The sequence below is a fragment of the Vigna radiata genome, chromosome 1 (assembly GCF_000741045.1).
Source record: "Vigna radiata var. radiata cultivar VC1973A chromosome 1, Vradiata_ver6, whole genome shotgun sequence".
Lineage (NCBI taxonomy): Eukaryota > Viridiplantae > Streptophyta > Magnoliopsida > Fabales > Fabaceae > Vigna > Vigna radiata.
Window position 1 is genome coordinate 12929634 of NC_028351.1, and position 72089 is coordinate 13001722.

General features: G+C 33.5%; 6 protein-coding genes and 1 pseudogene across 7 annotated transcripts; 3 read left to right on the top strand and 4 right to left on the bottom strand.

The window, feature by feature from the left end:
* Positions 1-4408: 4408 nt before the first annotated feature.
* On the bottom strand, positions 4409-9957 carry LOC106763477. 2 transcript variants are annotated; one of them, XM_014647688.2, is made up of 6 exons: positions 9513-9955; positions 8047-8169; positions 7804-7974; positions 7356-7437; positions 5032-5096; positions 4409-4870 (listed from the first exon to the last, which is right to left on the bottom strand). In XM_014647688.2, exons 1-6 carry the CDS (start codon positions 9786-9788, stop codon positions 4568-4570), a joined length of 1020 nt encoding a protein of 339 aa, XP_014503174.1. In that variant the 5' UTR covers positions 9789-9955; the 3' UTR covers positions 4409-4567. The 2 variants fall into 2 exon arrangements, with proteins under 2 accessions (XP_014503174.1, XP_022640882.1); XM_022785161.1 differs by lacking the exons at positions 4409-4870; positions 5032-5096 and adding exons at positions 5628-5803; positions 6937-7084 and having other exon boundaries at positions 9513-9957.
* A 419-nt stretch (positions 9958-10376) lies between these two features.
* Positions 10377-11331, bottom strand: LOC111241420 (20S-pre-rRNA D-site endonuclease nob1-like). Its single transcript, XM_022779475.1, has 2 exons — positions 10992-11331; positions 10377-10858 (listed from the first exon to the last, which is right to left on the bottom strand). Exons 1-2 carry the CDS (start codon positions 11329-11331, stop codon positions 10647-10649), a joined length of 552 nt encoding a protein of 183 aa, XP_022635196.1. The 3' UTR covers positions 10377-10646.
* A 10822-nt stretch (positions 11332-22153) lies between these two features.
* LOC106767458 lies at positions 22154-24654 on the top strand. Its single transcript, XM_022779481.1, has 5 exons — positions 22154-22257; positions 23001-23055; positions 23644-23843; positions 23914-23965; positions 24320-24654. The coding sequence occupies exons 1-5, from the start codon at positions 22154-22156 to the stop codon at positions 24359-24361; spliced, it is 453 nt and encodes a 150-aa protein (XP_022635202.1). The 3' UTR covers positions 24362-24654.
* A 3571-nt stretch (positions 24655-28225) lies between these two features.
* Positions 28226-29931, bottom strand: LOC106768915 (annotated as a pseudogene).
* Positions 29932-33162: 3231 nt separating this feature from the next.
* LOC106775121 (probable endo-1,3(4)-beta-glucanase ARB_01444) lies at positions 33163-36010 on the bottom strand. The gene has a single exon (XM_022785165.1). The coding sequence runs from the start codon at positions 35553-35555 to the stop codon at positions 33477-33479; it is 2079 nt and encodes a 692-aa protein (XP_022640886.1). The 5' UTR covers positions 35556-36010; the 3' UTR covers positions 33163-33476.
* Positions 36011-42544: 6534 nt separating this feature from the next.
* LOC106774820 (probable endo-1,3(4)-beta-glucanase ARB_01444) lies at positions 42545-44942 on the top strand. Its single transcript, XM_014661854.2, has one exon. The coding sequence runs from the start codon at positions 42620-42622 to the stop codon at positions 44807-44809; it is 2190 nt and encodes a 729-aa protein (XP_014517340.2). The 5' UTR covers positions 42545-42619; the 3' UTR covers positions 44810-44942.
* A 5182-nt stretch (positions 44943-50124) lies between these two features.
* On the top strand, positions 50125-52926 carry LOC106768903 (probable endo-1,3(4)-beta-glucanase ARB_01444). Its single transcript, XM_014654283.2, has one exon. The coding sequence runs from the start codon at positions 50548-50550 to the stop codon at positions 52750-52752; it is 2205 nt and encodes a 734-aa protein (XP_014509769.1). The 5' UTR covers positions 50125-50547; the 3' UTR covers positions 52753-52926.
* The last annotated feature ends 19163 nt before the right edge of the window (positions 52927-72089 follow it).

Below are 72089 nucleotides of genomic sequence, written 5' to 3' on the forward strand. Positions count from 1 at the left end.
GAGAGATCAATTGCTTAAATTGATTTAGATTGACTTTTTCTCTTTATTTTTTGTAGAAAAATTGATACACTTAATCCAAATAACATTAAACTAGACTAATTTGACCCAACTGACTAGAATTTAAATTATCAAAGATACTTAAACATATCACACTCAAATTAAAACATATCAAATTAAATCAACACATAACACCTACATAATATCCAAAAATTTACAACAATTCCACTTCAAAATTTAGATTATCTAACTCAAAATATTATTATTATTAAACTAGTTTCCCTTACGTGAATCAAACTTCATTTATATTCTCACAAATGTAGTACACACATAAAACTCAAATCAATGATTTGAACATATCTTAATAATTCTAGACAAACATATATCTTCGCTGTAAACTCAATTAAGTCACATGTAAGCAACAATACTCATGCATGCAAAACTTTGAAAATTTGACTAAAGAAAATGGTTATTATAATGGATTTTTTGATTAGGTAGAATTGCTCTATTCTAGTTCAGGATTTTAATAGTGGATTCTGATATTAAAAAAAATAAAGATATCTTTCGGAATCTTAAAAAGAAGTCAAAGAATAAAAAAAAAATTTAGTAAAACTGCTATACTTTTAAAATAAAAATCGATTAACCAAACTTTCTATTTGTACTTCATTTTTTAATAACAATTTTAATAACAAAATATTCAAGATTATTCTATAAGAGACTGTTTTTACTCCTTGTTATTTTATAAGTCCTTCTTACAAACCACCATATTTATTTTATCTGTTTTCTATTTTAAATATTTAAGAAAAAAATTGTACAAACATTTTAAGAAAATAAGATTAAGGATTAAATATATTTTTGGTCCCTAAACTATCATGAGTAAAAATATGACGGTGCATGGAGAAGTCAAATAGCCCGATTAGAAGTCTAGGGAGCTTGGTAAGGTGTTACCGAGCTATTTGGACTGCCTACTGAGCTATCTGAGTTCATGATATACTTTATCAAGCTATCTGGACTTCCCACTAAGCTATTTGAGTTCTCCATGCACTTTACCAGGTTATCTGAACTTTCCAACAAGCTATCTGAGTTCTCCATTTACCTTACCAAGCTATCTAAACTTCCCATCAAGTTATCCAGATGTCTCGCCAACTTGGGGTCACAACACACGTGTCTTGCTAACCTTAATGGGTTGGCGATGTGGCACACCATTTGCCATTGAGATATCTTGCTAACCTGGGACACAATACACCTATCTTACACAATGGCACACTATTTGCCACGTCAAAAAATAAAAAAACTAATGATGTTGGTCATAAAGGACTAAATTTGTGCCTTTCTAAAAAGAGAGACTTAAATAAAACAAGGTTTGGAAGAGAGACAAAAACCAAAATACATAATATTTTAGGAACCAAAAATATATTTAACCTTAAAATTAAAAATGAAAACATGAAAAATTACAAATAAATGCCTATTTAGTTTTATTTACTCATTAACTAAATAATTAAAATCAAATTAGTTTAGTAATTAAATAATCTTTGCAGACAAAAAAAAAATGTTCATCTCATCATTTTAATCACTTAATAAAGAGAAAATGTATGGGAGGAAAAAGAGTGATGTGGAGGAAAAGGAAGATTTTAAAGCTTCACATCATATTTTTATAGTGAGCCTTTTAGTTATATACTTTAACCTTTTAGGTAGAGCCGTCAAAATGGGTCACAACCCGTGAGTCAACCTGGCCCGTCACGGGTTCGGGCCGGGTTGGGTTTGAAATACAACCCATTTATGTGCGGGTCAGATTTCAACCCGGCTCATTTAGACCCAGCTTATGCGGGTCGTGGTGAGCCGGGTTGGCCCACCAACCCACCTACCTAATTTTATTTTTTTAATTTATTTATGAAACCCTAAAAAATAAAATATTATCTTCACTCATTATGTATACCAAAAAAGTAATCTCTGCTCTCACAAATCACTCTCACGGTACTTCTCTCATTTGACAGTGCTCTCACCCTCACTTCACTAAAATTCTTCAATGAGCAGGTAAAACACCCTTCCTTTTTTCTTCTCTTTTCTCTACATTTTTGTTTTCTCACTTCTCTTTCTTTTTTTTTTTTTCAAAAACCCTATAATGACAAAAATAGGGGTTTGCGAATTTGTTTTTTGTTTTGGGGGATTTGAAGACATGAATTGATTTTTTTCATGCTGATTCTCTTTTTTTTACTAATATTTTTTTATTGATTGTCGGAATTAGTCTTTAACATAATTTTTTAGGAGTGAACTTTGTTTAAATTTAAATTATAGAAAGTTTTTATTTTTTTTTATTTAAAAAAAATATAATTTAAATGGGCTAGTGAGCCAACCCGTTTACCCACCAACCCGTGGTGGGTCAGGCCGGGTTCAAGTTTTTCTGGCTCGCTAATAAATGAGCCGGGTTGGGTTGACTCACTAAGTGACCAACCCATGGTGGACCGGACCGGGTTGAGTCGGGTTATCCGTTTTGACAGCTCTACTTTTAGGATAAACATATTGAATTTTTACTTATTTCTCACATATATTATTTTCTAAATCTAGCCATCAATTTTGTTCCTTTTCATCATAAAACTCTTAATGCACTTAAGGGTAAATCAATACAAATATAGTGTTTCAAATCTTATATTTAATATTAAATTTTATTTTTAATAATTAATTTTTTTGGGAAATATTTCTTTTATAGTTTAACTTTTCATAAACAGAGGAGAAACGAGTCGTTTAAATTAAAGTTAAGAAAAAAAATAACAAGTATGCATTCTATTATGCTAGTGAACAAAAATAGTACTTGGAGATAATTTTATAACAATAACAAAAGTACATTGATTATGTGGAGTTAAGCTTCTAGGACTATTCTATTATAATTTTATTATGGATTATGAGATTAAGTTAAATTAAATGTTTTTATTTCTTTTGATTATTAATTTTGATTATTCTTCTTTTATGTCTTTCATCTTTTCAATCACGTCAAAATGGTTTTTACATTATAAGTGTTTGAATCTATATACATATTTTCAATCACGTCAAAATGGTTTTTACATTATAAGTGTTTGAATCTATATACATATTGATCATATATTATTGAATAAGTTTTTATTACTAATTGAGAATTTACTTTGATTAATTAACTTTTAATTTAGTTAGATTTTTAAGAATAATTATGATTAAACACTATAATTTAATTTTTTTCATATTTTATTTCAATTTTAAAAAGTAATCTTCGTTACTGTTAAATATTTTCATTAAAAATTATATAAAGAATATTTTTCAAATACAATTTAAATTGTTTTATCTGTTTATTTGATGTACTTCAAAAGAATTGTTGTAAAAATATTAGTGAATTATGCCCACCAAATAAAAGAATTCTCATCGTACAAATATAGATAGATTATATTTGTCACAATTTATTATAAAATAAATAGATGTAGGATTAAGTGGTTAGATCAAATGAATTTACGTAAAAAAAAATAAATAAAATGGATTGACTGGCAGAGTTGGTATAAGCATTAATTCATGACCATCTCATTAAATTTTGAATACACGAGAAATAAAAAATTTCTAAAATCAAACTTTTACTTTTATTCTAAGCTTATTAACTATTTTAACCATCAATTTTTTAAAATGAAACCATATAATTACTTTCCATCCTATTGAGAATAAAATTTTTAACAAAGAAAAATCGAAGGTTTTAATTTATGCATAGTATGATTTATGATTAAAAATTTTAACCTATAAAAGGGTTACATGATTGCATAATTGAACCTTTCTTTAACCAAGAGACTAAATTAAATAAAATAAATAACTAATAATAAATTAAACTTTATTGTAAAACAATTAATTAATATTTGGTGTTTCCATTTCTAGGCATGCCACTTTCAGTCTATTTTCATCCATAGGCACCCACCTAACCCTTCTAATTATTAGATGATGGTTTCTACTAGTGTTGAAATAATGTTTCACTAAAGAAGTCCCATGCCATAAACATATTGATTCTTAGTGGTCAGATTTCAGATACCATGTGAATTATATCCCATAAAAACTGAATAACTTCAATAATTGATTATAAGGTATAAGCAATTATAATAAAAATCACTTCTTTAATTCATTTATATAGATATGCTGAAAAAAAATTTAATTGTCTGTGTCCATAACCTTAGTTTAATGAAATATATTTGAATAATGAGTAAATCTGAACAGATTTTGGGCACTTGGTAACAATCATTTGAAATAACTTTTTTAAGAACGCTATCTTTTGTCAATAGGAAATCAAATTAAATCTAGTTTAACGTAGCTATTACATCATAGGTTACTTATATTCAGAACATATTCTGCTGCAAAAATTGCATTTTCTGGTAATTTCCTCTGCTTCAACTAGTTACTGTACGCATAGACGCTAAATTTTTTATCAAACTTTAAACATGAATGAAAAAAAAAAAACATTTATACAGACTTATGCATATATGTGCAAGGGATATCTAACGGGTACAAACAGATTCAAACATGCAGAGTAAAAATTAACATGTCATCTTAATGTGTCAATCAATACTGGTTAAAATGATATCCTGATAAAGACCAATATATGCAAAGCTAAAATATAGAGCACAAATGCAGACCTGAATAGCATAAGCCTCTGCTGGGTTTCAGATCTGCCAGCAGAGTGATAAGGAAGCCTTTGATGGCCTTCATAATCTGACATACTGTGTAACTTATCTGAGGAGCTTTTACTGAAACGATACCTAGCAGCAGTGTTTGCCTCCAAATTGTTGTTTTCTGTTTGCCGCCATAGCCCATTCAACCTTTCCAATTCCATCTCTTTCAAATGAATGTCACCCAGTAAGCCCTCAGCTTGTGCCTGAAGGTATGGGAGTAAGGCACTTGGTTAAACATTTTCAGATCCAAATAATCTATCAAACCGTGTTATCAACTAGCCATTGTCAATTAATTTTTCTCTAGTAAAAACAAGAGAACGAAGGAGAAATTTGTAAATCATGTATTATGAAGTATAAAAAGGACCTGTTTAGCAGCCAGTTGCTCAATTAGACCATGAAGTTGTTTATCCAATGTCTTCTCTCTTTGTGCTGCAGAACAAGAACGTTTAAGAGCAAAAATAATACATGCACTCATTCAAGATGCTTCCAAGTGTACAAGAGCACAAGGAGAATTAACACAACAAAAGCAATAAAAGGAATAGTTATGTCCCGATATGGTTAGTGGATTACTAAGAGCATGAAATATTATCTAATGTTATTCAGATATTAAACAACCCAACTAAAGTTCTTTCTTTCATCTTGATGATAAAAGAAGTCATTAAAAAAAATACAAACAGGAGTATCATGAATCTTCCTAAAGCTACAATGGAAACAACAGAGGCTAGAAAATGTAAAATACATCAAACCTAATGAAAATCCCAGTCTCTTGGCCCCAGTAAGGAGACACTCTTAAGAAAATCCAATCAGATTTTTGTATCATCATTTTGAAAACATTTCTACGTCAGCAATGCAGTGACAGGATATACCCATATCAGTAGAAATTTATTATGAATATACAACAAGTTCAGATAACTCATTTATACATATGAATAAATGTTTGAAGAGAATCTAACATACAGGAAATCACCTAACCCAGTCCTATGCTGTGTTTTTAATGTCATCATCATGATGGACTTAATCATTCAAAGAAGTTTTTGGTCCTCTGCATTCACAACGATGGCTTGCAACATTTCTTACAAGAAATAAGTTTATGATATCTTTTCTCCGTGTGGTCAAATTCAATGGTGGTGTATGACCTATGCACACAGAAAGTACAAAAGTATATATAATACCACCTCCAGCAAACAAGCAATTCGAATACACAAAACGTAAGGAATAAAAAGAAGAAAAAGATAATAAAGAGCATGCTTATGCTTTCAGATTAAAAACATTAACAAACGGAAATCTGGGAAAAGGAATAATATAAGATAAACATACTAACATAACTGGGCTTTAATAAATATACTGTTCCTTTTACATTTCCAAGCATTGAAAGTAGCATAATTGGTATCTTAAGCATCAGCCCAGATGATATATTTCCCATTTCCACTTTCAAGGGATCCCAAATTTATATTTTGATCTTTCCCTCCCATATGTGGATTTTTTTGGAGCTACGGTTCATGTATTTGATAAATCCAACCTTTCTCATGAAGAATTTGAACATTGACAATGATCATGAAGATCTAGAAGTGTTTTGGGTTGTGATGTGTAGATTGGGAAATGTTGTAAGTTTTCTCTTTCATGATTTGATCCTAAAATTGCAATTAAAATGCTTTTCCAAATGAATTAGAGCTTGTCTTGGTGATAAGGTTTTCTTTTTTAATTGATTGAAAAAATGTTTTGAACCTGTTAAAATGTTTAGTTGATCCGGAATAACTATACAAAGCATTTTATCTGATTAAATAATCTTTTTAACTATTAGAATCATTTAAAACCATGAACAGTTCTGATCTTTCTGTTTTAATCTGTTAAAAGCAAGCTTTTAATAGATTAAAAGTTACTTTAAGTTCAGTGAAGGCTTTGGACTTCTCTGTTTTAATATGTTAAAACGATAAGTTCATCGATTAATTTCACTTACTGAAATTAACATATTAAAACACAATTTTAATTCATTAAAACAGACAAATTAAAATATATATAACTCTATCATGTCTAAACCATTTAACAAGAGATCAAAACTAAAGTTTCTAGAATCTTTTCCACGAGACAGTCCAAACAGAGTTACAAATTGTTCTTGAAGCTTTCTTTGTACAAATTTTGTCATTAATACCTAGTTTATTCCTTTTTGTTGGGCTGATCTTGTTACAGTTGATATTATTTTCACTTTCTCAATTCGTTTTTGTGTTTATAGTCTGTCTCTTGATAGAGTTTCCAGGTATAGAGTAGTAACCTTGTAGGGCTTGATATTTGGTTTCTTGACAGGTATGGCTGAACAACTGGATGTAGCTCTTGGTTAAGAGTGAACTGGTATAAAAGTTTATTGTGCACATCTTTCTCTCTCCTTGTCGTGCGGTTCTTGACTTTATTTGGTTTAGTTTCTGTGCATAAAATTAAAAGCAACCAAATCCTGTAATAAAATTTTTTAATAACGATCTCATTCTAAGTTTTGTAAAAATTTGAGATACTTCAATTGTCCGTCTCTCTTGAACTCAGCCCCTTTAAACTAACAGATTGACGGTAGGAAATTTGGGAAAACCACACAGCAATAGCTAGCCATTGTAGTTGAAGAACTTAAGGCCATATAAACCCCATCCAAGACACTCATACTTCCAATTTGAATTGAGTTCGATATATGATAAGATACCATACCTGGGGAAGGTTGTTTAAGTGCATTTTCCTGCACTTTTGCCCATTTCTTCTCCAACTCTTTCACAGCATCCTCCATCGAACTCTGAAATGAAATGAGGGTCATTAATTTGGTGAATTTAACTATATATCATCCGATCATAGATTATCATACATGTTAAGGATGTTGACTTTTGTATTTATCATTAGTAACAAGTAATATCCAGTGCAATTTTTAACCGATTGATAATATAACATCTTTCTATTGACAAGACATATAAAACTCTCAATTTGGTAAAGTATCAACGTAAGTAGTTAAACTACACTTAAAATATATAGCATAGATCATATAGTCCTTGAAATGATAGGAATAGTAATTAGCATGATCACCATTGTTTATTTACTCTTTATCTATCCACTATTAAAAACTAAAATGTTAAGGTGAGCACATAAGAGTCTGTTATTAACAAACCAACTGCTTCTTCTTCTCTTCCAATTCATCTAGTAAAGCTGATCTCGATGTTTCTGCATCTGCATCAAATCCAGCTTTAGATTTTGCCTTCATTTCATCCCAACCACCAGATGCTTGCTGTTTCATTTTGTCCAGCTCAGCTTTGAGTTTCTTCTCAGTCTCATCCATCTCCTGTAACAATAAATAAAAAATCAATTGAATCAACCTCAATCTGACAAATCACAATCAATTCACAATCATAACCTGCAACTTTGTCCTTAGTAAATCAGCCTCTTGTAATTTCTCTTTTATTTTATTCTCAAAATCGGATATTGCACTTTCATATGCTGCATTCTCTTCCTTCAATGTCACCTCTCTAAGTTGGGCCTGCAACAAAAATTATCATCATTAATTGTATTGTAGCAGTATTTTAGGTTAATATCATTTTAGTCCCCAAGTACTGCAAATGTGTGCTTTCACTTTCACAAGTTTCAGCTGCCAGCTGAGTCCATCAAGTTTTCTTCTGTTTATAATTTAGTCCCTTCATCTAGATTTCATCTGATTATTAGCTGAATTCACCAACATGGCATACATGCAACTGAATAAATACACTGTTACAACCAGCAGGAAAAACGCAGAATATTTGATAGTTGCGTTTGCGGTTCAAGGTGTAAGTTATTCTTTTCAGAGTACTGCTAAGAACAGACTCTTAAACATGTTCTTTCTAACACATTGGATTATATTTATTGCTAACTACAGAATCAGGGTAAATATTCATTAACTAAGACCTGGAACCCAAAGAATTATATATTTTCCATAAGAGGCAGCATGTTCAAAAGAGTATGTCAGAGAGTATTCCTAACATTTCTTCTTGCTCTTACAAGGTAATGAACATATTGTCTTTTCATTTTGAGCAAGTCAACGACTTAAAATTAGAGAGGATCAAGACGGAGGGAACCAATTGTGAATGGAAGAAAACTTAAGAGATTCAACATGTGTAGTTGAAATACAACTCTTCCAAATTGTATAACTTTGGAAATCAATTCTGTTCAATAAACACAAAGCGTAACCCAGACCTAACCTATATTTCTTAATTCCAGTCAAAGATTGTGCTATAGGCTCAGCTGGATTAATCCCTAACACGGAAGAATGCCAACAACACTCTTTACTATCAGGTGAATTTTATTGAAAAATAATATTTTTACTAGATTTCATTTCTCACTTATGAGAGCGTGCCTGGCAAATATTATTTTTGCCACTTTAAGCTATTTTATGGATAAAAAAGAAGTCTTTATATATAGAACAATTGTCTAAGTGTGTAAAAAACTTTCTTTTTTCTGAAAAGATTAGTCTTTTTCTATAATTATTTCCCTGTTTCCCTCTCAGCTTCATATATATACTTTTTCTCCTACATAAATACAGATTTACATTTTGTTTCCAAATGATATTAATTAACACAACCCTTTTTTAGCAAACTTATGGCAACAAAAATTGATTCCGAATACAATCTATTACAATAACATAATCCATTGTACATGTAATAATAATATCAATCGGATATTGAAATAATAAACTTTTTGCACTTATCCCAAACCAAGCACAGTCTGAGTCTCTTTCATCAAAAGCAAGGGAACATGGAGAGATACTGCTAGAATTCCTCTCTAACATAATAACACAATAGTATTTGGATGAGAGAGCGAAAATGTAATTAAGAGTTACTAGTTAAGGACCTGTTGGCGCGTAGCGGAGTGGGAGTTCAATTGGAGGGCGAGGGCGGCATTGGAGGCGAGGGAGTGGGCGTGGAGGTGAGGGAGGCTCTGGGAGATGTCTTGGGGAGGCAATCTCAGCCGTAGATCATGGATCAAACGGCGGAGAGAAGCCGCCTTCTGATCCAGTTCGATCACATACCTTTGCTGATCTTCGGAAAAGAGGATTGGGATGATGGAATCGTCCTCCGCTTCCTTTCCTGCGCCACCTCCCACCGCCCATGCCAGTAACCCAGCCATGCCTTACAAGTTTACTCTCTCTTTGTCTCTGTTTCTCTTTCTCTCTCTTCCAATTTCTTCACTCACCAACCATTTTTTCCGATCTGCGGTGGTTGATTTGGGAATTAGGAATTGTGGCGCTTTAGTTCCTTAGAGGCTCGTTAATTCTATTTTGTTGTTTTTGAAATTTTGATTTTCTTGAGCATTTATATTACACTAATACAATTTAAAAGACTATAAGGAAAAATTTTTCTAAACAATATTTTAACAACTTTTTGACAATTTATACATGATAGTTTATGATTGATCTATTTTAAATATTTTTTAAAAGAAAATTTAAACCGACCAATAAAATTGTGATATGTATCTTGTTATTAAAAAGATGTTAAAAAGTGTTATTAAAATATTATTCTTTCAAATATTTTTGGTTTAATCATTTAGATTGTTCCTATTTATATTGGATTTTGTCAATTAGGTCCCAGTATTTTAAAACGTCTCAACTAAGTCCCTGTTTTTGCAAAATTGAATCAATTAAAGGTTTGTAGTTAACTTGAGCGGACAACGTTAAAATTGAGTGTGCGTGGCATCCAGACTTGGCTGAGGTGGCAGTTTATGTTGAGCTGAGTTGATTTTCTCACATTTTTTAATTAAATTTCATTGTAAATAATTGATACACACAAAACGCAACGTTTAAATAACTCAATTCTGCCTAAATCAAAACGTGCGTTTTGAGTGTGGAACATTGTAAGCATCACTCGTCCTCTCCACAAAACTGTCCACAGAGTGATCATTAGGAGAAACAATGTTCAAGTTCAGGTCCTGCAAAGGAAGGACTTTCGAATTGGAATTCACAAAGTCTTCCGCCTATTCCAACGCCTCCTACTCTTGCAAATTAGGCACGTTAGAACCCCACCCCGGCATGTCCTTCTCAAGAAACCTCTTCACATTCAATGTCTGCACAGGAGGAGGGGCATCCCTGAGATTTTTGGTCCCATGAATTTGAGCCTCCAACGTGTAAGTCAGAGCTATGAGCTTGATATCAACATCAGATAGAGTTTGTAGGTCACCAGTAGCCTTAGCAAATTTGACAACTACAAAAGGAATATTTACATTAGAATTCCAAATTTCGAACACATAATTTGAAGCAAAAAACAAGAAACGTGAAATAGTAAAGTAATTAACAAGCAAGCTTTAAAGTTCGAGGGTAGGTAAAATTAAGAATACCTTTATTGATGGATTTCGGGGAGGGTTCCATGGTTTGAATGGAGAAGGGAAGGAAAGAGAGTTTGTGGCGGGAAACGGGGTCACGAATTTCCTCCATAACTTCAGGGATGGAGATGAACTTGTCGGCGAGGCCGTGGAGCTTTTCGCCGGATTCGATGATTGTGTTGGCGTCCACAACGGCGACAGCGATGGCATTGGAGGATTCAGTGGTTTCCACCAAAACTGGAACATTGTGCTGCGGTGGTGGAGGTGGTTGCTTCCAATTTAGGGTTTTAAATCCTTTCTGAGTTTCCAATTTCCCCCAAAATCCCCAATTTCGCACAAAGTCAAATTGTTCCATCAATTATTTACAATGAAATTTAATTAAAAAAATGTGAGAAAACCAACTCAGCTCAGCATAAACTGCCACCTCAGCTAAGTCTGGATGCCACGCACACTCAATTTTAATGTCGTCCACTCAAGTTAACGCCAAGTCCTTAATTGATTCAATTTTCAATTTCCAAAAACAGAGACTTAATTGAGACGTTTTAAAACACTGGGACCTAATTGAGAAAATCCAACATAAATAAGGACATTCTAAATGATTAAACCAATATTTTTTTAAAAGTAAATTCAAACAGACCAATAAAATTATGACATGTGTCCTATTGTCAAAAAGTTGTTAAAATATCCTTTCAAATATATTTTTAAAAGTAAATTCAAACAGGCCAATAAAATTGTGACATGTGTCCTGTTGTCAAAAGGTTGTTAAAAAGTATTATTAAAATATCATGATCCAATATTATAAATATTTTATAATGCATAATATATTTTAGGCTTAAACCCTCCATTGGTCATAATATTTGTGTGAAAATATCAGTTCGGTCCTTAAGTTTTGAACTGTCTCAATTGGGTCATAATTTTTGTAAAAATACACACATTTTACCCCAATCGTTAACTGATCTCAAACGGCGTTAAGTTTAGCTGACGTGGTATGCTGACGTGTTGGCTTAATCCCTTCTTGGTCCTCGTATTTGTGTGAAAATCTCATTTCGGTCCTCAAGTTTTGAACTGTCTCAATTGGGTCATAATTTTTGTAAAAATACACACATTTTACCCCAATCGCTAACTGATCTCACTGTGCAACAATTATCTTCTACTATCAGTGGAATAAATAGCTTAAAGGCTGGTGATGAACCTATAGGTTACCAAGTTGGTTCATTTGCAGAAAAGGCTGTGAGAGCCTTCCACGACAACAAGACTTCAAGGGTGGCGAGTCTTCAAAAATAAAGAGGCTTGAACACAGTGAGAGAGGAATGTAATCGAGAATAAGAAACCTAAACCTAAATCACAGTTAACCAGTTAACTATAGTCCAAATAAAATAAGTGCAGTTTATTTAAACCGAACGGTTAAACAGTATAAATAAGTCATGGTAAAAATAATTTAATTTTTTTTTAGTACAAAACAGTACAGATATACTACAGTTTTAAGTTTTTAAGTAAATTGTGTCCAACCCTAATAGTCTATTACATATTCAATGGGTCTTTGCGACTCCAAGATTCATATTGCATTCCAATTGTTTTTTTCACCCTTATAATTTCTTTCTACACCCCTATTAATTTTTAAACTTCCATTTTTGCCCTTCTTTTAAATGGAAGTGAAGGTTTTTCTTAGCAAAAGTTTTGTTCATTTGGCTTCTGTCTTCTTCACGAATGAGGTGCTGAAAGCAAGATTTTGACACATTAATCAAAAGAATTGAAGATTATTATACTTTGAAGCTTGAAAGTTGGTCGTTGGTAGTTGATTATGAGTTTGGGTTTTTGATTTGAAGTTCTTTCATGTTGTGCACGAGAAAAGTTTTTTCAAGAGTTGTATAATTTAGAAGTTTCTGAATTGTACAATTTAAAAGAAAAAAGTGGTTTATTCTAGATTATATCTAGAATTTGAAAATATTATTTGAAATTATATAATTCAAATCAATGAATTGACATTAGAAATTGTATTCACGATGATGTAATGTGAAATTCAATTTTAACCTTCAGATGCATGATCCAAAACTCAAAAGTGTTTTCAAATTACAAAGTTCAGAATGCAATTATTAGTTTCAAATTCTTGGAAGTTGTTTTGGTGAGATACATGTGTATTCATAAGATTAACATGTGAAAGTAAATAATAATCATTGAAATAATACTTACCTCAAATAGATGATAATAATAAGAAGGTGATATCTTATCATAAATAATAGTCATGATATCAAGCAAACAAGATTAGTTATGATTGTCGTTGATATATGAATGTGAATATTATTTAGATTGTTTTAAGATAAAAAATATATTTGTTGGTAGAGCTAGGCATAATTAACTTAGAAAAACTAAACTATTTTTACCAAAAACTAAATTGTATCATTTTGTAGCTTAGTTAAAAAAAATTGAACCTTTTATATTTGCAGTTTAGTTAATTGCTTGAAATGTGTTTTTTATTTTACCTTTTTGTTTAATAATGCCCAACTCATCCCATTTCTTTTTCAATCACCATGGTCACAATGATTGAGAGTTTTCGTCAAAGGTTTTGCCGTCGTTGAATGCCTTGCCACCATCGAAGGCCCTACCACCATCAAAGGCCCTCACATTCTAATAGTCATGTTTTCTTAAAAAAAAAAACTTAATTAAATGTGCAAAAATATAATTGCACAATTGTGTAAGCGTATCTTAGAAAATATAGTAAGAATATTGTTGGAAGTCCCACATCGACTATAGATAAGGCCAAATTATAATATATAAGTGGGGTGCAAACCTCATCAAAGAGCCAATTTTGTGAGGTTGAGTTAGGCTTAAAACCTACTTCTTAATATTATATCAGAACCATGGTTAGAGCTTATCCTAGCGATATTTCTTGTTTCTTAGGCATTTTTTATTCCACTAGTTGTCGGGTTACTATCGGACCACATACAAGTGTGGTGCAAACCTCAACATACGAGCCAATTTTGTAGAGTTGAGTTAGGTTTAAAGTCCACTTCTTAACAAATACTTTATCTAAAAGTTTATAGTATAATTTTTATATTTCTATATAATTGCATTTTTATTCTTACTTTACATAAGAAGTTATAATTAATGGCACATCTGACACTACATGATTTGGTTTAAGGAAGAATACATCTCAAAAGTATAAATCCAGGAAAAATAATTATTATTAGTTATGATAGAAATCTTTCTTTTTCCCTCTTTGATTTATTATGCCATGACCATGCAGTTTTGATTTGCAGTGCAGTCATTAATTTTCTTTAAGGTAGTTTCGGCCACTTTGTGCCATTTGGTGCTTATTCATTGGTCACATTTGGTTTCCCTCAAGTCATACATTATTGTATGGCGCACTTTTTCTATAGCAGTTGAGAGAGCAAATTTACGTCGAATATTTCTTTATGTTTGACGTAAGTTGAGTCGGTCATTATCTGACACTAATCAAATTTTTTGTTTTTTTTAATTAATTGTGATATTTTTTACAATTCTACAAAACTTGAAAAGTAGAAAAACAACAAATGTAATGCAGTTTTTGGTATTTTATATCGCATGAACCATGAATTATAAGCAAAGACACAAAAGTTATGTGATAGGTATTAGAGTGAACAATTCTGGTATTCGAGGTACCAGGCCTCCAAGCAAAGAAGATAGAATTTTTGGTAAATGATATCCCCTTTTCCAAGTTTTATTACCATATTTATATTCTCTGCATCACTAACGGTTTATCCGTATATCACGGTAACCACGTAAATACAGTAAGAAAAGGTTCTAACAGAAAAGATTCTCACAAAACAAACATGATACTCTCTCTCAATGCACATATTCATCCCAATCTATGGGTCTCCTAATATTTCTCTTGGGTCTAGCAGATGGTCCACTCTCCTCCTGGATGCATATTGTATCATTCCTCACGTCTTGCAGAAGAACCTTGTCCTCAAGGTTGAAAGTGCGTTGAATATCTTGCCAAGGCTCCCAAGTAGCTTCCTCTGGGGAAAGACTTGCCATTGCACCAGAACTTCCAGGTGTGGAGACTCACCAGTATTGTTCTCACGGGTTCCTAATATGACTAATGGACTAAGTAAAGGCCCATTATTATAATTACTTGGTGGAAGCATTCCAGCTACTGAAGGTGGAGGTCCATGATGTGGTTTCAAAACAGAACAGTGAAATACTGGATGAATTTTTGAAGTCTCAGGAAGAGCCAAATGATAGGCCACCGACCCAATCCGATTAAGGATTTGAAATGGTCCAAAATAACGTTTTGCCAATTTTTGTGGGGTCTTACCGGCAAGAGAAGTTTGGCGATATGGCCTGAGTTTGACATAAACCCATGCTCCCACCTCATAGTGAACATCCNGACGATGAGAATCAGCCATTGTTTTCATGCGATCCTGAGCCTTTTGTAAATTCCGACGTAAAGTGGATAAAATGGCATCCCGTGAACTAAGTAATTGATCCACAGCCTCCACTTGTGATTGACCCAATATATAACCCGGCAAAGAAGGAGGAGATCGGCCATAGACAATTTCAAAAGGGGTGTATCCAGTTGCCGAGTGGATAGCAATGTTATAACACCATTCTGCCCAAGGAATGAAATGACTCCATTTGACTGGTTGTGCATTACAAAAAGCACGCAAATATTTCTCAAGAGTTCTATTTAGAACTTCAGATTGTCCATTAGTCTCTGGGTGATAAGCAGAAGACATTCGCAATTGTGTCCCACTAGCTTTGAATAATTCTTGCCAAAACTTGCTGAGGAATATAGGGTCACGATCAGAAACAATACTCTTGGGCATGCCATGTAATTTTCCCACAACATCAATGAAAAGTGTAGCCACTTGATATGCCGAAAACTGAGTAGGAAGAGTGGCAAAATGGGCTGCTTTGGAGAAACGGTCAACAACCACCAAAATGGAAGTGTACCCACGGGAAGATGGAAGGCCAGTAATAAAATCCATGGCTAAGTCTTCCCACACGCGATGTGGCAATGGAAGAGGTTGAAGCAAACCCGCAGGTTTTTGAGGTATATATTNAATTTGCTGGCACACCACACAGTTACGAATGAAAGTCTTCACATCCTTAATCATAGAGGGCCAAAAAAAATTCTCTTGCAAGCGATTAAGTGTCTTAACGAAACCCACGTGTCCACCTAAAGGGGTTGCATGAAATTCTCTCATAAGGGTCTCACGAAATGGAGACGTAGCAGGCAACCAAATTCTGCTTTTATAAAAAATCAACCCATCTTTCAATTTATAATCTGAAAATGCAACAGGGTCCTGATTTATATCATGTAAAAGTTGAGCAAAACTGACATCACCCTGTAAATTAGCCTTTAANTCCTCCAAAAATTGAAAGTGAGGAATAGTGAGCACATAAGAAAGACCCAGATTATCTTCTGCAGTAATTCGAGAAAGCGCATCGGCCGCCACATTGGAACTACCGGCCCAATATTGAATCGTATAATTATATCCAATGAGTTTACTCACGTAGAATTGTTGGTCTGGAGTTTGCACAGTTTGAGTCAATAAATCTTTTAGAGGTTTGTGATCAGTCTGAATGATGAAAAAGTGCCCCAACAAATATTGGCGCCACTTTTTAATGGCTGCAGTTATGGCATGCAACTCTCGTAAATATGTAGATGCCTGCATCATCCGAGAACAAAACTTTTTACTAAAAAAAGCAATTGGTCGTTGGTCTTGAGAGAGAACTGCACCCATAGCTATGCCAGAAGCATCTGATTGAATAACAAAAGGCTTCGAGAAATCTGGTAAAGCCAAGACTGGGGCTGTAGACATCACATGCTTCAGCTTATCGAAAGCTGTCTGAGCTTCAAGAGACCACTGAAATGCATCTTTACGAAGTAAATCTGTGAGAGGAGAGGCCAAAGCAGCGTAGCCTTTAATGAATTTGCGATAAAACCCCGTTAGGCCCAAGAATCCTTTCAATGCTCTCACGGAGGTAGGTGGTGGCCACTGTAACATTGCCTCAATTTTTGAGGAATCTGGTCCTACCGATCCAGCACTTACCACATGGCCCAAGTACTCAACCTATTGTAAGGCAAATGCACATTTGGATTGTTTCAAATAAAAATGGTTGGCATATAACAATTCAAAAGTGATTTGTAAGTGTAATAAATGATCATCCCATGTAGTGCTATAGATCAGTATGTCATCAAAAAAAACGATGATAAATTTACGCAGATGCGGTCGAAAGAGAGCGTTCATGGTGGCTTGAAAAGTTGCAGGCGCATTCGAAAGACCGAATGGGAGAACCCGAAACTCAAAATGCCCATCGTGGGTACGAAAGGCGGTTTTATGAATGTCGTCCGGCTTCATGCGAATCTGATGATATCCTTGTAGTAAATCCAATTTGGAGAACCAAATGGCAGACCCCAATTCATCTAGTAATTCATCAATGGTGGGTATGGGAAAACTGTCCGGAACAGTGATGGCATTCAAAGCCCTGTAGTCAACGCAAAATCGCCAAGTGTTATCTTTCTTCTTAACCAAGAGGACCNGAGATGAAAATGCACTNGTACTAGGNCGAATCTCTCCNGAAACAAGCATTCGGGCCACTTGANCTTCAATTTCTTNTTTTTGAGAATAAGGATATCGATATGGTCGAACCTTAACAGGAACAAAATTGGGTAATAAAGTAATAGCATGGTCTGTGGGTCGTTCAGGGGGTAAGGACGAAGGCTCCTCAAATAAAGATTGGAACCGATTCAATAAAGTGGAAAGTTCAGGAGTATCAGTTGGAATCACACAGAAGTATGCAGCAGAGTCTGACACAGGCGGCAACACAGTAAGATGAAAACATTCAGCAATATGGCCCCACTTGGACAATTTACGTAAATGATGAACCGAAATGGGCAAAGAATCATGATTAACGTCATCTATCAATTTGGCCATCTGGCCTGACCAAGTAAATTGCATGGTAAGGTGTTCATAGTCGGTTAAAATAGGACCCAAACTCTGAAGCCATTGCACTCCCAACACGGCCTCGGGCCCGCAAAGATCAATTAAATGAAAATCCACCAAAAAAGCTTGATTCTAGATTAAGAGAGGGACCTGAGTGCAAACTTGAGAGCAAGTCAAGGCATGTCCATTACCAACCATCACCGATAGTGGTTTCGTAGGCTGAAAAGGGAGACCCAATTCATGGGCTCGCTTAGATTGAAGAAAATTATGAGAACTCCCTCTATCAATGAGAATGCGAACGGAATGCTCCAATTTTTGTCCTGTGACGCGAAACATTTTGGAATTACAATGCCCTGATAATGCATTTAAACTCAACTGTGCAGAGTCAGGGATAGGGGAAGCAGTAGAATCGTTTGGAGGAAGGTCGGAAGGTATAGTCTCCTCATCGTCATGCACGAGAAGAAAGAAACGAGACTTGCAACGATGCCCAAGATTATATTTTTCATCACAGTTGTAACATAACCCACGTTCACGACGATTTTGCATTTCCGAAGCTGATAAACGCTTAAATGGAACAGTTGGCGTAACTGGTGTGGGAAGGAGAGCTTGGCGTGGTGTCGATGTTAGAGATCGTGCAACGGGTACAGTGGAACTCCGTTGAGGCTGGGCAGTAGAGTTAAATTTGTCCTCTTGAAGCTTGGCCAACTCCGCCGCTTCCGAAAACGACACTGGCTGGAAGGCGAGCACCTCACGCTGAATGTCGGGACGAAGACCAGAAATGAAACACTCAAGCAAAAAAGAAGGAGGAACGTCAGTGACCCGATTTGCAAGGCTTTCAAAGTCATTGAGATATTGCAAAACAGTCCCAGTCTGGTAAAGCTTGCAGAGTCGTCCCTTCACATTCTGAAAACGAGATGGAGCAAAACGTGTTTCCAACGAGTGTAAGAAATCCTTCCAAGAACGAAGGAAGTGATTTCTCTCCATCCACTGAAACCAACTAAGGGCAGGTCCATCCATATAAAAGGAAATGATCTGAAGACGATCGGCTTCTGGGGTTTGGTGATAGTCGAAAAAACGAGTAACGACAAAAATCCAGTCCAACGCGTTGGACCCATCAAAACGAGGACAATCCAACCGAATCTTGGGAGTTTGCTTCGAAAAGGAGGATTGCGTTAAGGGTTTCTGTTTGAGGGAAGCAACCTCGCAAGAAAGATCATCGATGCGAGCGGTGAGTCGTGACACTTGCTCAATGAGAAGGTCTATTGCAGAAGGTGGAGAGGTCGTCATTGAAAGCACCAAATGATAGGTATTAGAGTGAACAATTTTGGTATTCGAGGTACCAGGCCTCCAAGCAAAGAAGATAGAATTTTTGGTAAATGATATCCCCTTTTCCAAGTTTTATTACCATATTTATATTCTCTGCATCACTAACGGTTTATCCGTATATCACGGTAACCACGTAAATACAGTAAGAAAAGGTTCTAACAGAAAAGATTCTCACAAAACAAACATGATACTCTCTCTCAATGCACATATTCATCCCAATCTATGGGTCTCCTAATATTTCTCTTGGGTCTAGCAGATGGTCCACTCTCCTCCTGGATGCATATTGTATCATTATGACAACAATAGTAATATTAACTTGTGATGTTTGGTTTTGATAGCTATGGTTATTGGTTTTGGTTGAGTCTTTTTTTACCACACCTTTAGAACCCTAGTTCAAGAAAAAACACCAGGAGCTCTTAATTTGGGTTTGTGTGAAGTATAAAAATTATTTGAAAAGTGAACAACGATAAGTTTTTAAACGACCATAACATTCTTCCAATTGTCTGATTTGCTGTTATTATATATGGATTTAGGATATAATTTTTTTTATATAGTGGGAGCTTGCAAAGCCGCTTTTTATATAGTGGGAGATTTTCTAAAAAATGTCGTTTTTTATTTTTCAAAAAATTATTTTGGTTTTTTTTTCAAACTTTGTAAAAATATTTAAAATAGTTAGACTTTGAATTTTGATCTATTTTTTTGTGGGAGCTTTTCATGATATTTTGGTGCTTTAAACAAGTTTTCAAGTCATTTGGAGTTGTTTTCAATATACCTATTTCTACCCTAAAGCTTAGATGTATAACGTGTAGTACATTATGAACAACAACAAACAAAAACAACAACAACAAACAAGTTCTTGAAAACAAAAACGAAAGCTAACCTTCAAAAAAGTGGATTTGTCGAAATAAAGTATTGCACCAATAAGAAAGAAAGTAGAATGCGCCTATGAAGGTGTCGCGCTAAGATAACATGAATGAATTTTCAACCTCCTACTCAAATTTTTATTGAAATTAACATATAGTGTCTGATTTTAGGGAATTTGACGTTTTATAACATCTTGACGTCTAATTCTAGGACATTGGACGTCATACGTAAGTACATTTTCACCTTTGCACCAAACATTTTCACGAAATTTACCTAATAGGATGTTGAATTACAGTCCTAAACAAAGTCTTATTACCATTTGACGTCAAAGTATAGTCCTAAACCACGTATAATAATTGCATTTATTTACAAAAATGTCATCGGTCATTTTTAATGTTGGTTATTCAGTAGTTAGACATTAAACACGTGATGTTATACGATGTGTTTGTACCAGTGTTGTTTGTGTGTTTGTGAATGAAATTATCGTGAGTAGATGATATTGCAAATGTTCTAGAGACATGATAGATTCGTGAGACGATGAGAAAAATTTTGAGTTCTTTAAAAAATTATTTTGATATTAACTTTTGAAACAAAGTAATTGTAGTTGTTTTATTTCCTTAATCATTTTAATTATTTTTGGAATGATGTAATTGAAGAATTGAAACTATTATATTTGAATAAAATATACATGTTGAAAGATTAAAGTTTTAAAAAAAATATGTTTTCGCGTTAAGAAAAAGTTTTGAAATTTATGGATGTCACATTTATATTTTGAGATAATTTAGTCACCTATACACAAAATAATTATTTTTTAAATTTACAAATTATTTAAAAAATATTAAATATTCAAATTTTCAAAGTTAAACATATATTAAGATTGAATAATACCTTATATTAAAATATTAAAGAGAATTAGCAAACTAAAATTAGCATATTGCACTATGACGTTATTAAAACGGATAAAACGACCAAAAAGCGACATAAAATCATATATTAAATAATTTATCTCCGTTAGTTGTATCTGAATTAGGGTCTGTGTTGCCTGCCTGGCGGACACTATGCTTCTCTATATTCAAATTTTACTTTCTCGTTCATTTCCCTCCTTCCTTTTTTCTATTTCGAATTCGCTCCTATTCTTCGCGCGCTTCTGCCATTGTCGCCTTTCATTTGCGATTGCTCGAGCCTGGGTCACCCTTCAACCCATTGCCCCTTTCTTGCACTTCAGACACAACCCCCTTCTTCTTCAATCTTTTCAAAATCTTTTTTTTTTCTTTTTCAATCCAAAACCCTATTCGAANCCAGTTGAGCCCCAACACTGTTGAAGGCGATTTGGCTGCTCGATTGTGGTAGCTGGTACGCTGGTTCGTTCTTCTTCGTTGGTAAGAAGAAATCTGAAGGTTTTGCTGTTTGTACTGCGACTCTCTTTATGAAATTTGGATTTTAGAAAGATAGTTATTTTGTGCAGAGTGAATGGTGCGTGACTGATTCGTTTCTCTATTTAGAGATAATAATGCTGGAATATTGGTAGAATGAAAATTAGAAGNGAGTGTGGCTGAATNTAGGGCTATGGTATTTTAACCACATTTAAAATGAATGAAGTCAATCTGGTATTTCTGTTCTCAAGATAGGTCATCGATTTGATCTTGTTCAGTTTATTCAACTTTTGTTGTTAGCACATCCATTGATTGGAATTTTAATGTGACGCAGAGGTATTCAGGAAGTGATTTGCATGGTGTCAGTATTTAATTCTTTAATTCTTCTAATTTATTTTTTTCAAACGTTTCTTTTTATAAGGCGACCATTCTACATATAAATTTTTCCTAGCATGTATAATTTCAATCACATTTGCCATATTCATGGATGGATGCTCCAGTCTCTGTTCTCTAGATTCTGCTCTAACTCCAAGTGATGGTATTCGAACGTTATTAGTGAAGACATTTTTCTCTTCTTTTCTAACGAATGTCTGAAGGCATATTATTATCTGTTATTGTAAAATGTTGAGAAACTTGAAGGTTGTGACTTAGAGTTGCTAAACTTTTATTATCGATTATGAGAATGGATTCTATGGAACCTGTATATTCTTTAGACATTGCCTTTCATAAAGAATATAGTAAATATGTACCTTACACTTTGATGAATTCCTATATGCCATTGGTCTGGTATATTGAAGAGAAACATTGGGCAATATGATTATTTAAATTTTACTTTTATAACTCATTTAGAATGGCCTTGAGGATTTGGTTGTACTTACAGAATCTGTTTTTTCTTTATATCTGTGAAAATTCACCCTGAAATTCGTAAAGAATGCTGGGACCCTGAGCACTGGCCAAAGCATATACTTGTCCAATATACATGGTCTGTGTCATTTTAGTTCCAGCTNTGTATGTACACATTTTATATAGTTTTGTCAATNTTAATTTTTTGAAGTTTGAACAAATTTATTGTTATGGAAGCCGTTTATATAATTTACTTGCATTTAAGGTATTGGGTTATTGATGATGATATAGCAAAAAAGTTGTAATTTAAATAATTAGATTGTAATGTTTATGGGGGAACATTTACTGTCACTACATGGTATGTTATCTTGTTATTTTCTTTCTGATTTGCAGTGCACCAACTTGATGACAAGCATCATCTATTTATATACATGTAGTGTAGGCATTAGGTGCATCTAAATCTCTAGTAACTTTTTTCCTTCAAATATAATGTGTGTTCTTAACTCTTATAACAGTCGAAGTATTTATTAGAACACTTGAATGAACACATAGTGCTTTGTGTCAGGTGGTGGTAGACATATGAACTTTCTTTGCTCCTATATGTATTAGTCATGTTCATCATTTTGAATAATATCATTGGTTGGGGAAAGGAACGATGGCTTAGTATGCTTTTTGAAATATTTCAGGAAGGAGCACTCAGATAGATGTGACTTCAGGATTTTTTGTTCTGTTTTGGTTCAGGTAAATAAATACCTTTCTCCCTATTCTTTGCTTATATGGTGCATATTCAGCGAGAATATCTGGTGATTGTGAGAAATTTGGGTTATTACATCCAAATAGGCTGTCCTGTTTATTTGTAGTTGTTATTAGCGTTGGTTAGCCCACACTCTCTTTAAATGATTTTTATACTTGGCATCGGTTGTCCCGATCTTTATATATCTCTTATGTATGTCAAACATTCTGTACTAGTTTTTGAACAAGAAAAATTCTGTATAAGTTTGGTCTTTTGGTTCATTAGTGAAGCAACAATCTTTNCGGCNGAGTTTCCGGCTGATTATTTTCCGGCGGAGTTTTCGGGATTATTTTCCGGCGGAGTTTCCGGCTGATTATTTTCTCGCGGAGTTTTCGGGATAATTTTTTTTTTTTAATTTTTAGAATAATTTCTTGGAAAAACATAAGGGGATCTTTTTTTTTTATTTGGCTTCCATTGTCTTGCTGAACGGGTTTTCTGTTGAAGCTTTTACGGGGGCTTTTGTTGATGCCGATTGTGAATGCTTTCTCGTGATAATATGAAATATCTATATAGTGTCCATTCACCGAGACGAGCANAAGACAGTGGAGATTCGATCTTGTCTTCTTTCGCTTGGTTTCCCCAGGTGGTGCGGTTGGGGAGTAGAGAAGGCTCGTCGAGACCTCGATGCCGGGTCGTTCCAAAGTGACTTGCGCCTTCATTCCTTCATCCCCAGGTTGCAGAAGGAAGTGCAAGAACTCAGTGCGGAAGGAGGTCTCTGCTGCTGCATAGGTGGAGTGTGAGTTTTTTTTCCTTACTTTTATTTGTACCTGGTATTGTGTCTCTCTTCTCCTAACCATTATGCACAGTGGTAGAATGTTTGGCTGGGTAAAGTCTCGCTTTGGAGGTCTTCTTCTGCATGTAAGTAGTTCAAATAGTATATTTGGTTTCTCATATAATTGCATTCACTTTTACTTTAGAAGTCACTATGATCCATATCATTCATTATAATCACACTGGATATGCTTCACTATTTATTTGTAAATATTTTTCTTTTACGAGACATGATGTTTTCCATTTAAATCATAACTATGTTAAGGTAAATCATAACTATGTTAAGGTAACTTTTATGAGCTTGGCATAAATATTTATGCTGTAAAAATATACTCTGCTGCGGTTAATTTGAATGTTACTTTTGGAAACTTCACTCATAATCATGAATCAATTAGGAATGAATTTTGTTGTCATTTCCTCATATAGCTTTGTTTGCTGCAGCTGGAGGTTATTCAAGGATTTTGTGACCCTAACCCTACATAATATGTTGATAGTGAGAAAACAGAGCCAAATGTAATTTTCTATTAGAGTTTGAAATCAAACAACAATAATTTCCTGGACATTGATTCGGTGAAGGGAGAGTTCATGAAGATTATAAAGAATGGCTATGTAGGTTCTCCTGGAAGGATGGAGATGTCCATCCTGTTATCTTCTCAACTGCCAAATTGATGTTAAGAAAAGTAATCCACTCTTTTATATTAACTTATTTGCAATGTATCACCAGTTTCTGTGAGGATTATAATGGCTAGATCTATTTTATTTTGATTTGTCTGTTATCTTGTTATATTATAGACCTGTATATTCTATATGATATGGTGTATTCTATATTATATTGTAAGTATATGATAAACTCCGTGAACCACAAACAAGGACTAAATTGAACACAAATTACGTTCTTTAGGACTACATTGAACATAAAAAGGACTAAATTGAACATAATTACGATCTTTAGGACTATATTGAACAGAAAAATAAAATGGGGACCAGTTTGAATATTCGTAACCAAAACTGGGACAAACAAAGGTATTTAACCTTAAATAATTCATTCGGTTCAACTCCTTCCCACAATTTTTTTTTTTGTTTTAAACAATTTCTAAAATTTATTTTGGAATATCTGTGAAGTTGGGTTTCTTGTTTTTCTGACTTTGAGAAAAGTAATGAATGTTAAATAAAACATGTAATGATTATTGTTTTTCTTAAGTGTAGACTTTGTGATAGTCTATATTATCTTTTCAAGGAGTCCGTAGGGTAAAAGAAAACACGAAAGTATCAAAGGTTAGTGTAAGAATAACATAGGGAAGCTAACGGTTTAACTATTTAGTTGTTTTAACCGTTTCAATTTTTTTTACTTGTTTAGAAAAAAATATAATTGTGATTATTGTATTTTATAACGGAGGATATGATTGTAAAGTGGTAAGGAAGATGTACAGTATAGTAAATATTAAAGATCTTTGGGATAGTTTTTTAGTTTTAAATTTTTTCTTTTCAATAAAGGTATGTTTGTAAAATAGTGTTTGTTTATTCTTTTATTAAGATTTCAAATGAGAGATGAAAAAAAATTATTTTAATTATATATTTAATGTTAATTATAGATTTTAATGTTAATTAGGTACTGAAAAATTGAAGTAGTATAAAAAGTAAAAGAAAATAAGGTTGTGCGTGACTAAATTTGTCACAAATAAACCTTATGTTAATAATATCTAGAACTATCTGGATAGTTGGCAAAGAACCTGATTGATAGGTTCAATCATGATTGTCTAGGTAAATGGTAGGAAACTATATTAAAAGGTTCAACTAAAACTGCTTAAGCAAGCAACAAGGAACTACATTGAAAGGTTCAAGTTGGATTGCATAGGTAGGCGGCAAAAAACTACAATGAAAGGTTCAATCAAAACATTTTCATAGTAGTATTATTATCAATTTCTTTTATTTCTTAATATTACAAAAATCAAAATGAACTTTGTCACACCCGGGCACTGACGAGGATGAGAAGTGATTGTCGGTGCAAGAGGCACGAAGTGCAAGAGACACAATGATAGGCTTCTAGTGGGAGGGGTACATGGAAGAATCGAACTAGGGATGACATAAAAATATGTACCCGCAGGTATCCGCAGATAAAATCCGTCACGGGTATTTAGTACCTGCCAATAAAAGGTATCCACGGGTAACGGGTATTTTAATACCCGCTTGTTAACGGGTCGGGTTCGGATATCACACTATCCGTACCCGGGGGTACCCGCAACCCTCCTAGAGAATGAAATTTCAATTTTACCCTTACTCCTTTAAATTATTTTCTAAGCTGTTGTAACCCTAAATCTCATTGCCGTCACAGTAGAGAAAATCTCAAGGTTTCTTTTTTTCTCCTAAACTTAATGGTTGGATCTGTGCTTTCTCTTTCTCCCTCATCACACTAAAGCCAGAAGCTTGGAGGTAGTGGCAGCTTGGAAGCGGTGAGGCGCTAAATCTGCAAAGTTTCCTTCCTCTTTCCATTTCTGTTTCGCCTTTCAAAGGGAAAAAGATTTGAGAGTCCCACCTTTTGCCTTGTGCCGAGACCAAAACCTCGACTCTGGAACCAAACGCCCAGAAAGCCTCAGAACCTCCATCTTCAAAACCAGCAGATCCTCCGAGTCGGATACAAATATGCCGCCCAAGCCAGTCAAAATGCCTTAGCCGTTGGAGCACGAGAAGCCGGCATCGAGCCACACCAAGTCGACTTCCGGTGACAAGCCAAGCACGTGAAATGGCGTGCACGGTGTAACGCCCCGGCAACTTACAGGGACTGCTGACTAGGCTTTCCAGTGTGCTTTGTCCTCACTCACACACTTTCCGAGAAAACTTCCCGGAAGGTCACCCATCCCATAATTACTCTAGGCTAAGCACGCTTAACCATGGAGTTCTTATGAGTTAGGCTACCGAAAAGCAAATGCATTTGTTGATATGAGTAGTCAAATCAATTCCTTTAAGCTATCCTTCAACTGTATAGTCCCATACCTATACAATCTCCAGATCCCTCTCATTCCGGTATATGTTCGATTCGTCCATGTGCCCCTTCCACTCGAAGCCTGCCAGGAGCTGCTCCTTGTCTGTGCCCCTTGCACCATGCTTCTTGCACCGACGATCACTCCCCACCCTCGTCAGTGCCCGGGTGTCACACACGGTGTGACGGTGGTCGAAAAACAGAGAACACGAAAGACTTCTTCAGCTTGGGGAAGGATGTGCAGTGTGACGGCTATTATTCAAACTCACTAGATGGGGAGAAAAATGATGACTACTCAGCAACCCTAAACCCTAAAGAATTGTTTGGGCTTGGCCCAATCTCTTATGTAAGAAAACCTAAAAAAAAGTTTGGATCTGTTCATTTTGAAGAAAAAATTAATAAAATATTATTTTTTTAAAATATTATTGGGTTAAAATGGGTATCCAACGGGTATCCGCAGATTGGAAAAAACTCGTGGATTTTTTTATGCGGGTATCCGGTAGGTAGTGGGGCGTGTACGAGTATAATTTTTTACATGTGGGTCGGGTTCGGGTATCACACTATCCGTACCTGACCCGACCCGTTGCCATCCCTAAATCGAACATACACCAAAATGAGAGGGATCTAGAGACTCTATAGGTATGAGATTATACAGTTGAAGAATAACTTATAAGTTGTCGAACATTACATTCCATTTGCTTTCGATAACCTAACCCATAAATTAGATATTCCTTATAAGTTGTCGGACGTCACAAACTTAAACTTAATAAGATGTAATTATTGCAAAGTTTTGACATAAATCATTGAATTATTTCTTTTATTTGACTTACTTATCCCACTTATAATGAAGATAACTTAGATTGACACGTAGTCTATTTTATAAAATAACAATTGTATGTATAAAGAAATAAAATTTATTATAATAAATGTTAACAAATAAGTTATTAAACTATATATGCATATTAGAATTTACATGTTAAGTCATTATTAAATTTATTAATATCTTCAATTTTAAAATTAAAAGTAATTTTTTATTATATAAATAAAATCGAATTAGTTTTTTTTTTCCTTCAAATCTCTAAAACATTAATAGTAAGTTATTTCACACAAAATTAATTTCTTTCTCTTAGTTTGAAACAAAGTGATTATAGTTTATTTGATTAAATTTTAGGGTAATGATATTTTGACAACATTTTTTGACAACTTTTTTTACAACAGGACACGTGTCATCACTTTATTGGTCTATTTGAATTTACGTTTAAAAAATATTTAAAACGGACCAATCACAAGCTACCACATATGTGTTGTCAAAAAATTGTTAAAAAAGTGTTGTTAAAAGAAGTTTTTCCTAAATTTTATGTACCTGGAGCCTAAGAGTGCAACTTGTAAAGGTCAAAGCACCTCTGGGTAATTGGAGTTTGATTGTGTGTCCAAGTTCATAAAATCTTGCATGAGTGAATAGGCTTTGTTCTTGTACTTTCTCCCCCATGTTGGATCAATCTTTGCAAGCACTGCAATGGCATAAAGAAAGTACCCCAGATGGTACTGGTGATCATTGTAAATCCCAAATCCAAAATTTGCAGAAACATCATCAGATCCTTTATATGTAACAATGCCACCCCATTTGTCATCATGAAAGAATCCATTCACCTTGAAAGTTCCATCCAACCATGACTCAATCGTGTCCTTCAGAAACTTGCTAACCTTTGGAATCACATCATAGAAGAAAACCTCTTCCGCTATCAGGGCCAGCCTTGCAGCCCTAGCAATGTATTTTCCGTAATAGTAAGATTCAGTGGTCTCCATTTTTAGAGCCTCAACATCATTGACAAGCGTAGAAACAATTTCCTCTTTGTTTTCTTCTTTGATACCCCTTGAAGAATGCCATGTCAGTGAAACTGGATCAGTTTTCAGAATCCATGACTTGCCTAAAACACCAACAAGATCACCATCTATGCTTGTGTACTTAAACTCATCAAGAACAGAAACATCAATGTCTGTAGAAGAGAGAAGCTGAAGATGGAGAGGATGTGCTAATAGTAACAATGCACCAGACCCTTTTGTTTCCCATCATATTCCACAGAAAAAGGGTTCTTCAATCACAGCATTTCCTGACACAGGGTAAGTGAAACTACACAGGTCAAGAATGGCCTCGCTTTGTGGATCAGAGTTAGGGAGAGGGGCTATGCGAATTGTGCCAGAAAAGGCCTCAGAAGTGATCTCAGAAGTGGTGTGAATTACCTTGATTGGCGAGGAAGCATAGAGGAGCCATGTTTGGGCATTGTTAAACTTAATGGTGAACTTGTTAAAGGAAGTGGATTATGTGGTATCCAAGGAGACAATGGAATGGATGATGGTGATGGAAAGAGGGGTTGGTTGAGTTACTGAGACTGTTAAATAAGGGCTTCCCCTAATGAGGAAAAAGGTCAAGTTTGAAGAAGGGATTTATAAAGTGACACTGAGATCACTTAAGGAAGAGATTGTGTGTTTTCCAGATGAACTTTGCTTAGAGGAGATGGTGAGATCAGGGTTAAAGACTTGGTATATGTTAGTAGCAGTGGAAGTGCGAGAAGGGTATGATAGAGAGAGTGAAGAGTTGGAGGATTTGATGAGGTAGGGGTGAATGTATTCAGGTTGGTCACCATTTTTTAGGACAAAATTTTGGAAGAAAGAGTTTGTAGGAAGTGGAGATGAGACAAGGTTTGAGGAGAAGAAGTTGGAAGGGTCAGGGAGGACATTGGATTGTGTCTGTGGGAAGATGTAAGGAGTGTTGTGTTGGTTGCTAGCCATTGCTTTTGAAAATGGTGTGTGTTTGTGATAGGGTTATGTTAATCAATATGTATGAATGGTGTGTGATTGTGTTTTTGGTGGTGATGGTTTTGTAATGTTTCGTAACCATTATATACGAATCTTTTGTGCATTGAGAGTTACTCTATCTACAACTTGGTTTGGTATTAAATTATTAGAAGTAGGAGAGTGGGGTTAGGGTTTTGGGATTTTGGTTATGCTTGTGGGATAGTTGAGCTTAGTGTATTGATTTTAACAAAAAGTTAAGGAGAAGGGTTTGTTTTGGTTTATTGAGAAATGGGATTAAAGATTGAATGATGGAAGGATGGGAGTAAAGAGGATTTTAATCATTGATGTTTGAGTAAGGGAAGAGGATCTTAGGAGGAAAGAGATGAGAGCATAGTGTCTCTTTTATGTTTCTTAGTCGTTTTGCTTAAGTGCTTCATAACCAATTGCACAAGTTTTTATCAAAAAACATCTTTTCAGTTTAGTTTAATAACTTGTAGTTAAGAAGGATTAAAAAAATATTAAATTTAAAACACCTAAATTTTTTATATTTTATTTTTTTCTTTTTTAAAAAATATAAAAATATACATTTTTATAATATTCGATATCAAATTAATATAAAAATATGTAATTATCGTTGCTCGAAAAATTAATATTAAACTATGAGATGTTGAAAATCATTATAAAACATCAAATATAATACTTTCAGTGCAAAACGTTAAAATCATATTGAAAATCATTAAAAAAAACTAATGATATATATATATATATATATATATATATATATATATTAATTTCTTAACTTGTGAGCAACAAATTTAAAATATTTGTTTGACATCCAATATTGTAGTTGATAAACACTTTTAGGAATAATATGGTTATTAGAAAAGGAAACTTTTTATATTTGTAAAAGAAAAAATATTAAGTAATGAAAGAGTGAATGTAAAGTAGGTGTAAAAATTTATTAGATGTAAAAAAAGTGAAATTCTAAACAAAATTATCAAAAGCCTCCCCTACGATTTGTGTGTTCCATAATAAAGACAAATACATCATTATTAATACAAAAATACTACATTCAATTTTATAGTTTAAATGTATATTTTATTATAATTTGATATATAATTATTATTTTTAATTATATTTTCACTATAAAAATAATGGTGATTAACTATCACAATATAGTATCAACTTGAAAATAGATTCTAATAGAGTTGGCTTCATCGACTTTATTGCAACACTATAATTATTTCAAGAGAGAGTACAACAAACAAATTCTAAAATTGATGTTCATATTTATTAAAATAAAAGAATAACAACTTATATTTTTACTATAAAAATAAATCCAAATTATACTTTTAAAATTAAATATTAGTAATAAAACATAAATTTAGCCTACATGAAAATAAAATATAATAAATTGTACTTTATTAAGGGATACAATATTATATTGTTTTTTTAATAGTTTGAGGATTGATAGTACAATGCAAAAGTTGTAAAGAGACATTTGATATATTTATTAAAATCAATATGAAAGTGTGCAAGAAAGAAGGTGGAAGGTCTTGGAGTTGAAGAGTTAGATCGAAAATATTTTGTTATAAAAGACATGATTTATTAGGAATATCTCTTGAGGGTGAATCAAATTAGAAAAAGAATAAACAGATCAATATGATAAGAATAGAAAAGAGATGTGTCAAGACAAATTGAATCGAGAGAAAGAATTGTTAAAGCATGGAAAGAAACTTAATTGAGATGAAATGTATTATATTAGGAAAAGCTTAATCAAGATAGAAAGACGTAGAGAGAAGAGCAATCAAAGCATAGGTTAAAGCTAAATAGAGAAAAATAGTTATGTGCAATAATCATTAGAGGATGTAGAATCAATTTCAAACATATTATTAAGAGTTTCTCCTACATTACCAAAATGACAAATCCAATATTGATTGTAACAATTTGGATCAATACTTTTGTTGATTTCCTTTATCAGTTCTTATTTTATCTTTTGTAATTGACTTTACTACAATTTACATTCCTGCAAAACCTTTATCTTTATTCTCTTCTTCATCTACTTTCTTCTCCATTTTCATCTTGTTCATAATTTCATCTCTAAATACAAAAAATTATCAAAAATTTGATTATTGGAAAGAAACACACAAATGGTTGATTGAAGTCCATATTAAAAAAGAATTGAGTAATTTAAAAAATTTTGTGACTTTGATCCATAATATAAGCACTTAAACACTTTAAAATAGATTGAAAAACTTATAAGTGTTTTAGACCATGAAAGACAAATCCGCTTAAGTAGATTAGGTTTATTGAGTGATATTGAAAAAGCATCCAACCATAATCCTCGAAAAATAATATCAATAAAATTTATTGGATGGTTAAAGATAAATTGATTACAATAGTAAAAACAATATTAATACAATTTATTGAATAGTTAAAGAAATTTATTACAATAGTAAAATTATTGTGGGAGAAACATAATAAAATAATGCATAGAAGGATTAAACATAATTATTGTTCCAATTAATTATAAAACTTCTTATAACTCCATGGATAATACATTCATAATAGTACATTAACTATATTCATATTATTTATTTAAAATATATTATACAATATTATCATTATACTTTTAAATTTTACCACTTAATCACATAATAAAAATGATAACACTAACTTGTGCTTCATTTTTTAATATTAATTAGATTGCGCATCAACAAAGACAAATCCACCCTCAAGCCATCCTACTACAAACATGTCATTTTTGTATGTTAAACATTGACTTTTATAAACTTTAAATAAATTTACTTTCTTTTTTCATGAAACTTTCTGTATAAAATACAATTTTTAGCGTAATTTCCTTGACTGAAACTCGCATTAAGATCAGAGCTGTTATTGGATTGCTATTTCCCGACTGTCAAGAAATTAATTTTTTATTTATTTATCATCATCATTACTATTATAATTACAAGCCAGAAAAAAAAATTGTAATCAACTTCAAAGAAGTTTCCATATTTGTTGTTTATAATTGTTTTTAGTTGACTTTACATTCTGATTCAAAATAGTTGAGACTCAAGATGTAGAGTCTATAAAGTAATGATGCAAAAAGTGAGTCTAAGATATGTGAGATCTGTTATTATTATTATTATTATTACTATATATATATATATATATATATATATATATATATATATATATATATATATATATATATGTATGTATATAAACCTTTTTTTTATCATTTTTAGAAAGAAGTGAAAGGCTGCAATTTGATATAAATTCAATAAAGTCTATGTAAGATTTAGAGTTGTAAAAATAAGTTAAATGTGTAAAAAGTAATTATGAGTAAATTGAGTGGAATTGGTTTTAGTTTAACCTATACGACAAGTGACATGAATAAAACTAATCAGCTCAATCGATAGACTTATCAACCTATTTTATATAATAATACAATCGCATGTATTATAATTTATATATTTTGTATGTCAAATTACAATACTTAACATTGAAATTCAATAATATAATTTAAATTTTAATTCATCCCTTTATTGTCAACCACAATGAATTGTTGAACCAAAATGAAAGCAACACTGATAATTAAATATATTATCATTCATATAGTAATGACTTGTAAGAAGCCGACCTGCTGTGATAAAGTATGATATTGTTGTAACTTCATTATATGTTTCTTTTTCATGACATAGAAATCATCGACTTATTGGTATTTTAAAACTTAATAGTAGTAATGATAACAATAGCTAAACCAGCAGTGTTTCATGTTCAATGTTCAATGTTCATGTTCATGTTCATGTTGATCCTTCTTATTCATCCTCTGCTGTGAATCCACCACAAGAGATTAGTCAAAGAGTTTCCACCATCAAAACCTGTAAGGTTTCTTATCTTCTGCAATGCACTTTCATTGTCATAAATCCCTTCAAGGGCATACACAAATCCCTTCCATCCTTCACCAACACCATCCCTATTCAAAGCAGGTAAAGTCCACTCCACAAGCTGCTTCACAAACTCAGCATTGGAGAAAATGGCTTCAGAAATAGGCACCAATGGCAAGAGCTGAATGCCAAGCCTACACTCTTTCCACTCTGCAGGAGCAAACCATAGTCCAGTGTCCCTCTTGTTAGACCACAGAACTCCCATGATCCTGTTCTCTTGCGTGAACTCTTCCTCATACAAAGTCCCTTTCTCTTCCACATGCCACCACATTTTAGTCCCCAGAATTTCCAATGCTGTCAGTGTTGATCCAAGGGAAACAAGATGAGCATCACCATATGCCAGACCCATCAAAGCTGCAGAGTAATATGCACACACAGCCTCACTTGTGCTCTCTTGGTTCCTCCCATCTGTGAACTCAGTTAACCCCCCAGCCCAAGAGTGAAGAACATAAGGGTCAAAACACCTCAAACGTGTGTAATTGGAGTTTAGTTTTGTGTCCAAGTTCATGAAGTCTTGCACAAGGGAATAGGCTTCAGGCTTGTACTTTCTACCCCAGGCTTGATCAAACTTAGTGAGTACTGCAATTCCATAAAGGAAGTACCCCAAATGGTAGTGATGATCATTGTATATACCAAATCCAAAATCACCACCCCCATCATTGGACCCTTGTTGTGTAATAATGCCACCCCATTTCTTATCATGCAGAAATCCATTCCCTTTGAAAGTTCCCTCCAACCATGGCTCAATGGTTTCCTTCAAAAACTTTATAACCTTTGGAATCACATCAGGGTAGCGCAACTCCTCAGCAATCAGTGCCAACCTTGCAGCCCTTGCAACCAACTTCCCATAAAAATAGGACCTGGTTTCTGTTATTGATGACGAATTTAGGCCGTCAACATCATTAGAAAGGGCTGAAACAACTTCATCACGGGATTCTTCTTTGACTCCATTGGTTGATTGCCATGTTACAAACACGGGATCTGTTTGCAACACCCATGAATTCCCGACAACACCAACAACATCCCCATCAATGCTTCCATACTTAAAATCTTCAAGAACAGTGACATCATTGTCTGCATTAGACAGAAGCTGAACATGGAGAGGGTGAGCCAAGAGTAGCAAATCCCCTGACCCTTTCTTCTCCCACTTATACTCCACACAAAAGGGTTCTCTGAATATAGCTTCACCTGACACGGGGTAACAAGAACTGAACTTGTCAAGAACCGCCTCGTGTTTTGAATCAGAATCAGGCAGCAAGGCTATTCGGACTATGCCAGAAAATGCATCAGAAGTGATTTCAGAAAGAGTGTGGCTCAAACTGATGGGAGAGGAAGCATAAAGGATCCATGTTTGACCATTGTTGAACTGAAAGGTGTACTTGGTGCGAGTATTGTTTGAAGAGAATGAAAGAATGGCGTGGATGGTGGTGATGGAAAGAGGGGTTGGTTGGGTGACAGAAACAGTCAAAAAGGGGCTTCCCCTAACAAGGAGGAAGCTAAGATTGGAAGAAGGGATATCCAAAGTGACACTGAGATCACTGTAAGAGGAGATAAGGTGTTTCCCAGTTGAACCTTGCTTGGATGAGATGGTTAGATCAGCATTGAAGACTTGGTATATGACAGCAGAAGTGACTTGGCGAGAAGGGTATGAGAGAGAGAGGGAAGAGCCAGAGGATTTGATGAGGTAAGGGTGAATGTATTCAGGTTGGTCACCATTTTTTAGCACAAAGTTTTGGAAGAAAGAGTTTGTGGGGAGTGGTTTTGAGAGAAGGGTTGAGGAGAAGAATTGAGAGGGATCAGGAAGAACAGTGGATTGTGTCTCAGGGAAAATGAAATGAGTTTTGTGTTGCTTGACCATTGCTGCTTCTGAAGATGTTGGAAGTGGTGTTTGGTTGTGTTGTGGTGATGATGAATGCTTGAATGGTGTGATGTATATATGGGTTTTGGAGAGCATGAGGTGAATGCACTTGTTCCTTAGAATTGGTGTGTTTTCATTATTGGCGGCTACTCTATCAACAACCTGGTTAATTATTAAAGTGTTATGAGTAGGAAAGTGGGGTTTGGATTTTGTATTTTTGGGGATAGTTGACCATAGTTTATTGATTTTGTGAACTGGCTTTTGGTGCAAGTTGAGGTGCAATGTTTATCTTGGTGTGTTGATGATGATGTTAGAGAGGATCAATGATTCTGAATTTGTGATGAATGGTGGAAGGGTGTGAGTAAAGAGTATTGAATGATTGATTGAAAGGAAGCGAAACTTGGGAAGAAAGATGAGTGAATGTGACCATGTCAAGAAGCAAAATGGAAGTTTCTCAATGGGAACATACCAAATTCAGATGAAAAAAAGAAGAAAACATTACCTCACATAAGTGCAGATTTATGTGTTGGACAATTTGAACCAGATAGACGCATGTTACGAACACACACGAATCATATTGCATGTGGAAATTTTGCTAGCAACCCAAAATAAATTATTCGTGGAAAAGTCTTCTAATTTTTTATTTAATTAAATTTAATTGGATCCCATTCAATCTATTTATTTTTTATTGAGTATCGACCTAACATATCCTAATCGGATTTAGTAATTTAAAAAATAATTATTTATTAATAAAAACATCTCAAAAATAGATATTTATTTAATGATTAAAATTATCGATAGTTCTTAATATTACTCGTATCTTTTATTATATATTGATCCAAACAAGAAAGTATAATTAAATTGTTTTTTATTTATTTAAAAAATGGAGTAGTTTACTGTGTTATTTATAAAAATGGAAAAGTTGACTTAAAATTTGTGGTATAAGGGTAAGTCATATAGAGTTTTAGTGACTTTTAAATTAAAGTTATCGTAAGTGAAGATGACTTTTAAAAATTTAGAAAAGGTAAAGTCCTCAAAAAGTCTTATCAACTTTTTTGTAAATTTTTTAACCATTATGAGATTATTATGAGTGGTAACGAATTTAAATTTATATTTCAATTGAATTAAAGTTATCTTCACTTATCACAATTTAAATTGTGCATAACTTTTTAAATTAAAGTGGTGGTTAGTAATAAGATGTTTAGATAGATCGATCAAATGAAATGCTATTAGAAAGATAATCATGGAAAATTCAACAAGAAGGTTGAGTATGAAGGATAAATCGATAAAACAGTTAAGTAACATTGAAATGTCGACATGACATCCGACCATGAATAGCTTTCTAATAATATCTCATCTGATCGGACTATTTGAACATTTTATCATTGACCATAACTTTAGTTCGAAAAACTAAGCAAAACTGAAGGCATCATGAGTGAGGACAAATTTAGTTCAATTAAAAAATATAAATTTAAAGTTGTTACACTCATAATGACTTTGGTTAAAAAAATTTACAAAGAAATCGATAGGACTCATAATGACTTCACCATTTTTGAATTTTCTGAAGAAGTTGTTCTCACTCATGATGACTTCAATTTGAAAGTTATTAGGACTTCATACAATTTATCCTTGTAAATTTTAAGTCAACTATCTCATTTTTTAAAATAACAGGGTAAACTACCCCATTTTTAAAAGAAAAAAACGTTAAATTGGACAAGATCAAAGATCTAGTGTTCTTGCATATGTAAACATACCAGGCTAAGCGTATGTACAAACTTTTTTTTTTGTTTTTAATTTTTTTATCAAAAAATAATATAATTACTATTATATTTGTATAAATAATTTTAAGATATGTATATTTAACTGTTCTAAAGTATATGATGGAGTATTCCTGAACCACATCAACATTGGTCTTGTCCTAAGATGATATGGCCTAGAACACAACTGATTGCGTTCTAAGTACTTGCACTAAAATAGGTCCAATTTGCATGGTGACTACCTATATCCTATCACAAGTTGACCTCTCTAACAACATATACCCAATCATAAACTGACATATCTAACTACATATAGTATTATAGTAAAATATAATATATTTTATTATTATATTATATTAAATAATTAATTATATTTCGTTATGCAAAGTAGCACAATTTTTATGAGTATCTACCTCTCTTATGGTTCTCATGGAGACGGAAAAGTGAAAATTTAATAATTTGATAAATTCATCATCGCTTTAATTTAGAAATTAAGGAATAATTGTTTTTCAAGATTTGGTACAGTAGACTTAAGAAAAAATAAAAATAAAGTGAAATTGTTTAAATTAGGGAAAATATAGAAAGAAATAAAAGAATTTGAGGTGAAAATTTATGAAAGATAATGAAGTATGACATGAGTTTTATAGATAAAAAAACATTTCAACTGATAAAAATGAAAGATTATTATTTTGACACTATTCATAAAAATAATTTAAAATAAAGTATAAGTTATATTAAAATTTGTACTTCCATAGTCAAAGAGGTACATTGTAAAAATACTTAAATTCGACGAGCTCCTTGAACCTTCCCTTCAACAACCACTCTTTCTTCCTCCTTTTGGTACTTGTCTTTTACAACTCTTCCTTCTTCCTTTTGGTACTTGTCTTTTACAAGTGAATGGGTGTAGCGTTTTCAGAAGACTACTCAAGTCAATTTCGTTCAATCCAATTGACTTCAATAAAAGGAGTTCTGCAACAGTCTCGATCATCTTCAAACAAATAGATAAAAAGTTAGATACCATAAGGAAAAGATAAAGGTGAAGAGATTCTTTCTTTATAGAGAAATAATAACTTTTGTAAAATTAAACTTTATTTAACTAATTTATATTTATACTAAGACTTTTTAATAGTAAAATTGTAACATCCCAAAAATTTAATACTTAAACAAAAACCTTTACTTGAACCAAAGGAAAATTGACACCAAACTTCCTATTTTACGCTTTAGCTTCACTGCTTCCTAGCACTTGCTCACCATTGACATTCCCCTAAGCTCACACCATTAATGTGATTATTGCAAAAGAGAAAATAAACACATAGACAGACAACACAAAAGCAAGAGCAAGCTAAAGTACCAAAGAATATACATACCATTTAAAACAATAACAACACATCCATAATATAAATCAAACAATACATAAGTAATCCCACCAACCTTAAACTCTAACTATTTGGATATATGTATCGATGTCAGACTCATGGGAGACCTACACCCGTATATGGTGGAACAACTTGCTTAGAATAATAACCACAACCACCACAACAATTTCATACACCAAGGTTAATTCGTCGAATATCTATGGCCAATAAATGACCATCAGATTAAGTACCTCTTGCTACTCTCCACGACATAACCATCCATCTCTACTTTAGATTGAGGTTATTGACACTATCAGAATCATGCCTTAATCTCGGAGCCCCTACTCAATGCATTACACAACATAACCACACTAGGATATTCCTCCATGGAATTCCTTTTTCACATCATATTTAAATCCACACTTTCTATTTCATTTGAATATCATCATACATGTCTACCATATGTTTTCATAATACTTAACCATATACATAGTCTCATGTAAACATTATCATACAAATCAATAAATACTACCAAACAAGCATAAAAAAAACTAAATATAACTAGAAACCCAACAAGAACAAGAGAACAGAGAACACAAACCAATATAGCACATAGGGCATTTAATGCCAACATTTTGGCGCTTAGCACTATCCATCCTGGAAAAGTAACATTAGCGCTACTATCCTAAAGCTGATACGATCTTGGCCAGGAAAAAGTATGATCTTTTCTGAATTTGAATCCTCAAGGGACACAGAAAAATAAATCAAAGAAAAACGCAGAATAAGACAAAGATGGGGACGCCACAATCTAGTAGATTGATAAGTCAAGCGAAGATTCGTCACAAAGATGTTAATCTTTGATAAGAATCAAAGTTATAATCCAATAACCAAGAGAATCCTCTTTAAAAAATGCAAATACATATATTATGACTCAAAAGTGTCTACATATATACTTGGTACCCCTATATATAGGAACAAATGTTTAAGGCACCTAAGAAACCCCAAAAGAAAGCCTAAAGATATTGAGCCCAAAAATAATTCAAAAATTAAAAACAGAAACAAATTGTTTGCAATTAAAATAAAATTACAATTTATTTAATTTCCTAAATTATTCTTGAATTGTGCTCATGATCTTCACATTCTTTAAATTCTTTTCTTCATGGAACATTATAAAATTCAAGGGGATGTATTTTGATATTTGACCTTGTCATATATCCTTTGAATTAGAAATGTTCTTCTTCAAGTTCTTCTCATATATGTTTTAGGAGATAGTCTTCTATCACATCCTCCTTCTTGAAGAGGATTTGTCCTTAAATTCATACCACTTGAAAATTCTTTATCATTCTCCCTTGTTTAGGGAGAATTCGACTCGAATTCTAGATGATCTTCGTAAAAAAAAAACATAAATCAAAGACACAAAATTAGAATAATCCAAAATAAAAATTCTACTAAAATGTGATTTAAATCCTTGAAGAGGCCAATCTCTTATTATCAAATATTTGGAGGTCTCCCTCCAAGATCAAATACCAATATGCAAATACCATTAAACAATTTTAAATTAAAGATGTAATGCTCAAAGAAGATCAAAAGAATATTTCCCAAGTAAACAATCAAACTATAAGTATGACTTTGGTTATCCCTAAGTTGTTTATAGATGGTCAAACAAGCTAACTCATGTGCATAAGCTTGTTTCCATACTAAAAGAATGACTTTGAATATCCAAATGAATTGACAAACAAGCTAACAAATTAACAGTGGTGGCAAGGGTTTCTAATGTGTTGGGAGACTGAAGATGATGATGTGGAAGCATCACATTGGTAAAATTTGTATGTGGTGAATAAATACCATGTAGCAATGTTCTATTGGTCAGATTTAAACTCACACTATGTTAGACAAACCACGAAGCAAAAATAGAGCAACTCATTCAAACACTATTAATGTGTGCAGTATGTCGTTAACAATTTAGACAGTGTCATGAAAAAAAGATCAAATTGAACATAAATTATCAAACTTGGAATCACATTGAACAGTTGAAGAAAATTAATCTCATATTGAACAAAGTAAACAAAAATTAGGACCAAAAAGTGACTTCAAGTCTGTTTTTTTTTTTTCATCATCTTTCCTTTAAGGTATGTTAAGATAAATAGATAATTTGATAAAGAGTGACAGAAGAAATTTGAGAAATAATAAAAGATAAAATTTATAGATAAAAATAGAAAATAGAAAGATTTTGTAACTTTAAATAGTGACCCAATGAATAACTTTAAAGTTATTCATTTTAAGTGATTTAAAGATAAAAATAGAAAATTTTGTATAGTTTACAAAAATTTATAAATTATTTAATGGATGTGAAACATAAAAAGATATTTTAATAAATTTAATATATAAAATTAAAATCTCGTCTTTATTATTAAATAGTATAAAAATATATATTTAGTTAATGATTATTTTTTAAATTTTAAAAATGTAATTATTATAATAATTTGTTAATAAAATTAATGTGATTTCTTGAAAATAATTTAATTAAATATTATATTGTAATAAAATATAAGTTATTATAAATTAATTATTATTGTGATTAATAGTTTTATTATGAATATAACTTAAAGGAGTATGTATAAAATTTTGAACATCCTCAAAAAGAAATAAAATAAGTTATGAAAAAGAATATCTAAATCTTCGCATATAAACAATAAAAATAAAATAAAATTAAGGCAATGATAAAAAAATAATTGTATATGTTAATTAATAACTTACTTTCTAAATCTCTGCTATGTGGAGAAGAGTAATAATATTCACAACTTTTTCTTTTCTTTTCTTTCTCTTCCAAATTGTTGCAAGTCAGTAATATTACTTGAAGATGAAGTCTAATGAATTTGAGTAGATTTTAAAATATTTTTAATTGAAAAAAATACAACATTGATCTATATAATCTCATTTTTGTCTTTATTTTCTCTAAATCCACTCATTGTTATTCTTGAAATTTATCCTTTACATCGAAAGACAAGCCATTTTCAAAATAGAAAAGATAGACTAACAAGTAAGGCAATTTAATACTTATAATTTAGGGAAGAAAAAGAGCTTCTAGTTGTATATCCTTTCCTCGATATCATAAATCATAATAATTCCTTAACCGCGTCAAGTTCCTTATAATTTCTCTTTCCATCACAATACGACAAGACACGCCACATAAATTCTAACTGCACATACGTCATCCCTTCCTTGCACTTTCCTAATGAGAAACCTACTATTTTCTTTCGAATAAACATCCTTTAACACTATTTTAATATTATTTATGTGTAATTAATCTAAAATTATTATATAATTAATAATAATAATAATAATAATTATTATTATTATTATAAACAAATCACAAAATAACACAATATTAAAATGTTATAAAAAAATATTCTAAAATTATCATTATCCTTTCCTTTCTTCACACTCTAATTCTATAACCTTCCCATATCAACATACCCTAATTCCTTCACCTTCAATCACACCATTCAACCTTCATAAAAACCCCCTCGTACCAATCTCATTCATTTGTATCCAATCCAATCCAATTCCTCTATTCTCTATCCTATGCAAAATCATATCCCAATAAAGCCATTCTCCTTGTCAAACCTCTTCTCCAACAACTCATTCAAAATTCTAAAATACCCAACAACTCCATCAATTTAGTGTCACAATAATCACTCTTTGTTGCTTAACCAATTCTCCTTACCAAAATCATATCTTCTCTAGAGCTTGTTCACTTGTAAAAACTCCTTTTTTTTTTCATTTAAGTGAATTTGTTTTATCTTAAAATCATACTTTTATAATAGATTACAATAATATACTATTGTACAATAATCAATTATAAAAAAACACCAAACTTTCAAACATACGCATACTTATATCAAATTTAAAAATTGAAGTTAAGCTTCGGAATATTGTCCTTATTATAATTTTGCAAGCAGGTTTCTAATAATTAGTTTTTGTTTGAAAAAAAATATTAACAAAATAATATAATATTGCAAGCATAGATTTAGTCAACAACCTAGAAATGTTGAAAAAACTTAGACGCAAGGTTAGCACAGCCTTCACAATTGGCCCTAAGAAAGGGTCCAAACCCTATAAAAACCCACCACCATCACCTGAATCTCCATTACCTCCTCCATTACAGACAACAAAAACAAAAACAATGTCTCATACTAGAAAACATTCTCCTTTTGTGTTTCCGCATGTTGATTCCTCTGTTGTTCCTGATCCCTCCAATTTATTCTCCCCAAACCTTCTCTCAAATCCACTCCCCACCAACTCTTTCTTCCAAAACTTTACCTTGAAAAATGGTGATCAACCTGAGTATATTCACCCTTACCTCATCAAATCCTCAAACTTTTCTCTCTCGCTTTCATACCCATCTCGCTTCTTTAACCCCTCCTTCACATACCAGGTCTTCAACCCTGATCTCACCATTTCTTCCTCTCAAAAATCCCACCTTTCCCATTTCAACCACACCATCTCTTCCCACAATGATCTCAGTGTCACTTTGGACATCCCTTCTTCCAATTTGAGGTTTTTCCTTGTTAGGGGCAGTCCCTTTTTGACATTCTCCGTGACTCAACCGACTCCTCTTTCCATCACCACTATCCACGCCATTCTCTCCTTTTCCTCCAGTGATTCCCTAACCAAGCACACTTTTCACCTCAACAATGGCCAGACTTGGATTTTGTATGCTTCTTCGCCGATTAGGTTGAGCCATGGGCTTTCTGAGATCACTTCTGATGCGTTTTCTGGCATAATTAGGATTGCCCTGTTGCCTGATTCTGATTTGAAGCATGAGGCTGTGCTTGATAGGTTCAGTTCCTGTTACCCTGTTAGTGGTGAGGCTGTGTTTTCCAGGCCATTTTGTGTGGAGTATAAGTGGGAGAAGAAAGGGTGGGGTGATTTGTTGATGTTGGCTCACCCTCTCCATCTTCAGCTTTTGGCTGATGGTGGTTGTGAAGATGTTAATGTTTTGAGTGATTTTAAGTATGGGAGCATTGATGGAGACCTTGTTGGGATTGTTGGTGATTCATGGAGTTTGAAAACTGATCCTGTTTCTGTGACTTGGCACTCTATCGGGGGTGTGAGAGAAGAATCCCGGGATGAGATTGTTTCGGCGCTTGTGAATGATGTTGAGGGGCTGAATTCATCCGCAATAACAACGAATTCGTCGTATTTTTATGGGAAACTGATTGCAAGGGCTGCAAGGTTGGCTTTGATAGCTGAAGAGATGTGTTTTCTTGATGTGATTCCTAAGGTTAGGAAGTATTTGAAGGAAGCCATTGAGCCGTGGCTGGAGGGGACTTTCAGTGGGAATGGATTCCTGTATGATAGGAAATGGGGTGGCATTGTTACCAAACAAGGGTCGACTGATGCTGGTGCTGATTTTGGGTTTGGAATTTACAATGATCACCATTATCATTTGGGATACTTCGTTTATGGAATTGCAGTGCTTGCAAAGATTGATCCAGTGTGGGGTAGGAAGTATAAGCCTCAAGCGTATTCTCTCATGGCAGATTTTATGACATTGAGCAGAAGATCAAACTCGAACTACACAAGACTAAGGTGTTTTGACCTTTATAAATTACACTCATGGGCTGGAGGGTTAACTGAGTTTGCAGATGGAAGGAATCAGGAGAGTACCAGTGAAGCTGTTAATGCATACTATTCTGCTGCATTGATGGGTCTGGCGTATGGTGACACACATCTTGTTGCAACTGGATCAACGCTCACAGCATTGGAGATTCATGCAGCTCGAATGTGGTGGCATGTGAGACAGGGAGATAATCTCTATGGTGAAGATTTTGAGAGGCAAAACAAGGTAGTTGGTGTTCTGTGGGCTAACAAGAGGGACAGTGGACTATGGTTTGCCCCTCCTGAGTGGAAAGAATGTCGGCTTGGGATTCAACTTTTGCCGTTACTGCCGATTTCTGAAGTGTTGTTTTCCAATGTTGATTTTGTGAAGGATCTTGTGGAGTGGACATTGCCAGCATTGAACAGGGAAGGTGTTGGAGAAGGATGGAAAGGGTTTGTTTATGCACTGCAGGGAATTTATGACTATGAAGGTGCATTGCAGAGGATAAGAAGCTTAAATGGTTATGATGATGGAAACTCATTGACTAATCTCTTGTGGTGGATTCACAGCAGAAGTGATGAAGAGGAATATGGTCATGGAAAACACTGCTGGTTTGGTCATTACTGCCATTAGTACTGTTTATGATTTTCAGGTATTCAGAAAGAAATTATGATAGTTTCTTACATTGTACATGAATATATTTCTGTATATGGCTGTTATTTGTTTGTTACAGTTTCTATTTGGTACAATCTGTGTGTTGTGTGGACTTAGCAATCATTCTCTGCCATCCCTGATTGTGTGGTTTAAGCTCTTTAGATTTAGCCTATCATCTTGCCTTCACTTTTCCATTGTGATGTTTTTTGCATTTCCATTTTGAGAAGTTCAGGCAGCTAACATGATGAATGCACTCTATAGTCTAAACTCGAATGATGCACAGATAAAATATATGAGATACAACAAGTAATATGCAAAACATATAGAAAAATATTTCAAAAATTCTTAAAAATTATAAATATATGATTGATATTGTGTGAATATAAATTAAAGTCAAATGTATTTAACTTTATCAAGATAAAATTATAAATGACTGAATTTATAAATGAATTTTTTTTATAGACTTAGATTAAAATTTTATAATCTATTAAGCACTTAATTTAGAAAAATAATTTGTTGAATATTTTAATACAAAGGAACTTAACAGAATTTTACAAACAATGCTGAGTTTTTCCCCCCTTCTTTCTACTGATATCTTTCGGCCCTTGTGCATTCCTTGGACTTTATCAACCTGAATCAATTTGCATATGGGAATTTCTTTCTGCACCACCAATATTTTTATTCTGCACTTTTATAAATGCAATTTTTATTTTACTTTATTCTTAAAAATTAACTTTCAGATTTCGTGATCCATGAATTAATTTTCGGCATAAAAAGATTTTATTTTGATTGTGCAATTCATAATTCATTTTTAACTTTTAGATTACACAATTGGTTTTTTTACTTCTAAATTATGTTTTTCGAAAGTCATTTTTCTTTATAAAAAGACCTTCCAAATTCTACAGTCTCAAATACTTTCTTTTATTATTATTTTTTGCCTTTCGTGGGTTTTCATGTATATACACAACTTATTGAAATAATCTAAATAGTTTATGCTTTAAATTTTTAGATTGTACAATTTGGAAACTTACACTCTAAAATGAATTTTTGAATCCGAATTCAGAAATGAATTATGAAATTTCAAATTAAGTAATTTGAAATATATTTTTTTCATCTAGACATAAATTTTGAATTTTGTTGTCAGACAAATTAGAATGCATTTCCAGTAATTTGGGAATATACTCAAATTATATAATTAAGAATACATTTTCAAATTACATAATAAATAATTATATTTCGGGTTGTATAATTTAAAATATATTTTTAAATTATATAATTTAAAAATATTATTTAAAATATATTTGAAAATGCATTTAGATTGTATAATTAAAATATATTTTTAGAGTAACTAATTTGAAATATACTTTTACATCTAAAAATAAATTCTGGAAATACATATCCAATTTGGGAATGTATTCAAATTATAAAAAGAATACATTTTCAAATTACATAATATATAACTATATTTTGAATTGTAATGTATTTTTAAATTATGAAATTTAAAAATATGTTTGGATGGTACAATTTAAAATATATTTTTAAAGTAAGAATGCACTTATAGATTATATAATTTGAAAATATGTATGGATTAGACAGTTTAAAATATATTTTAAAAGTGATACTCGACTGAGATTTAATTATATTAATTTTAAAAAGTTCTAATATAAATATTTTTATTATGAAATAGTTTTATTATTTTAAAATATATCGTTTTTAGAAACTACCTTTTTAGAGTTTTCTAACTTCTATTTAGGAGTTATCGTTTTTGTTTGACTGATTAAAGAATCGAGACTATATGATTTATTCTTACAGCGAACTCTTCAATTTAAACTTATGAGTTTTACTATTTCAGTAAGTTGAGTTTCAATCCCTTTTCTTTGGACTTTTTTTGTATCAATTACATGTAGGCCACACTCAGCTTGCATGTGTCTTTTGACTCATTAGTTTGAGCCTTTGTTAATTAGTGGTTCTAATAATGTACTCCAATTATGTTTCTATTGTTCGTAAGAGGAGATAAAATTTTCTGTGTGTTTGAAGTTGTTTTAAGCTTATTATTGCATTCTGGTCATCTATCAGGTAAGGGAAGCTAAATACCTTGTTTCTACAGTTTTAGTAGTTTGATAACTTGAGTTTGTATGTGGTAATTGTATGGAATAATTATTGAAATTTGTTTTGAATTCTATGATAGTGGATGATGTGTCCGGTTGAAATTGGTGATTTGGTATTGTGAATTCTTATTGTAGACAACTTGTTGAATTGTAATTGGTTTTTAATGATCTATTAATGATTGAAAATATGTTTTAGATTGCTCATTTGGCGTTTGGTAACAAGAGCGTTTAACAATGGTTGACTTTTATGAGCAACTGTTGTGTTTATAAGGAAGGCGTTTGTAAAGTTTAAAGCAATGTGCTATACTGGTTCACTCGACTGAGTTATGTCCAGTTCTCCTCTAAAAGCTCTTTAGGTTCTCTTAGATTTTCAATGAAGTTACACTTTGATTATTGGCATCATCCTGGTTTCCACTAGCTACTCTTGGTACCAACTTGATACATTACCTAGAACTAAGTTTCACACATTTGTTACGCTGACTAGTTGAGTATTATTATCACTCTTGGTTTTCCTAGTCAATCTTGGTAACACCTATTATACTGACTAGAATTGAGTATTATCAACTCCTGGTTGTGCAATATTCTTGACCACTCCTGGTATCCCTAGACAATCTCGGTATCTTCCTAATACATTATCTAGTTGAATTTCACCCACTTTTGGTTTCCACTACCATGTATCAATCTGATACAATGTCTGACTATCGTTTAACTCAACCAAGTTAATCGTTAAGAGTTTGTACTCTCTTTGGAATATGTAATCAATCGAAAATTTGTACACTCTTGTTGTTTGTGTGTCTATCCTCTCGATCTTCTCATGCAATGATCTTTTATTTATATGCTTTATGAGAAATTAGCCGTTAGATTATGCATGTCTTTGATAATCAAATCTTCGTATCCTTTTTCATAAGTAGTAGCAATAAGTTAAGGTCCACTTGTCAGAGCAGGCATGTTTTTTCAGTATTTTATCTAAAGTAGGTTGTACGAACTTTCCAACGCTAGTTTTGATGGTGAGAACATTTCGTGAATGTCTTCTTTGTCTCTAACGTCCACTTTTAAGTTGTATATGACAATGTAGGTGGATAATTGACATAGGCAACTGCAAAGAGTATAGTACTGCATGGAGACAAATATGTTCTTTTTCTTATCACTTTTTGTTGTTTTGAAATGTTGTGCATTTAATGTTATTTAATGCGTGTTCAAAACAACTATAAACTTTTCAAATTTTCTATCATTTAAACAATATTTTAGCGTTTAAGCATTTTTGTAAAGATACCAAGTAGTTCATAAGAATTTCATCGATATCTCTTTGCAACAAGGTATCATTTAGCCTATAAAAGACGTTTCTAACAACACTTTGTTTAGTGACCTCTGTTTGGTTCAAGAGCCGTTTAGTAAGATTTCATTCAACACATGCTTTTGGAGCATTACTAATATCTTTTGTGCATTTACCAAAAACCATTATTTTGCAAGGTATGGTGAGAGCTCATTTAGCATTATTTAGCTATATACAATACAAGTGTGTTTAGCAAAACTCTCATATGACATATTGATGTGTTTTCCGAAATGTCATTTGATTAGTACATTTATTAAGATATGAGCGTGTTTACTAAAGGCTCTCTTTAAGTATTTAGATCTCACAATGCTTTTTCACAAGACGTTTCTCTCTCAATGATACTATTTTTTACGAAGATGACACTTTGTCAAATACTCATTTTGCTGATGCTAGACACTTCGACCTTATCTTAACAATCTTTCTCTCTTCTTATAAGAACGATTTGTATTATATCTTTCCCTAGGAGTGGAGTGTCATTATTTAAACTTAGGGTATATTCTTTCATTTTGTGCATATGTTCTTTTAAACGATGTTGTAACGTTGGTTTTTGGTGTGGTGCTAAGTGTCGCAAAGTTAGAGAGCTCCTATGTTATGTGACGTTAAACAAAACTTTTAGGCGTTGAGCGTTATTTTTTCTTTGCAAGTCTGGAAGCTTTCCTCCATAACTTGTTGGACGAGAGGTGGGGTTCATTAGGCAAGCATGTTTGTGTGAGCTCTGACATTGAGTGCTAGAAATGTGCGTTGAGCGCTCCTTACTCTTGAGCCATTGCATGTTTCTTTGTTTTATTGGTTTTTAATTTATTTGAATTAAGTTGCTTTGGATTCTATGCCTGTGTATTATTAAGTTAGTGATGTTTCATGGACTAAGATCTGAATATGAGTAGGTATGGTATGTTTTCACATGATATGGTGTTTATTCAATTATGATCTGGTAATGATGATTAGTTCGTGATAAGTATTGTGCATGATGCATGTGTTTGACGTAATTCCATGAATCTAGTGGAAATATTCTATAGTGGAGTTTGATATCAATACATGTATCCAAATGGTTAAGTCTAGAATGAATGATTATATGTCTTAGGATTGAATGATTTATCTGTGTTGTAAAAGTGTTGAATGATTGTTTTTGGTACATTAGCTGTGTGTTCCTTCTTGTTTATGATAATCACTTTAATGAGATGAAGATGTTCTAGTTGATCTAGTGTAGGACGAGAGTGGCGTTGAAGTTAAAAGTATATAACTTTCGCTTTATGTTTTATCAGTCTTGGAAATCAATATTACGCTTTTGTTTGTAGTGTAATTAAACTCTTAGTGATATAAGATCCTGGTATGTATTTATATTTGATGTTATGGTTATGTATGAGATAAGTCTAATAGCCTTATGTACATATTTTTTTGGAATTATATGTTTTTTCAAAGTATGATGTCTCTTTTTAGTAGTTGTATATTATTTAAATGGGATGTTATAATACAATTGTTAAAATTGAAAAATTCTAAAAGTAGTTTCTCCATAAAAGTAAAAAAAAAAAACATTTTATAAGGTTACTGAAAAAAAAAATACAAAGCTTAATTAGATTTTTTTTGTCTCGATATTTATTTAATGTATTTTTATTTTATTTTAAAAGAATTAATGTGATTTTTTGTAGAGTGTGTATTATAATTGTTTTGAAAGTAGGAGGACTTTGAACTTCTCTGTCCTGAGAGACCATTATAGAAGTGGGATGAATTGATATACAAGGAGTGAAGAGTTAGACAAACTCAAATAATTACGTTTTAAACAACATCAACACTTATTTAATAGATAAATTACATTAATTTACTTTTAGTAAAATAAAAATTAAAAACATAAAAAAAATTACATTAAATAAACTCATCAAGTATTAAAAAAAAATAAAAATTATCAAGCAAAAATACAATGTAACTCTAACTCATCAAATGCCAAAACCTCATTATGCGTATCTCTTTCTTGCACATTCAATCACCAGAAACCTTAAACTATCTTTCACTGATCCCTATCCCATTTTCTGCACTCAAGCAAAATAATGGAATCATTTCTTCCTTTTTGACATTTTTTTGTTTCTATGCACACTCATTAGAACATTCTTATATTCTCTTTAAACAATCCCTTTCTTCATAAATTTTCAAATTCCTTGCTTTTCTTTTCAGCTTCTTTTTCTCTTCTATATAAATCACAGTAACCAACCCTTTCTATTTCCATTTCCAACTAACTTAACCGCCACTACATCCTCTTCCAAAAATCTAACTCCAAACTCACCATGTTTAAGAAACTTGGAAGAAAAATCGAAAGAGAAATTACAAAACCCTTCAAACATAAACCCCGACCAAGACCACCACCATCTCAACCTCCTCCACCTCCACCTCTACCACCACCTCCGTCGCCTCCTCCGCCGCCATCTCCGCCGCCACCTCATAAGCAACCAAATGCTCCATTTCTCTTCCCTCAAGCTCTCTCCACAATTCTCCCTGACCCTGCAACTTTCTTTGCTCCAAACCTTCTTTCTTCTCCACTCCCTACAAACTCTTTCTTCCAAAACTATGTTCTTCAAAATGGAGACACACCTGAATACATTCACCCTTACCTCATCAAATCCTCAAACTCCTCCCTCTCCCTCTCCTACCCTTCTCTCAGCTTCAACTCTTCTTTCATAGCACAGGTTTTCAACCCTGACATCACCATCTCTTCCACTGAAAGCAAAACCACCCCAGGCTCTCACTCAAGGCACGTGATCTCTTCCTTCAGTGATATGAGTGTCACTTTGGACATTCCCTCTTCAAACCTCAGGTTCTTTCTTGTCAGGGGAAGCCCTTTTGTGACAGCATCAGTGACATGTCCCACACCGCTTTCCATCACCACCATGCATGCCATTCTTTCCCTCTCATCCAATAACTCCCTCACCAAATACACCTTGCAGCTCAACAATGGCCAAACATGGCTCATTCACACTTCCTCGCCGATCAGTTTAAACCATACCCTTTCTCAGATTACTTCTGGTGAGTTTTCCGGAATAATTAGGATAGTAATCTTGCCTGATTCTGACCCTAAGTACGAGGTAATCCTTAATAGGTTTAGCTCTTGTTATCCTGTCTCTGGGGATGCAGCATTCACAAATCCGTTCTGTGTAAAGTATACATGGGAAAAGAAAGGGTGGGGGGAGTTGTTAATGCTAGCTCACCCTCTTCATCTTCAGCTTTTGAATGATGGTGAATGTGGTGTTACAGTTCTGCATGATTTGAAATTCAGAAGTATTGATGGAGAGCTTGTTGGTGTTGTTGGAGACTCCTGGTTGCTGAAAACCGATCCGGTTTCAGTTACTTGGCATTCCACTAGAGGTATAAAAGAGGAATTCCATGAAGAGATTTTTTCAGTGCTTTCTGAAGATGTGGAAGCTTTGAATCCCTTGGGAATAACAACAACATCATGCTACTTTTATGGGAAGATTATAGCAAGGGCAGCAAGGTTGGCATTGATAGCTGAAGAGGTGGCTTTTTTCGATGCGATACCTATGATTGGGAATTTCTTGAAGGAGATCATTGAGCCATGGTTAGATGGAACTTTCAGTGGAAACGGTTTTATCTATGATGAGAAATGGGGAGGGATTGTTACTAAACAAGGGTCTAAAGATTCAGGAGCAGATTTTGGGTTTGGTGTTTATAATGATCATCATTACAATTTGGGGTACTTTCTTTATGGAATTGCGGTGCTTGCAAAGATTGATCCAGCTTGGGGAAGGAAGTACAAGCCTCAAGCCTATTCACTTGTGGCAGATTTCATGAACTTGGGAAGAAGACCAGACTCTAATTACACGCGTTTGAGGTGCTTTGATCTGTATAAACTGCACTCTTGGGCAGGAGGGTTAACTGAATTTGCAGATGGGAGAAATCAGGAGAGTACTAGTGAAGCTGTGAATGCATATTATTCTGCAGCACTGATGGGTCTAGCATATGGTGACACTGAACTTATAGCCACTGGATCAACACTTGCAGCATTGGAAATTCATTCAGCTCAAATGTGGTGGCATTTGGGAGAGGGACATAAACTGTATGAGGAAGATTTTACCAAAGAGAACAAGGTGGTAAGTGTTGTGTGGGCTAACAAGAGAGATAGTGGACTATGGTTTGCTCCTGCTCAATGGAGAGAGTGCAGGCTTGGTATTCATGTTTTACCACTCTCTCCTATTACTGAGGCCTTGTTCTCAGATATTGGTTATGTGAAGGAACTTGTGGAGTGGACAGTGCCCAATTTGAACAGAAAGTGTGTTGGAGAAGGGTGGAAGGGGTTTATCTATGCCTTGGAAGGAACTTATGATAAAGAAAGTGCACTACAAAAAGTAAGAGGCTTGAAAGTGTTTGATGATGGGAACTCAATGTCTAATCTTTTGTGGTGGATTCATAGCAGGGGTGAGGTGGAGGAGGAATTTGGTCAAGGAAAACAATGCTGGTTTGGCCATTACTGCCACTGAACATATTCTTAACTGTAAACCATCACCAAGTGTTAAGAAGGTGAAAATTTTACTGGCTAATTCTAAAATCTTTCAGAGGCACCAATATTTTAGTGTTCAAGAATGAGTGTGAAAGTTCATAATTAGTATGATTGTAAAGATAGAGTTAAATGAGATATTTTGTGTCAAGTATGCAACATATTAAACAATGTTGGTAAATTTTGTCTGGGTAGTTATCATGTGAAAATATTTGACATTATACTTTTAAGAACCGACTTTAGTTATATTTGTATATATAAATTTCTTTTGATGTTACACTCCTCTCTTCAGCTTCAATTGATATAATATTTGGTCGGTCTGGGGTTGGTGCTCTATGATACAGAATAAAAAGCTTTCTACATATGCATATACCTTGTATGAATAACTATATAACTATATAACACCTATTTCAAGAAAAATGGTTGAGTAATGTTCGCATGAATACGCTCTGGAAGCACAAAACATGTGTGTTGTTCATTGCTCTATACGTAAATGACTTGATTTTTGTGGGAAATAAAATCGAGCTAGTTGAAGAATTTAAAGAAGTAATAAAGAGAGAGTTTGAAATGACCAATCTAGGCATCATGAGATACTTTTTTGGGGCTGGAGGTAAACCAAAGTTCAGAAGGGATTTTTGTGTCTCAAAAAGGAATATGCTGAAGATATACTGAAAAAGACAAAGACGATGAAGTGTAATCTGGTTTCTACTCCAATGGAACTTGTAATGAAGCTATCAAACAATGAAGAAGGGGATCGTGTTGATGCAAGCAGGTATCGAAGTTTGATTGAGAGTCTTAGGTATTTGACAAACACACGACCAAACTTAATGCTCAATGTGGGAGTTTAAGGTCGTTTTATGGAGGAGTCAAGGTATTCTCATTGGAAAGCATTGAAGCAGATACTAAGGTATGTAAAGGGTACTATGTATTTTGGATTATGGTACCCTAAGTCGGACAACTACTGGCTTAGTGGATACTCAAACAACTACTGGTGTTAAGATGTCGATGATCGAAAGAGCACAATTAACTATGTCTTCTTCATATGAGATACAACATTTACATGGCTCTCAAAGAAACATTCTATTGTTGCACTATCCACGTGTGAGGTTAAATATGTGGCAGCATCTTAGAGCATCCGACCTGCAATCTAGTTGAGAAATCTGCTGAAGAATTTGGAGTTAATGCAAGAAGAAAAGGTATTGATTCGAGTAGATAATATATTAGCAATTGAGCTAGCAAAGAACCTAATCAATCACAAGAACAACAAGCCTATTGATGTTTGTTTTCACTTCATTTGGAAAAAAGATAAAAGAAAGGATCACTTCATCTAGAAAAAGGTAAAAGAAAGGAGTGTGGAACTTGAACACATAGCAAGAAAAAATCAAATAACTGATATATTCATAAAACCGTTACTTACAACATCATTTTAGGAACTTAGAGAACTAATAGAGATAAAGGAATGATGATTTTAAAATTTATGAAGGAGTTTTATTGAATAAACTTTAAAAATAAGGGGTACAATTGTAATTTTGTTAGTTTTAATTGTTTTGTGCGTTTCATGTCCACTTTGTCACGGTTTTGGGTTGTTTTTTTATTTTCGTTTCTGATTATTCTACTTGTGCGTTCAGTATGCTAGGTTGGGTTATGGTTTTTCATTTTTATTCTGTTTCAAGTTTTATTTAGTATAAGCTATTAGGTTTTATTTACTATGTAAACTGTTATGTTTTGAGGTTATTTAAAGGGTCGCGTTTATTCAATGAAAACACACATTAATTTTGCACAGAATATCAGAAATTGTAGTTCTAATTTTAATTTCAACTTGGATTTGTAGTTCTGTATTTGTTCTCTAACATTTGGTTAGAATGAACAGAATCAAGAGTTAATAGATTTAAATCTTCACCATGAAGATAAGCAAAATCTTTTAGGGTTTCTAACCGCTGATCCTACTTTGCATAGGAAATATGAAAATCAAATGTTTAGTTCATTTAAGTGTTATCATATATTAAGATTGTTACGAGATTAACAAAGGGTATAGTCTACCAAAGCAACCACACAAAGAGAGTCATCAGGTAAGTTCATGATTAGAAAATATTGGCCAATAGACTAATTTATGTCTTTTTTTTTTTTATTAAATGAGGTTTTTTGCTGTGATTTTCCTTGCTTCTAGTTGGGCCATTGCTAGCTATTTTAATTATAATTGTTTTTTTTTTAAATGTGTTTGATTTATTGGGGATGTTTAATTGTTGCGAAAATGAAGCAGCTAATGAAATGAATTTTTGAACTGGATTAATTATAGGTTTAGTTTAGTTTAATTATTGCATTGAAGAGTATATCAATGCAGCATTTATTTTGTTCCATTGTGATCAATTACATACAGTTTTATTGGAACGAAATTTCCACTGGCAGAGAAATTTTTCTAGCTGAAATGGATAGAGTAATGAAAATAATTTTTTCCATTAACATAAACATATGTTTTTTCCCTCTTTAAGCTGAAATATGTTTTTACTTCTAACTCTAACTATTTTTGCAGCTAAGAATTGAAAACAGATTATAAAATTCATGGTAAGTAAATAACCCTAAATACAGTTTTAACAAAAATTAAATTTAATAAAAATATCTAAGCACCACGAGACTAGAACTTTCAAATCAACATAACATTTATTCATAACCAGATTGCTCTTATAAGAATATGCTAAGTAATAAATGAAAAATAAAGTGTCGTACGCTAAGATTCTCTGAATCACGTTTTTCCAAACGAAGGAATGATTTCAAGAAATTTCTTCTACATCTAGACAGTGTCATACATTTCAATTAACTACTTCTCAGACAATTTAAAAGAAAAAAGCATCACTGCTGTGGGTCTGCACCCATCACTCTTCCCTGTAATCTGGATTCTCCTTCAAAATTTTGTTATAAACTTATGTGAGTTTAGCAAACTTCCACGGTATATGACCGATTTTGTTACAATAATTTTTTGCTTTTATGGATAGTGATAAGTTTATAGAATGATGGGTGTGAAGTAGAAAGTTTATCATACCATCATATCTATTATTATGGACTTATAACTCGCCGATCGGGTATGATTGCATAAAAGTTTAATCGTTTGGGTGAAGTTGGATAAAAGCAACGTTGAGTTCTCGCAGAACGTCCATCTGAAAGTCTAAGAAGGGTAGAAAGACCTTCCGGTCGCGGAATAGTGTCAAGTATACATAGAAGAATTCTGAGGCATACCATTCCCGACCATGACATGCCCGTTCCGTCATCTGGCAGACGACTATTTTGAAGTAGTCTGTATCTACAATTGTCTTTACCATGCTAACCCTACTAAGCAGCTCTTTTATTGAGTGGCCAGTACGAAAGCTTTACGCTTCCTCCTTTTGTACTGGTCGCTTGATAAAAGAGTTGCATAGTAGGGTTAGCATGGTGAAGGCGGTCGTAGAGGCTGACTACTTTAAAATAGTCATCTGCTAAATGACCAAACAGGTGTGTCATGGTCGGGAAGAGTATGCCTCAAAATTCTTCTATGTATACTCGACATTATTCCGCGACCTGAAGGTCTTTTTACCCTTCTTAGACTTTCAGATGGGCGTTTTGCAAGAGTTCAACGTTGCTCCTACCCAACTTCACCCGAACGGTTGGGCTTTTATGCAAGCATTCTCGGTTGCCTGCACCGCTCTTGCCCTTACTCCCACTTAGGGATGGTAAAAGAATCCACGGGCATGGGTATCCGCGGGTAAAATCCACGACGAGTAGTTACTACCTGCGGATATTTACTACCCGTGGGTAACGGGTAGTGGGTATTTTAATACCGCATCTAAACGGGTCGGGTACGGATAGTATACTACCCGACCCGCGGGTACCCATTACCCGCAAAAAATAATAAAAAAAGTTAATTTATATATATTTTTAATTAAATTTAATTGAAAATAAAATAAAATTGTATTTTATTAAGTTAAATTTAATTAAAATTAAATTTTAATTTATATTTAATTTAATTTATATTATATTATATATATTTTTTGTAACTTTATTTTAAAATGTATAAAATATTTTTTTTTCAGGTATCCGTGGGTTTTAAAATATTAGCGGGTATTTTCTAAATGGGTACCCGGCGAGTAGCAGATCAGGTAATGGGTACAATTTTATCCAGCGGGTTGGGTTGCGGATATGTACTATCCATGCTCGACACGACCCGTTGCCATCCTTACTCCCACTCCTGCCTCCTTCCTCTACTTCTTCTGTGTGACACCGCACTCCAACAAACTTGGGTTTCCCTCATCTCTATAAAGGAAAGATAGTTTTTCACGCTATTCAACATATCTTACAAAGAGTTCAAGGGAAGTTCCCACAAGGTTGTCATTCTCGATGCCAGTTGTGCCCATTTCTACTTTCTGGATGATTAACCTAAATTTTCCTTTTACTGGACTAATCGTCCAAAGAAAATTATTTCTTGGCCCAAGTCATGACCCTTGAGGAGCTGGAACTAGTCAGCCAACTAAGTCAGCTACCCTTCAAGTCCTCCTCCCGCATGCTCATAGGCTACTTGGGTTATAAAAATCGTCATAACAGAGTATTTGGTAAGCTACTTCTGACACCTTATACCGAGCAATCATTTGTAACTTATCTAAATTTCCTTTTGTTCTGCAAATTATTTTACCATGATGGACCAAGGGAAAAGGAACACCTTTGCCCGCATGCTTGCCCGCAGACAAGGGGATTTGAAGAAGTCTGGTAAGGAGTGCTCCTCCCGTCCTCCCATTACTACTCCTCTCATTAAGCCTATTATGCAAACTCCATCGGTCAACCTTGAGGTCCAAACTATTGTCTCCGCTCGACCGGGCGATGCTGCTAGGAAAGTCGAGGCTATTCCCATCTCTTTTGGTCCTACGCAGAAGAAGAAAAAGAATAAACAGAAGGCTGCTTGGGAGCCTTTAGTGTCTTCTAAGTGCAACAAAAGGAATCTTCCTGAAGGTCCTCCTCTTTCCGGGCTGCTCGACCCCAATGCATGGGTAGTCCGTCGTATTCACTTGACCTTTTCCTTGAGGAGAAGGAATTTCTCAAGGGAATGACCAAAGAGGAGGCCTCAAACATGGCCAATGAATTGGCCGCTAGGTCTAGTCTTTGCCTGGCCCATGCAAGTGACTTGAAGAAGGTTGTGGCCTTCGCAAAGCTTTAAGCTCTTCAGGAGAAGCTCGACGAGACTGTTAAGTCAAACAAAGAGTTTACCCTCCGGTTAGCTGAGGTTGAGAAAATGGCTGAGGATGATAAAGCTAATGCCAAGACTTTACATGCCGAGGCCTGCACCTTCGTTCGTCAACAACAATGGTTTAATGAAATTGTTTACCCTAGACACTTGAGAGATATAGTGATAGTGCATTTTATGAGGTTTTGTTGCTTTTGATTCACCTCTCGAGCTGATTGATTATTTTGCCATGTCTTGAATTGCTTGGATGATTTCCATGAGTGTCTGGTTTCTCTGATTCTTTGTGTGTTGGATGTTGTCTACTCCTTTTCTTTTTCCAGGATTAATTGAGGATTATGTAAATTTGTTTGTTTCCTTATGTGTCTTTTTGTTTCTTTTTCCTAAGGTTGTGTCTATCTTGATGTCTTTGAATTATTCCTTGTTATGCGTCTTGATTTTGCCTAGGAGTGCAAAAGACTACGTGTGGTGTATTTTTTTTTAGTTGTTGAGTTGTTTGCTATGTTTTTCCATGATGTGTTGTGGCGTTTCCCAAACTTGTAGTTTGATGTATGAGGTGATGCGATTAAACTTCATTGATGATTATGTTGTATGCCATGTTGGTGAGATGACTGACTTGTGATTATGGATACTATGTCTTCTTATGTGCTTATTGGTGGATGGCTCGAACAAGTCCTATTTGGTAAATAAGTCTTGCTTTAGTGAGCAGAAAAGTCCTAATTTGGTGAGTAGGCCCTGTTTTGGTAAACAGGAAAGTCCTATTTTGGTAAATAGACCCTGCTTCGGTGAGCAAGAAAGTCCTACTTTAGTTAGTAGGCCTTGTTTTGGTAAAGAAAAAAGTTTTATTTTGGTAAATAGACCCTACTTTGGTGAGTCAGAAAGTCTTGCTTTGGTGGGCAGACCCTGATTTGGTAAACGGGTCGAGTGTGCTACAATATGAAAAATGACATGGATTTATGGTGAATAATAGTGTTGGCATGGTTAAGTTGAGTTGAATTGCGGTTTGCATTGAAATGCTTTTTATAATTTATCTTTGAAGTGTTTGTGTAGTAAGGGTGCATCCATAAGTAACTTGGCATATTTTGTTTGGAATGCCTTGGTTATTGAACAAAGAATCCATACATAATGGTCAAACCAATGAAATAACCATCACTTATAATAAAACAAAAGTTTGTAATTCATCCTCTCACACCTTCTCAAGTGGAAGTGGATCAAGAAGAACTGAGAAAGAAAATAGAAAAAAAAAACACAAGTCTAAACAGTGCCCAACAAAAGAGTCATCATGCTAAGGGCCAAAGGCTTGTGTGAAAAAACAAAAGAGTTCTTCTTACCATCTTCCTAAAGAAGCATGGAAAACCAAGACCAAATGAAATATTCTATTGGAATAGGAAGTCATTCCGAACGCACATACATTCAACATAAGGTAAACTAGAACTTCAAAGAAAATGCTCTTAAAAACCAAGATCATGATCATTCATTTGATCAAAGGTGTATAATCATTGGGAGTTACATTCTTTATATACTTATTATAATAACACTTGTACTATCTTGTGTTATAAGTAGAAGGGTAGTTGACCCTGGGGGAAGAAAAGACAGACATCTCCAAAAAGAAGAGGATGTTGTTATAAGTCAACTTGAAAATTTAAGCACAAATCGTTTTGAAAAAGGAGGGAATGATAGCATACCTTCTAGTCATGACCAATACTTTCAAGAAGAGTTGAAGTCATTTGCAGAAGATGGGCCTAAACTCTCTCTTTCTCTTGGGCCATCTTTGGCCATCATGGAGCTTCTAGTAGAGTAGGAATAATTTGGACCTTATATTTTGGACCAAGTAGTCTAGAATTTATTTGAAGGGGCCAAGTAGTGTAGAATTTTATTTGAGCCTTGTATATTGGGCCAAATAGTGTGGGTTTTAAGACCACTTAAGTTAACAAAGACCAATGCCCAACTTTGACCAAAGTGGACTTCCATAGTAAGTGTTGACCAAGTGGTCAAAGTTTGTAAACTAGCTTGGTGGACAAGGGTGTGTATGATTGATGAGCTGTCGCGACCCATACAAATTTGATTGAAATTTAGAAATGCAGTATAGCTAGGAATTGACTCCTAGGTCGTCTCTCAAGGACCAACTGCGGTTTAGAATCAGATCTAACACGTAGTGGGGGGGTTGTGAAAGGATTGTGAATGCAAATGAATTAAAATTAAAACACAGAATCATTAAAATGAAAGAAAATATTAAACGCCTAACACTGCAACACAAATATCTAACACAATTAAAATTGTTAATATGCATCACTAAATTAAAAACATAAAACCCAACTCAACAAACTTTGTGAAATTAAATTAAAGCAAAAGAAATAAACAACACAAATTACTTTTAACAAGTAACAAGATCTATGGCATCTACTAAATGAAATTAAATTTGCAAAATGGCCTAAAGAACCCTCTTGGCCGTGACATCTTCTAATTCCTTCTCCAAGAAATGTGTTTCTCCAATTAAAAATCCCAAACATAAAAGCTTGAATTGCTTCCAACCAAACTCTCCCTTTACGTGATTATTCAATTGCTTCAAGAAAAGTGAAATTGATTCCAAAAGTCTCCATCACCAAGGACAAGTGCCTACCTACTCCTACCTACTCACCTTGCTAAAGAATGACTAGTTCTCTCTCTTCAAACCAAAGACATGTCTCTGCCATCTTAACCAAATAAAATCACGTAACATTCAATACTTACAAAATGGAAATGCTACTATAATTAATTTAAGGCTACCCCATCATGATGTGACAACTCCTCTTCCTTCAATGAGAAATGAAATCTTCAAAACAAAAGAAATGGCTCACTACCGCTGCAACACAATGCCTCTCTCTTGCTTCTAAATAAAAATAAATTCTTGTCATCACACATTAAAAGACGTTCCACCTCATTCTTCCAATTCTATGCAAGCTAAAACCGTACTGCACCATTTTTTTATGCAATGAAGATTGAAGAAAACATTACCTTGATGTGCTAGACCAAAAGAAATTGAAAATTGATTCCCCCAAAATAAAAGGACCGTGCCTTTCTCCTGATGGAATCGTGACAGTAGCTTAAAGTAAATACACCATCATTCATTCAATGCAAGATAAAATGAAATGTAGCTTATCACCTCATGGCTAAACAACAATTTGATTGTTTAAGGAATATAAAATGAAGACAACTGCAGCCAAGTAGATAACCCTTGCACAAAAATAGAAAATGGAAAAATTCTTCCTTCACTCAAGCTATGAAAAGCCGTGACAAGCATGTATATTCTCCCAGCAAATGTTCCAGACCGTGAGCCTCATTGTCTCCCCTTCATCCATAGTCAACTTACCAAGACATTGTTCATAAAAAAATAATCCCCCTGCAGCAGCAGCTTCCGAGAATAAAAATATGAGAGTGACGACTCAGGGAATGTGGCAATCCCGAGACCTACCTATACCCCCTTCACGGCTGCAGCTATCTTCTAAGTGCACCTCCGTTTCTTCTTTTTAGCAGCTGCCCCACCTCACGTGCTGGACCAACTTTTTGCTTGATGTTGCACCTTGTGATCCCATCCATGCTGGACAATCCAGGCAACTGCACCAGCTTCAAGGACGCGGTGCACTCCTCCCGTTGGGCCGTATATGCTATTCTAATATCTCCAAGCACCTCCTATTGCTTTACGGGCCTTGGTGCAGCGTGTGGAGGTCTTCAAAATGGGCAGCTGGTTGCTTCATTCAATTGGGCCGTGAAGATGGACGGTGGAGAGTTGCAGTTCTTTGCTTGCTGGACCGTTTCAAGGTGGATGGATGCTGCAATTGCTTGATGGAGAATTGGATGGGTTGAAGCTGCTAGTGTGTGGAGTGAAGCATGATGCACTGCTGCAAAGCTGTAGGACGTGGCTAAGTGTGGGTCGTCTCTCTTTAATGCTGAATGTGGCATGGGTCGGGAGCTTCTTCTTCTACAGCCATGGTCGTGGAGGCTGAACGTTTCTCTGCATGGGTGCTGCTGGGCCGTGAATTGTTGTGGAGTGCTGCACCTCCTTTGGGCCGTGGCAACAGCTGGAATTCTTCCAAAAAGAATTGTTGACCGTGCTGCAGCTTGGTTGAAGGAAAGAGGAACCTCTTTCGTGCTGCAGCAGGTTCCTCAAATGTTGGACCGTGGAGTTTGTGGGCTGCAGCAAATGAATTCGGATGTCCGTGTGCACCTCCCAAGAATTTAATTAGCAGCTGCTTCATTTTTTTCTCAGCCCATCACGCTTTGCTCCAGCCTGCTACTTCCTTTTGGACGGCATGCAGGAATGAATTCAGCTGGGTGGACGTGTTGTTGTTGGGCTTGCAAAGGATCAGCCAAAATGCTTTTTGGAGCTTCACTCACGTGGACGGATGGCATGCTCTCTTCAATCACCCATGTGCCATTTCAAAATAAATGTTGCTTTTCTTTTGAAGTGTGGGCCGTGAGAAGGCTGGGACATGGAGATGTTGGGCTGCTGAACGGTGGAGTACTGCAGCTTCTCACGGACATTGCTTTATCTCCTTCTCAAAGTAGCGTGCTTTGCTAGACCTGCTTCCAAGAGGTTGGTGTGCTGCTGTTGAGTTTGACTAGACGTGTGCAACGTTGGGCCGCGGGTGTTCTCTGTTGTTTTATCATCACGTGCTGCTGCCTGCATGGAAATGGGATGCGTTTCCTCTCTTTTGGTGGCAGCTGCACTCTCATTCTTGGGTCAGCTCATGGAACACTAATGAATGATATCTTTTTTTCACAAATTTCAGTCCAAAGCTGCAGCATCCAATTCTTCTCCCACGTGGGCCGGTGCTCCATTTTTTTCTTCTAATTTTTTCTAGAAAAATCTGAAACACCCTTTTCTTTATTTATGGGCCGTGAGCCTGCATTCAGCTAATCAACAACTCTTCATTAATTGCTAAACACACTTCTTTTTGCTTGATGCCACCCTTCTTCTCATAAGCCCACTTCTCATAACCATAGTGCCCTCCTTCTTGAGCACACTTGTTTTGTGGAGAGTCTTGAATTGTGTGACAACTCTCAATATGTCCTAAATTGTATTTCCCAAATTTTCCCTGAAAATAATAATGCAAATAATTAACTCAGAAAATTCAAATTAATTAAAATTAGAATTTCCGGTCAAATTAAGCATATTTAGAAAAAACGGGAAAATAGCGGACAATTAAGCACAATTCCCTGATTAATTCTAGCACAATAAACTAAGTGAAATCAATAAAATATCGACTCATCAAAATGTTCCATGTGAGAGTGGGCATGCATTAACCTCATATTTGGACTTGTCTGATTCATCCTGATCTGCAGAGCTTGCCTGCACCCATTATAGGAAATAAAGTATATAAGCAAGACAATCAAAACACCACATAAAATAATGCCGAGAGGTTCATAGGTCTTTGTGATTACTTTATTTCTATTGCTCAACAACTCTTTACTTCTTCCAGTTACTTAATGCATTAACATTGCTCTATTTTGCTTTTACTTTCATTAGTTTCCATTATGAAATAAAAAGCCTAACTCAGTTGTTGTTGTGTAAGAATTTAAAATATGTCATGAATTTAAGACTATAAGTTAGTCCTCGTTCCAAATTGCTTGATTTTTATGCCAAAATAGCTTTTTATCAGCCTAAGGTTACTTTTGTACCATCTTGAACCCCAAATAAGTTAGTCTAAAATCAAATGAACATAATATGTACCATTCATATAATTTAGAGAGCCTATTTTGAACAAAATGTATAGTTTTCTTTGAAAAATGTAGTGTAAAATAGAAAAATATTACTTTGACACGCACTAGGTGAGTTTGCATTCAAATGACACCCCATAGGGCCTGTATGGGTCTTTATCACGTAGTGAGATAAGAGGGTAATAAAAATAATAGTACATGAATTTTATAAAGAGGAGATTGTAGTGAAATGTGAGAGAACATTATCCATTACGAGGTAAACGCCACCACAAAACAACTTCACAACATGCATAACTACCAGCTCAGTCATTCCACCACAAATCTCCAATTCCAGCTTGATCCTTCCACCACGGATCTGTAGCTCCAACTCGACCCTTCCACCACGAGTCTCCAACTCTAGCTTGACCCTTTCACCACACATCTCTAGCTCCAACTCCAGCTCGACCTTTCATCATGAATCTTTAATTCTAACTCAACCCTTCCATTATAACTTTCTAACTCAGCCCTTCCACCGTAATTCCATCATAGATCTTTTTGTCCTACTCGACCCATTCACCACTAAGATAACAAGTAAATAAGAAATAAATAAAAAACAAATAAGAAATAATTTTGAAATTTCTTAAATTGAGTACAACGAACCTTCTATTTATTCGTATTCCTATGTTAAATTAAAATTACGTAATTCTAACCAAAAGATTGTTTAGTTAGTTGGTATTTTCTAGTTTTGATTTTTAATTTTTTTAATTTTTATTTGAATGAAAATTCTAATCATCAAACAAACTCAAAACTTAACATTTTACTCTTATTTATTTCCATTCATAATCAGAAATTAAGATTATATAGTTTCTAAAAAATTCTTACTCGGTTATATTTTTTAGTTTTAAATTTTTATTTGAATGAAAATTTTAATCATTAAACAAATCCAAAATAATTATCAAATAAGTCAAGATTTAACACGATAATAGTAGTTTCCATGATTTTTATAATCATCAAGTAATCAATAACAATCAAATTTTAAAAATATATATAAAAATAAGACTTTAATTATCAAATGAACCTGAGATAATATAGTAAATTTACATTTTCTAATACATTATTATTATATTTTATATAAACTCAATATGTCCAAGTTAATAAAAATACCTTAATATATATTGAACCTTTATATATGTGGGTGAGTGTATGTGGAGATATGGATGGTGCACATGGAATGCAATTGAATTTGCTGCAACTGCTTTAAAACCCATGTTGAAGATTTATGGGAGCTTCTGACACACGGTTGCATTATTTTACTGTATTAAAAGTTGAAGGATAGGTCCAAACCAGGGACCAATACATTTCTCAAAATACATGTGCTATTAAAAGTTTTAAAAGGACTTCCATTGTCACTCAACGAAAGTTCTTCAGCACCTTCACTCTCTATCGCTATCACTCATTGTCGATCATAACTCACTTCCTTTTCTTTCTTTTTTATTCAATTTTTTTTGTTTTAGTCTAGGATGGCAAAAAAACTCGTGATTGTGAGTAACCGCGGATACAACTCAGTGGATAATTGATACCTGCAGGTAATAGGTATCTGCAGGTAGGGAGTAACAAGTTTTTTAATACCTGTTCATTATTGAGTTGGATTCGAGTTTTGCATTATCCGTATTCGCAGGTACTCGTTATCCACTTAAAAAATTACATCTATATCCTTAGTTTAAATTAAATTTTATGATTGTATCTTTTTAGTTTTCTCAACAACTATTTAAAAATAACCCATCTCTTTCATTTTATTTGTCTTCTTTCTTTTCTCAACAATCCTTCTTCTTTCATTTTTCATTTATTCCCTAATTTTCTACAAAACCAATAAGGTACAACAACGTTGTCCTTCTCCTAAATTCTCTCTTTATTTAAATTCTAACCATTTAACTCATCTCAAACTCCCTCTCCATAAACATTTTCCTTACACTTTAATTTCCTTTGCATAAGTCTTCTTTTTCTCTCCCAATTCTCTTACTAGCACTTTTTCTTCCTTCCACCATTTTCTTTTTATTTTACTTTTCTCAATTAACTTTCCTTCCACCTACCACATTTTCTCTTCCCTTTTCATTAAATACAGCAGTCCCACACTAAAAATACATCTTATTATTCTTTATTTTATTTTTTCTTCTTCTTTAACTCCCAAACTCATTATAAGTAACTTTAACTTAAAATCTATAACACTCTAAAATTAAATCTACAGTTATAATTGTTTTTTTTTAAATATTCGCGGATTTAAAATGAGTATCCAACGGATACCTATAAGTTGAAAAAATCCGCAATTTTTTTTTAAAACAGGTATCAAATATAACAAATACAATTTTACTCAACGAGTAAGATTGTAGATAGACACTATCCATGAACAATCGAGTCTTTTTTTTTTAAGGTTTATGTCTTTTGCCGTCATTCTATTTAGGTATGCTGCATTGTTTGAGATTGTGTAATTGCATTCTTCTCTATTATTGCTTGCATTTCGTGCTCCCTAATTCCTATTATTAACTTAAAATTTTATATTTAATAAGAGTTTATATTTTTCTAATACATTTATTGAATTGTTTTTTATTTGAGATTCTTGTTACATTCAAATTAACATATATTTTTATTTAACTATCTTCAATATTTTTCAAAAAATTGTATTTTTATAAAATTAATATAAGAGGAGACAACTGTGATAATTATAGTATGATTTAAGAAATATACGTATTGAATTTTAAATTGTTTTATTGAAAAATTTAAGAAAATTAATTAGTTTCAATATAATCTTTTAGTAAGTATATATTTTAATATAGATGTTGTAAGATTCATGAATATTTATCAATTATATTTTATATTATATTTTGTATTATATTACATATAAACTTTTTATATATAAAATCTATATAAAATTATAAAAAAATATATAAAATATAATATAAATTAAATTAAATACAAATAAAAATTTAATTTTAATTAAATTTAACTTATAAAATATAAATTTATTTTAATTTTAATTAAATTTAATTTAATAAAATATATAATAAATTTTAATTTTGATTTTTTGTAGGTAATAAAAATCACACTAAATATTAAATTTTAGTTTTTATTTTTTTTGGTAATAAAAATATATTTTATTAAATTTAGGGTTAAATATGTTTTTCGTCCCTCAATTATTGGCCGTTTTTGTGTTTAGTCCCTCTTTTAAACTATAGTACAATTTAGTCCTTCAACTTTAGAAAACTATGGTTTTAGTCTTTTTTACCAAATTTTTTAAACTTTATTTGCTGTTTCAAGCACGTTACATTATAGCATTTGGATTGTTTACACTGTTTGACACATTTTTCTTCAATGTTAACTGAGAAACGCATTTGAAACAGCAAATAAAGTTAAAAAAATTTGGTAAAAAGGACTAAAACTAGAGTTTTCTAAAGTTGAAGGACTAAATTGTACTATAGTTTAAAAGAGGAACTAAACACAAAAACGGCGAATAGTTGGGGGACGAAAAACATATTTAACCCTTAAATTTAAACAAGTAAAAGACATTTAAAGGAATTAAAAAAAATTCAAAAAAATAAAAATGAAAACGTTAGTAAAGTGATTGTGGAATTTGGAAATTTGTTAAAAGTGTAAATGATTTTCAAAATTTAATAATTTTTTTTATTAGATTCTGAAATTTCTATATTTTAAAATCTCATAAATTTTTTAGTTGGATTTCAAAATTCAATAAATTTCAAAATCTGATGAATTTTTTAACTAAATTTTAAAATTTGATAAGTTTTTTAATTGTAAATTTTGAAATTTTATGAATTTTAAAATTTGGTGAATGTTTTAATCAGATTTTCAAATTAATTGAATATTTTAATCAATTTTCGTAATTAAATGAAAGGAGGTTTAGCAAGTGAGAGAAAAAAAAGCTTATCTCAAAGTTATTTAACACATTAAAAAAATGTTTAGAAGATGGGAGAAAGTTGAGATGAAGGGAAATAATTCTCTTTTGCTTTGGTCCGACAGAAAAAAGTTGGTTTTGGTAGAGAATGAGAAAAAAGAAAGTTAGGGGCAGTCAGATATTTTATTTTCCATTTACTTATTATTTACATTTTAATTATTATTATTATTTCCTTTTTTCTTTCTTTTTCTTATTTAACGATCATAATAAGAAATTTTGAATTAGAGATTATTCTTTTTCTTATTTTATTTCTCTATTATAACTTAAGATTTTACTTAGTGTTTTAGGAACTTTTAGAATTAAAGAATTTTCTTACCAATTATTTAAAAAAAAAACTATTTTTGGCATTTTTACATTTGAAACCAAAATTTTATTTATACAAAAATAAATTTGATTGTTGACAATTTTATTTCTTTGGCTAAGTTATATAAAAAAAGTTATACTCTGATATTATAATTACTGTATGAAGTTATAATTGACAAATATAAAAGTATGTAGAACTTATAAAGAAAAACCAGATTTAAATGTTTCAGTATAATAATAGAAATATTTATTTAGCAAGCAAGAGCACTAATATGTCCTATCATAATGTGCTTCAAAATGAAAAGAATTTGAAAAAAAGGGTACATAAGAATAATTGAGGGAGAAAGCCACTAGTGTAAAAAGAGTTTTAGACGTCTGTTATTTTTGGCTTTTGACGTCAGATCTAGATCCGATGTCTATGTGAGTGACGTTACTTGGATGTCGGTTATTTGCAGGTATGACACTGTTATAGACGTCGGTTCACTGACATGACCAACGTCTATAAAAACGTCGTTTATGGCACTAACTAACGTTTACGAGTTGTTATAAACGTCAGACACAAATCTACCAAATGTCTAAGGGCACTATAAAGATGTCAGATGTGGCACTAACCGACGTCTAAATGCACTATAGACGTCAGACATGACATTAACCGAGTCTACGAAGTGTTTGTTGTGTTTTGATGTAGTCTTGCTCGTGTCTTTGGATAGTGTAGTAACACCTCCTTCCTTTGCTAGTTTCTTAGTAAGAAAAAATTGCGTCTTTTACATCTCTTATGACTTTCAACCCAAAGACGAACCTGATTCGTTTCTTAGGTCCATTCCGACCACCAATGAAAAAGAATACAGTGGGTCTCACCGTATTCTTTTTCTTTGGTAGTGGGAATGGAACTAGGCAAGGACCCAGGTTCGGCTTCAGGTTTAAATTTTATAAGAGATAAAAAAACGCAAGCTTTTCTTACGAGGAAACTAGCAAAGGGAGAATGTGCATTACACTACCCAAAGACTCAAGAAAAACTACACCAAAACACAACGACAACTCATTTTAATCGGTTCAAATGAAACATAATACATCAATGATTACTTTAATCGGATTAAAAGCAAGTTTAAACGGTTCAAAAGAGATAAAACGCACCTGAAAATGCAATGCAACGGAGAGAAAACGCGAAGGAAGACGATGATTGCCAGGAGAAACTAGTGTGTGAAACTGCTGGTTTGCAATCACCCATGTAACAAGAAATGAGACGTCAATTGCCCAGGAGACCGACGTCTATAATGGAATATACGTCGAAGACCTCACTAATCTAACGTCCATTCGATTTAAAAAATAATATTTGTGGTATATATAGACGTCAACTGTAGTGGGGACCGACATCTATAATGAACAATAGACGTTGGGGTGGCGTGTTCAGACGTCTAGATGGCGGAAAGAAATGACTTTTGAAATACCCGTTAGACTATAGACATCGGGCGGGCGGAGCACTGAGTCTATAATCGAATATAGATGCCAGATGGCAAGATCAGACGTCTAAATGGCGAAAAAAAATAACTTTTCACCTACCTGTCAGACTATAGACGTTGGTCGGAGGGGCACAAACGTCTACATGGCGGAAAGAAATGACTTTTCACCTACCTGCCAAACATAAAGACGTCAATTACTAAGGGCCCCGACCTCTATAGATTATAGACGTCGGGTCCCTCCCTAACAGACGTCGATAGGCCTGACTTATTTACGAAATTACCATCGGTCAATAATTTACGTCACGTACCCCTCTAACAGACGTCTAATGGGTGACGTTAAAAGCCAATTATGCATTAGTGAGCATAACAAAATATGTAGAGAGAAAAATACCACTCACATAATGTCCTAAGAGCATGTAGTCTTTCATAAATACATTCTCTCCCTTACACCTCATGTTTTTCCTTTGCCCTTTTCCTTGCAAATTGCATGCCATGTGGCTTTCTGGTATAACTAACTTTTCCTCCACATCCAGCTCATCAATTTTTTTGGCTTTCATTTTTCTTGCATGTTACATCTCCACACCACACTTATCCAATATGATATCAAACCTCATATATAAGCACAAACTCATCCTAATTCATTAAATCAATGAAAAGTTCACATACTTTCATAAATATCCTAATAAACAATAGTTGCTACTACAAATAGGTGAAGAAGATATTTTTAGAATTGCAATCTGTGACAAAAAAAAGTTGGCACAAAATGTAACTTAGGATCATCGTTTATGATATAATGCCTTAAAAGGCTCAATGATTTTGGTAACTACGAACTTTTAAGGCATAATTAATGGCGTGGTGATTCAAATACTTATCGATATTGGTAATTAAAGTGCTAGTGGAAGATGCTCTTAAAGATTCAAGTTTTATGAGAAATAATAATTCCTTATTTGTAGAAAAATTGGTGAAGCATATAGATAATGGTTTAAGGCCATTCATTAAAAATTTGTGTTTACCTTTCATCAATTTCTAGTGTTGTTTGATAACTAGTGTAAAATATATATTTGGTTTAATCATTTTCGAGGTTCCTATTTATGCAAAAATGTCTCAAATAGGTCCTTCAGTTATTTTTTAATTCAATTAGGTCTCTATTTCCGTAAAATTGATTCAATTGTAACCTTGCCATTAATTTGAGTGAACGGTGTTAAGAATGCACTTAGGTGGCATGCTGACTTTGCAAATTTGAACCATGTGGTAGAGTTAGCTGGTATAATATGTTTTAGTTAGGGCATTAGATGGAATTTAGTTATCTTAAATTTTAAAAAAGTAAAATTAAATTAAAATAAAAAAACGTGTTATGTTAAATTAGGGGTTTTTTTTTTTCTAGAATGTTCATTATGCGAAAGTAGCGAAAGTAGGGTTTCAGTTTACAGGGTTATTTATTTTCATTCAAAATTGGGGTTCATTCAATCAAATTAGTTGTCCATCAATAGGATTAGGGTTTTGTTGCAGGATTTTATCGTCTTTTATCAAATGTTCTTTGCTGGAATCGCTAGGTTATTTGAGGTGAATCACTTAGAAGGTTAGCAAATGTTGTATGACGGTTTTGAGTTTATTGTTCATTGATTTTGTCACTTTATGTGTTTCCATTTTGCAAACATCAATATGGGGGTTGTCCCACAATGTTACATGTTGAAATATGTTTCGTTATTGATTGCAATGTGGTCCCCCATGTTTAAAGTGTTGTTGGAGTGTCTCTTTTAATGCATTTTGCTTTGAATTTGATTTATTCTTTTTGTCATTGTTATATTATTATTATATAGGTTAAATATTTTTATACTATTGTATGTGGTGGAGAGTGATTTTAAAGTTGTTTTCCACCACGAAGGAAAATTTTGAAATGATGGGAAGCTAAAGTATGAGGGGAAAACTTCAACGTTATCTTTTGATCCAAACATTCGGAGTTGCTTCCTTGTAGTAAGTGTAGTCAAAGGGTTGGAATATGATGGCTTTAAAGAGTTGTTGTACTGTGTAGGAAGGGGTTCTATCTTGGATAACAGGTTTGAGCCTTTGTTTGATGACATTACAACCATGCACATGGTTAACTTAGCTAGGATAAATGGTCAGGTTCATCTATTCGTGGTTCATACAATGTCTGAACCTAAGGTGAAACAATAGCTAGAATATGTTCCTGATGATACATATGAAGTAGAAGTTGAGGCTATGTTGCCTGATAGTGGTCAGAATGTAGGTATAGGTGATGGTGAATGTCAACATTAGAGTGAAATACAATCTGAGATGCCTCACATTGAAGGTCAGAGAGGTAAATGTGATGGTGATGATGAAGGTAAGAGTGAAAGACAGGGTCATGTGGGTAACTGTGAAGAAAATGTTGTTGTCTTAGAAGAAAGAGGTTAAAGTGATGATGACAATGTTGATGTTAATAGTTAGTGTATGAAAGGGCTAGTTGATATAAATGTTGAGTGTGATATAGAAGAGGAGTTAGGAGATAGAGATTGGTGCGGTAATCTGGAAGTTAATGTGCAAAGTGTTTCAAATCAATAAGGTGGACCATCATGGACTCAGATGTCGGATAGTAATTTTGATGATGGATTAAGTAGTGATGACAATAAAGGTTTGCCCAATTATAATTGGGTATCTAAAGAATTACTTAGTGCAACAGAAAGTGATGAACAACATGATGAGGAAGAGGGTTATGG

Coding starts and splice junctions, on each gene's coding strand:
- LOC106763477 (XM_014647688.2), bottom strand. CDS start 9,788: ATGGCTGGGTTACTGGCATGGGCGGTGGGAGGTGGCGCAGGAAAGGAA. Junction 8,170..9,512: donor ACTCCGCTACGCGCCAACAG/GTCCTTAACTAG, acceptor TTTTTGTTGCAG/GCCCAACTTAGAGAGGTGAC. Junction 7,438..7,803: donor AAGAGAAGAAGAAGCAGTTG/GTTTGTTAATAA, acceptor ATTTCATTTCAG/AGTTCGATGGAGGATGCTGT.
- LOC111241420 (XM_022779475.1), bottom strand. CDS start 11,331: ATGGAACAATTTGACTTTGTGCGAAATTGGGGATTTTGGGGGAAATTG. Junction 10,859..10,991: donor CCCGAAATCCATCAATAAAG/GTATTCTTAATT, acceptor TTCCTTTTGTAG/TTGTCAAATTTGCTAAGGCT.
- LOC106767458 (XM_022779481.1), top strand. CDS start 22,154: ATGGATTCTATGGAACCTGTATATTCTTTAGACATTGCCTTTCATAAA. Junction 23,844..23,913: donor TGCTGCTGCATAGGTGGAGT/GTGAGTTTTTTT, acceptor CATTATGCACAG/TGGTAGAATGTTTGGCTGGG. Junction 23,966..24,319: donor TTGGAGGTCTTCTTCTGCAT/GTAAGTAGTTCA, acceptor TGTTTGCTGCAG/CTGGAGGTTATTCAAGGATT.
- LOC106775121 (XM_022785165.1), bottom strand. CDS start 35,555: ATGCTCTCCAAAACCCATATATACATCACACCATTCAAGCATTCATCA.
- LOC106774820 (XM_014661854.2), top strand. CDS start 42,620: ATGTTGAAAAAACTTAGACGCAAGGTTAGCACAGCCTTCACAATTGGC.
- LOC106768903 (XM_014654283.2), top strand. CDS start 50,548: ATGTTTAAGAAACTTGGAAGAAAAATCGAAAGAGAAATTACAAAACCC.